The sequence below is a fragment of the Nicotiana sylvestris genome, chromosome 6, assembly GCF_000393655.2.
Source record: "Nicotiana sylvestris chromosome 6, ASM39365v2, whole genome shotgun sequence".
NCBI lineage: Eukaryota > Viridiplantae > Streptophyta > Magnoliopsida > Solanales > Solanaceae > Nicotiana > Nicotiana sylvestris.
Window position 1 is genome coordinate 101,782,766 of NC_091062.1, and position 72,089 is coordinate 101,854,854.

The 72,089-nt window shown below is 39.4% G+C and overlaps 3 protein-coding genes across 4 annotated transcripts; 1 reads left to right on the forward strand and 2 right to left on the reverse strand.

Annotated features, from left to right (window-relative positions):
* Positions 1–4,443: 4,443 nt before the first annotated feature.
* LOC138871030 (uncharacterized) lies at positions 4,444–4,950 on the reverse strand. Its single transcript, XM_070148881.1, has one exon. The coding sequence runs from the start codon at positions 4,948–4,950 to the stop codon at positions 4,444–4,446; it is 507 nt and encodes a 168-aa protein (XP_070004982.1).
* A 3,211-nt stretch (positions 4,951–8,161) lies between these two features.
* LOC104220633 (ABC transporter G family member 31) lies at positions 8,162–27,107 on the forward strand. Of its 2 annotated transcripts, XM_009771532.2 has the most exons (24): positions 8,164–8,715; positions 9,590–9,710; positions 9,811–9,899; positions 10,953–11,037; positions 12,069–12,231; positions 13,274–13,350; positions 13,462–13,606; positions 14,134–14,435; positions 14,502–14,783; positions 15,388–15,704; positions 15,819–15,979; positions 16,052–16,155; positions 16,297–16,453; positions 16,552–16,614; positions 16,687–16,817; positions 16,898–17,230; positions 17,341–17,631; positions 17,714–17,797; positions 18,214–18,347; positions 18,454–18,681; positions 23,393–23,564; positions 23,735–23,822; positions 24,958–25,124; positions 26,543–27,107. In XM_009771532.2, exons 1-24 carry the CDS (start codon positions 8,384–8,386, stop codon positions 26,807–26,809), a joined length of 4,293 nt encoding a protein of 1,430 aa, XP_009769834.1. In that variant the 5' UTR covers positions 8,164–8,383; the 3' UTR covers positions 26,810–27,107. The 2 variants fall into 2 exon arrangements, with proteins under 2 accessions (XP_009769833.1, XP_009769834.1); XM_009771531.2 differs by having other exon boundaries at positions 8,162–8,715; positions 15,388–15,979.
* A 34,689-nt stretch (positions 27,108–61,796) lies between these two features.
* LOC138871031 (uncharacterized) lies at positions 61,797–62,558 on the reverse strand. The gene has a single exon (XM_070148882.1). The coding sequence runs from the start codon at positions 62,556–62,558 to the stop codon at positions 61,797–61,799; it is 762 nt and encodes a 253-aa protein (XP_070004983.1).
* Between the last annotated feature and the right edge of the window lie 9,531 nt (positions 62,559–72,089).

Genomic DNA, 72,089 nt, shown 5'->3' on the forward strand with positions numbered 1-72,089 from the left:
GTCGACGGCCTTTGCCGTTGGGATGTTGCTTCGACCTTCCATCGAAGTAGAATCCCATCGTGGTTCGAATGAGGTCGAACTTATATTGTCGTCGATGGCCTTGGCCATTGGGATGTTGTTTCGAACTGTCATCAAAGTAGAGTTCCGTCGTGGTTCGAACGAGGTCAAACTTATATTGTAGTCGATGGCCTTGGCCATTGGGATGTTGTTTCGAACTGTCGTTGAATTAGAGTCCCCTCGTGGTTCGAATGAGGTCGAACTTGTATTGTCGTCGATGGCCTTGGCCATTGGGATGTTGCTTCGAACTATCATCGAAGTAGAGTCCCGTCGTGGTTCGAATGAGGTCGAACTTATATTGTCGTTGATGGCCTTGGCCATTGGGATGTTGCTTCGAACTGTCATCGATGTAGAGTCCCGTCGTGGCTCAAACGAGGTCGCACTTATATCTTTTGGAGATTTCATCGTGTTCCCGTAGCAAGACGTCACATGTCGACTAGTGGAGATCAGGTTCTGCACATACAATGGAGATTTGATTCCGTTCATACAATGGAGATTTGATTACGTACATACAATTGAGATTTGATTCCATATAGACAATGGAAATTTGATTTCGTTCATACAATAGGGATTTGATTATCTATGTGTAGTCGTTTCATTACTTCGTTTCGGAGGTCATATCGACGGGTCGAGGTAATGACGATTCTTAAGGTGTCCCCCTTGCTGCCTCGTTAAAAACCTCCTCGGGAAAACCCGATTGGGACAAAACCCGAGTAAGGGAAAAAGAGTACGACTTAGGTGACGCCTTCTTTTAGAAGTGAAAGTACTTGATATGCGCAACGTTCCAGTTGGTTTGGAGTAGTTTTCCTTCCATTGTTTCTAGCTGGAATGCTCCTTTATTTGCTGCTGCTACTATTCTGTATGATCTGTCCTAGGTCGTTCCCAATTTTCCTTCATTTGGGTCTTTTGACGCTTGTGTTTTGGCCTTGAGGACGTAGTCGCCAACTTTGAGTGGTCGCACCTTGGCTTTCTTGTTGTAGTATCTTTCTACTTGCTGCTTCTGGGTTACCATTCTTATGTGAGCCATGTCTCTTCGTTCTTCAACCTCATCCAGATCTTGTAGCCTACTTTCGTCGTTGCCTGTTCCGCTCTCGCTGGAGTATCTCAAACTGGGCTCCCCGACCTTAATGGGTATAACTACGTCGGTCCCGTAGACCAGAGAATATAGCGTTTCTCCTGTGCTGGTTTTTGGCGTAGTGCGGTATGCCCATAATACTTCTGGTAGTAGTTCAGGCCATAGCCCTTTAGCTTCCTCAAGTTTCTCTTTCAATATGTTCAATATTACTTTATTGGAAGATTCGGCTTGACCATTGGCAGCATGGTGGTATGGCGTGGAAAGTATCCGTTTGATGTACCATTTTTCGAAAAACTCAGTCGTTCTTTTCCTGATGAACTGAGGTCCGTTGTCGCAACTGATCTCTTTGGGGATGCCAAAATGGCATATAATGTTTTTCCATATGAAGGCGATGACCTCCTGCTTGCGTATCTGAGTGTATGCACCTGTTTCCACCCATTTAGAGAAGTAGTCAGTTAAAACCAAAAGGAAGCATACCTTACCTCGTCCTGCTGGAAGGGGGCCGACTATGTCCATTCCCCACTTTATAAATGGCCATGGCAAACTGACGGAATGAAGGAGTTCCCCTGCTTGGTGTATCATAGGGGTGTACTTTTGACATTGTTCATATCTCCTGATATAGTCGGCGACTTCTTTTTTCATGGTAGCCCAGTAATATTTGGCGCGAATGAGGCATCTGACGAGGGCACGATTTCCCGTGTGGGTGCCGCAGTGTCCTTCGTGTACTTCTTCTAGTACTCACCTCGTTTGATGTGGCCCAAGGCATTTATCTAGGGGACCGCCGATCATTCTTTTGTAGAGTTCACTATTTACTAGGCTGTACTGGGCTGCCTGTATCCGGAGTTTTTTGGCTTCTTCTTTGTCTTGCGGGAGCGTTCCATCCTGCAAATAGGCTATGAAGCGGTTACGCCAGTCCCAAGTTAAGTTTATAGAATGTACCTCGATGTGGTCTATCACGGAATGAAGTAGGGTGACCACGTTTTCTTTGTTGATATTCTTGGTGGCCGCAGCCAGTTTAGCGAGGCCATCTGCTTCAATATTTTGCGCCCTGGGTATTTGGTCGAGAAGGCATTCATCGAATTCTGCCAGTAGTTTGTGGATTTCTGACTGGTATCTTTGTAGCCTCTATTCTTTTATTTGGAAAGTCCTGGTGACCTGATTCACCACGAGTTGGGAGTCACAGTGGAGGATGAGTCGTCGAGCGCCATATTTGAGGGCTAACTTCAAACCTGCAATCACAGCTTCATACTCGGCCTCGTTGTTAGTCATCTCGGGGCATCGTATGGATTGGCAAATTACTTCTCTTGTAAGTACCTCGAGGATGAGTCTCAGTCCCGATCCCGAGGTATTAGAGGCACCATCGGTGTAGAGGACCTAGAGGTCGGTGTTTGTAGAAGTGCGGAGTGCTTCCTGTTCTACCTCGGGCAGTATTTTCGTGCTGAAATTAGCGACGAAGTCTGCGAGCACCTGCGACTTGATAGTAGTTCATAGTTGGTATGTTATGTCGTGCTCGCTTAGTTCTATGGCCCATTTGGCTAGTCTACTCGATAGTTCGGGTTTATGTAGGATACCCCTTAGGGGGAAGGTTGTCACCACTTTTATGGGGTGACATTAGAAGTATGGTCTAAGCTTCCGCAAAGCTATGACCAGTGCCAGAGCCAGTTTTTTTAGGTGAGGGTACCTCGTCTCGGTGTCGATTAAAGTTTTGCTGATATAGTAAATCGGGGATTGCGTACGTTTATTTTCACGGACCAAGACCGCGCTTACCGCAACTTCGGAAACCGCTAGATACACAAGTAGACATTCATCTGGGTCCTCTTTGACGAGCAGTGCTGGTAAGGATAGATACATCTTCAGCTTTCTCAGGGCGTCGATACATTCATCATTCCATTGTAACACGTGATCTTTCCTGAGTATATAGAAAAATTTATGGCATCTATCTAAGGATCGTGAAATGAACCTTGATAGAGCGGTTATTCATCCTGTCAATTTCTGCACCTACTTTTTGCTGGTCAGTATTTCCGGTATTACGTCGATGGCCTTGATTTGGTCTGGGTTGACCTCGATTCCCCTTTGTGACACTAGAAAACCGAGGAACTTTCTAGAAGTCACGAAAAAAGGCGCACTTTTCGGGATTCAGTTTCATTTCGTACTGCCTTAGTATTTCGAAGGCCTCCTTCAGATGACCAATGTGATCTTCTTTCTTCGCCGACTTCACTAGCATGTCATCGATGTAAACCTCCATTGACTTACCAAGTTGTTCTTTGAACATTTTTGTGACTAACCTTTGGTACGTGGTCCCTGCGTTATTTAGCCCGAACGGCATCACCTTATAGCAGTATGTACCTCGGTGAGCGATGAAAGTGGTCTTTTCTTGATCTTTTTCAGCCATTAGAATTTGGTTATAACCGGAGTATGCGTCCAAAAAGCTCAGCAGTTCGTGCCCCGCTGTTGCATCGATAAGTTAGTCGATGTGGGGTAACGGGAAGGAGTCCTTCGGGCATGCTTTGTTCAAATCGGTGAAGTCGACACACATTCACCATTTCCCGTTCTTCTTTTTGACCATGACCATATTGGCGACCCACTGGGGGTATTTAGATTCTCTGATGGAACCGTTGGCGAGTAATTTCTCAATTTCTTCGCTGACCACCTCATTAATTGCGGCATTGAACTTCCTCCTCATTTGTCGTACCGGCGGGTAAAGTGGATCGACATTTAGTTTGTGTGTGGCGATCTCTTTTGGGATTCCGGGCATATCTGAGTGGGAAAAAGCAAAGAAATCAGCATTGTTAGTTAAAAACTCACATACTCACCTGGCTCCGAGAGGTTATGTCCAACATAAGCCTTTTTGGTGTGGTCGGTGTTATCTAGCTGGATGGGATCAAGATCTTCTATGGTTGCTTTGCAAGCTTCAACAATGTCCGGATCTTTAATGGCCTCTTCTTGTATGTCGGGTTTGGTGCCCGACATAGCTGACTGCTATGCTTCCGCGGTTGCCCCTTTTAGTTGTTTGGTGTGTGTACAATCTTGGGCGATCCTGTAGCATTCTTGGGTGGTACGTGGCTCACCTCGGATGCTGAATATCCCCCATGGGGTGGGAAATTTGATCACTTGATAGAAGCTTGAGGGGACGGCTCGCATGGCGTGTATCCACGGTCGCCCTATGATGGCGTTGTAGGCCATTTCCTGGTTCATGATGTGGAATGTTGTTTCCAGGGTGACCCCTCCTGCTTGGACAGGTAGCACTATTTCTCCGGATGTTCGCTCTACTGCATTATTAAACTCGTTAGTGTTATGCAATGCGGTATATTTTATCCTTGAGCCTCATATGCATGAGAACTCGCGGATGAATAATACGCGCCGCTTCCATCGTCCACCATGAATCTTTTTACATCGGTGTCAGCGATGCATAAAGTTATAACCAAAGCATCATAGTGATGGAAAGACAAACTATCGATATCTGACTTATCGAAGATGATACTATCTTCGAGGTCGTCATACCGTTCGTGGGTGACTGTCCGTTTGAGTTTACGCATCGTGGTGAACTTCACATGGTTGATTATCGTGTAATCGCCGCCGCCAATGATCATTTGTATGGTACGCGCTGGTGATGGTGGCTTTGGAGGTCCTTGAGATAGGTCGCGTCCTCGAGCAAAGTTGGCTCTTCCTTTATCGCTTAGCAGTTCCTTCAGGTACCCCTGGTTCAACATCCTGACTACTTCTTGCCGCAAACCTATGCAATCTTCGGTCTTGTGTCCTCTTTCTTGGTGGAATTTATAGAGGATGTTCGACCTCCTAGTGCTTGGGTCCGATTTCATTTTTTGCGGCCACTGTACCTTCGTGCCCAACTTCTCCAGTGCGTACATTATATCTGAAGGGAAACATAGAAATTATGAGTAGATAGTAGTGGAGGCATACCTCTTTCATTTCGGAGGGGTGCAGTGTGTCGTGGCACGGCATCCACGTGTCATGGAGGGGGCGGGTTGGCTGTTCGGATATAGGGCTGATGCCTTTCTCGATTTAAACGTGGTGGTTGATCTCTTCGCCCGTCGTTACGTCGGTCTCTCTTGGTATTGGTTTGGACTGATGTTAATCGCTGAAGCAGCCCGTTCAGGTCATCCTCGTCTGCCCTTACCCTGGGCGCAATAGGCGTTGTGAATTTCTTCCCATGTGGTAGGAGGTACTTTATGAGTCTACTGAGAAATTTTTTGGTCGCCTTTGATCCGTTCTTGTTTAACCCATTTTGAAAGGCTGTTACTGCCATCCTTTCTGATACGTTCAGTAGACTCATCCTTACTCTATTGAATCGGGCCAGGAAATCTCGAAGTCTCTCGCCCGTTGTCTTCCTAACAGTGAAGATATCATTGACCCTAGCCTCGGCCTTCTTCGCTCCTGCATGGGCAGTGTCGAATTTATCCACCATCTCTTCGAACGTCAATATCGATCGTGTCGGTAGTTGGGAGTACCACGCCAATGCTCTATTAAAATCCTTTTGAACAAATCAATCAAAGATGAAGGGGTAAATTGTAGCTGAAAATAATAATCTCTAGAATAATAATAATAGGTAAGGAGAAGATAGTTGCAAAGTTTCTTTTCATTCAAGATTAGTTAGCTTTCCAGAATGTTCCTCCCGTCAAAGTCTCGCCGAACTTTTTTAACAGCGCAGACGGTACCTGTTCTTTTGACAAATCATTGCCCTTTATCGCAGTAACATAATGGATTAGGTGATCCTCTGGGTCCGTGGTCCCGTCATATATTTTCAAGTATGGCGGCATCTTGAAGGTTTTTGGAATAGGATGAGGGGCATCCCCTTCGTTGTATGGTTGTTCGACGAATCGGCCCACGTCGCATTTTGGTAATAACTTCAGAGCGCCCGGTATTTTATCAACCCTCTCCTGATGTTCCTTCATTTGTTCACAGAGTGTTTTGTTCTCATTTTCCATCTCTTCCATTTTCTTTAAGATGGACATGAGTGCATCGTCACCTGCATTAATAACAGTGCGGGTACCTGTTCGAGTAGTGCTTGGCTCATCGGCGGCAGCTGCAATTTCTGTAGGTGGCACGTCTTCGACATCTCCTTGAGTGGGTTTCTCAAGCATGTTGCTCAAAGCACTCATTAGTCATTCTTCTAGTAGTCTTTTGACTGCTGGTGGGGCTTCCCCGCTGTAGATGTTGAAGTTCCTCTTTCGTGTAAGATCGTTAGATCCCCGTGTGGAAGAGATGAGATCTCTCCCTCCGGTGTAGCGCTTGGTGTTGCATTCTCATCGTCTTCTCTGCCGGCTTTGTTGAGGGAGTTCAGAAGATTATTCGATACATCTGCTATCGCCTTTAGCCTCGCTTCTTTTCCTGCCATTGTTGGTTTATACTGAGTTTGAAGAAAAGTAACTATCACTTTCAGGAATCTAGATGAGAACTATAGTTTCAGCTATAGAAAACCTCACAGACGGCGCCAAATTGTTTGACTTAAAGATGTTAAAATCCTTTTGAACAAATCAATCAAAGATGAAGGAGTAAATCGTAGCTGAAGATAATAATCTCTAGAATAATAATAATAGGTAAGGAGAAGATAGTTGCAAAGTTTCTTTTCATTCAAGATTAGTTAGCTTTCCAGAATGTTCCTCCCTCTTACAAGGTCTTTTTTCCCCTTTTAATACTAGGGAGAAACCCTTCGGAGTTGTAAGAAATCCAATACAAGGAATATTCGACGAAATATTCTTAATGTCCCCTAATAGATTTACACTTCTACAAGGGTCGTATAGTTTCTTCTTTTGCCTTACGGTCGTCTCCCTCGGAACGCAGGTTCAGAATTACCCGATCGCTTGTCGTACTCGTTATCGGTCGTGGTCGGCCAAATTTGGACCCACACAAAGACTAGTCTATATCTTTAGTTAGAAGAGCTGGAGTAATTACAAGAAATTAAAACATACAACGGTTATGACTTATGACTAGTCTATTTTTTGGTTGGAAGTGATGGAGTAGATATTTTCTGTCGCAAATTTTTCCTATAAACTTGGACGTGCTATATACATTGAAGGAGCACCATTTGGTGCTTAAATGTGTAGAAATTTGACTTTCCAGTCATTGTATCTTTTCAATAATTTGCATCTAGTTTACAAGTATTTTTTTGTCACTATACTATTAATATTAGTGAATTAAGTTCAATAATAATATATGAAATTAACCTGAATATCCTTTTATTCCTTGCCTTTTTTTTTTATCAGCCTTTACACAATTTGATGAGATTGCTTAAATCCTCACCGCAATTTATCTATAACCACAAATTTTCCAAATCCAAGAAAGGAGAACTAACATGCAGAAACTAGTGAAGAAGAATATAATGAAATTCACTAGTAGAGAGCTACTAACTTATACTCCCTCCGTTCACTTTTATTTGTCCACTATAGACTTTGTACTCTCCTTAAAAAATAATAAATGAAGTACATAATTTACCATGATACCCATATTAATTTATGCATATTTTTAATGGATTTGGGTATAACATGAAAAAAGAAATCGTCTACTCTTGATATACTAAACGTGACAAGTAAAAGTGAAAATTCATTTTAGAATACTGGACAGGTAAAAATGAACGGAGAGAATATTAAAAGTCTGTTTCACCCTCTCTCTTTTTTTATATTGATTCATCATCAATAATAATTAGTAAAATAAAAAGTATGTATCAGGAAAACTTGCACGTGTGAATTCTGACTAAAACCCCTTTACATTCCAAAAATATATATACTCGCATACGCTAGGTAGTAATATGCAGGTATGGAATTCGAGTAATCTGTTATCAGGTCTCCCAACTTTCTAGAAAATTGTCAAAAAGAAATAGAGAAACGTGAAGCAAATGGCCACGTGTATTAATAATGGTGATCGCAAGAAGAGGGCAGTGTAACTACCCGAACAGACGTTACGCTTCGTTCGCCGAGGACATCTCTGTAATTTTGATATCCTTCGAAATCCCATAAATGTAGCTTAAAGAGTGACAACGTCCCGCTTTAACAGAAAGGCTCGTAATCACCCGTGCATACAGAGAAATAAAAGCTGGCGAATAGGGCTTCAAAATCGTGTAAAACTCTTCCTGCTTCACTCACGCGCACACACACATTGCTGCTATTGGACATGCATAGCTGCGTAAGATCAAAAGTGTTACGTCTACATAATCGTAAGAGAAACAGGGGAGATTACTCAAATTCTGCATAAAACTACTTCTGTTTGTAACTTGATCATTATTGGATTTGTTTTGAAATGGCGGCGTCGAATGGGAGTGAGTACTTTGAATTAGATGTGGAAGCACAGGAGAGTTTCGGCCGGCGGTCGAATGCGGAGTCGGTGGCGGAAGACGAGCAGGAGCTGATGTGGGCGGCGTTAGAGAAATTGCCGACGCGGAAGCGAACGAATCTCGCTTTGGTGAAGCGGACAGCGGAGGAATCTGACGACAGCGTGGGAGAGAGGACTGACACTGTCGATGTGAGAAAACTTGATCGGAATACACGCCAGCTTGTCGTCGATAGAGCAATGGCCACTTCCGAGCAGGATAACTACAAGTTGCTTTCCGGCGTTAAAGAGCGCCTCGATAGGTATTTTCAACTGATACATCCATTTATCTTTCCTTTCTAGCGACTGATTACTATGCGACAACGTACAATCTCTTAATATATATAAGTTATTTCTGCATGAATCTAATACATCCGTTAATTGCAATTTTTATCATATACCTCAATCGAGCTTTACTACAATTTGCTTTAGAAATTATGTGAATCACTAATTTACTTTAGAAATTAAAGTTGAATGTAAAGTATTGTTAAGTTACAATGCTTTTACAATATTATTAGATCACATAAACAAGAAGCATAAAGAATTCTATAATTTTATACTCTGTGCATCTAACTAGAGGAAGATTCATCATCACTCGAAATAAAATATATGTCGAATTTCAAATTTTAATCTATTATTTCAGCATCTAATCAACCTATCAAAATTGCGCACACTATATAACAATCAATATTCATATTAAGAACTGAAGACAAATGTGATTTTAAGCACATGCTACTTTAAATTAAAACTTAAATTAGAATGCACTTGAATTAAATACAGAACAATAAATTGAACTTGTAGAGCCAATAAATTGAGAAAAAATAAAATAAAAATGATAAACAATAAAATCTGAAATCGTTAAGCCCCGAGCTGGCTGGTTCTTTGTCCGCCTAGTGCCAATATATTTGATGAGAACTGCGGAAAATATTTAGGATAATTTCCCCAAAATAGGCGAAAGGAAAACCATTATATTGAGTTTTTAGATACTTTTATCAACTCGTAGATGGCATAATCTTGAGAAATTAGTTAACGGAACGGTAATGATAGGCTATTATTCTTTTTGCTAACTTTCATAACTTGCAATATTAATATTTATAGCTTATTAATAACGGCTTTGAATTTTCATTCTGGAAAAAGTGTGGGATTGGAGGTTCCTAAAGTTGAAGTTCGATACGAGGACATAACAATCACAGCAAATGTGAATGTTGGCTCCAGAGCTTTGCCTACTTTAATGAATTCTGTCCGCGATGTCATTGAGGTAAAACATTTAATCCTGCAACTAATTTTCTCTGTTAGTCTTCTACCTTAGACTAATAATGCTTATGATAGTTTCTCTAAGTGTATTTTCTGAATTTCAGAATATATTGACTCGACTGAGGATATTCCGCCCTAAGAAACACTCTCTAACCATTTTGAATAACATCAATGGTGTTGTAAAACCTGGAAGGTAAGCTTTGACTTCTTCTTCTTCTTTTTCTTTATTGCGTTTTTTACTGCTGATAACTGCCTTGTGTATGAAAGAAGCACTGTTGTTATGTTGGTAGCTTTTAATTACTATTAGCAACATTCTTCAAATTCGTTATAACCAACACATGCACCGGAAATCTGGAAGGTTGTTCAGCCTGGATATGATGTGGCTGTAGTTGTGGATGTAGGATTTTCACCAAAGAAATTCAAAAAATAAAAAAAGGTAAACATGCGAAGAAGCCAAAGGGATTTAACATCTAATGTATATACAAAAAAAAATGACCTTATATACACAATTTAATTTTCCGGCGAAAGGGGTTTGGCTACCCCTTCTGCCCCCCCCCCTCCCCCCGGCTCCACCCCTATGTGCCTGGTTGATGAATCGATGGTTTGAGATGCTACGACAGGAGAACCCACCGTTGGCGAGAGGATTACTGTTTGACTAGGCAGTAAGATGTAGCAAGCGGGAGAACAATTCATCTAATATAGGAATACTTGAACTACCAAAAATCTGGTCTCGCACTTCGTCAAGTTCACTGGGAAGCCCAACACGTTTTGGAACTATGAACATCTTTTGTTGTTGTTCCAACTGTTTCTCATTATTAGCAGTGATTGATATCAGCTTATTGAACTCCTCTATAACTTCCTAAACTTGTCCCAAGTAAGTAGACATGTCCATTTCCTGCTTTTTTAATAGTCTTTTGAGAAACCACATCACAAAAGCTAAGAAAATAACATTAGCGTATAACACACGGGCTTTTTCCAAACCAAATAACAAGTTTGGAATGGCCGAAACATGTCCATCAACATAGGATCAATAGAGTACCACAAATAACTATGAGCATCAATCATCCACGCTTGTATCTTCTCATCAATCCCTATAGTTGCACTTTACCATGTATTATTTTATACTTGATCAACTGCAAGTGAAAACAGCTTAGTACTAAACATATTTAAATATAGCAATTTAAGTTAGTAACTTGACTATAAGAGAAATTGCATCTTATGAATCTGTTTGTATTGCTCTGGCTAGGATGACATTGCTCCTGGGCCCTCCTGGTTCTGGTAAAACTACATTGCTTTTAGCGCTTTCAGGGAAGCTTGATAATGGCTTAAAGGTCGGTACTAGCCTATCTCTTGTTATGACTTTCAGATTTCATAATCAGTGTCTTCCTTAATGGAAGTTGAGTTCTGTTGAAAAGATTCCTTGATGCTATAAGCTCTTTTACTCGTTTATACATCTTACATTCGAGATAGTTACTCTCAATGAGATGTATAAATCATATTCATCTCAGATTATCATCTTTTGAACATTAGTGGCTCCAAAACTGTAGTATAATTTTTAATTGACCTAATAAGATACATCACTAAAATACTTTGTAACTTGGAGCTAAATGGTAGGAGTTTTGGAGATTTGGCAAAAAGAACAAATATGAATATGAGGTCCTTATTTTTCCATGCTTTGTTGAAAACTTATAGTATATATGAACTATCACTTATTGGAATGAAAATTTTACATTATGATAATCAGCTTGAAGTTATGATGTAAGTTAAAGCTGAAGCATGTCCTTTTCATGTAGACAGTAACATGCACTCTCAACTGTTTCATGCTTATTGTTCTTGACTGCTTAGATCAAACCTCGGGTGCGGATAAATTTTTTCTTGCAAAGGATTACTAGAGATTTTATCATGAGCGCAGAACTACGTGTTTCTATTCAATTTATTAGTTTCAAATTAATGTACTCGTGGTGATGATTTCTTTGAACGCGGTTGCTGGCTAAGTCTACTTTATTTTTCTCTTTGCTTTCTTGATGTTTTATCGAAAAATTAATTTAGAATGGTGAAAAGTTTAGGCTTCTGACTGTTACCATGGCAATGTTTTACCCTCCCTTAATTTTGCTGGGGGCTTTTTGTGTGTGTGTGTCTGTTTGGGGGGGGGGGATTAAGTTTTTTGTTAGCTTAATTTGACGGGAATGTCTTCTTTGAGATAATCTGCTTCCTAGGCTACCTTTCTAACTTGCACGATTTAATTAAGATAACTTCACTTCGCTTTACTTCTTTAAAGAGCTCGTGCAGACGTTGTGTTCCATTGAATTAAAAAAAGAGAAAAAAAGAATACCATATATAATTACGTAACTCTTTGTTTCAGAAAAGAGGAATTATTACGTATAATGGACATAAGCTGGATGAATTTTGCGTGCAAAGAACATCAGCTTACATAAGCCAGACAGATAATCATATCGCCGAGTTAACTGTAAGAGAAACCTTAGATTATGCGGCGAGATTCCAAGGTGCAAGTCAAGGTTTTGCAGGTTTGTCTAAACATTTCTACTTCATGTACTTGACAATTCTATTTTGGTTGCTCATGCAGATGTGTGTCACAGCTTTCCTGAAATCTCTCATATTATCTTTGTTAAGAGTATCACTTAGTAAACAAATTTGTTGCACAATTAAGCTTGCTGAACCATGTTATATCCTTGTGCTCTATATATTTCTTTAAATTATCTGGTTTTGTGCTCTCTGCATTTTCATGTACTTCAGCTTGCTTTGAAGAATATAAGCGAACTAAACAGAATCCATTCGCATAAGAAAAAGATCAAAGCCACTTACCCCCCTCCCCCTCCCCCCCACCACCAAAAAAAAAAGACATTAAAAATGTATTTGACTTCCCTAGAACTTGAATAGAAATAACTTAAAGGAAAAAGATCCCAGAAAATTAATTCCTAAACAGAAGTTCAGGAAATATGTAGAACTGAAATAGCCGAATATGCTAATTTCTAGAAGTCAAAATGTTACTTCTTTATTGTCATTTGACCCATGAGATAAAATAAAAGGATAACAAGATTATTGCAACACAATATTTGTGATGGCTTTACAGCAACAAGCTAGATCGAAGGAGAATGGAATTGAACATATAGGTACTTTTGGAACTTCTCTTTTTCTTTATCTTTTTTTGGCCTGTTATGTACAATGCCTTTTATCTAGTTCCATAATTTAGCCTAGTGGTGAAATACAGAAACGAGTAGTAACTAAATCCCCTGCCACACTCGGTTTATTCTATTGACAAAAGGAAGTAGTGTACTAAGATTTAAGAGCATTATATTTCCAGATAATATCTTTCCTAATCTAATCTAAACCCATCACAAAACTTCTTCACTTGATTACAAAGATATCTATGGTGATTGTTTCCTGAAATTGAAAGAATATTTAGAGCAAAGGTAAATTCTGTTTCTTGTCATGTAATTAGTGATTGATAAATCTCCAAATCTGCCTGCTTATCATAGCCAATTAAGGTGTTTCTAATATGACATAGCATGTTTCCTTCCCAAACCTGCCCTGTTATTTTACTTGCAGACTATATGAAAGACATTGATCGTCTAGAGAAGGAAAGGAATATACGTCCAAACTCTGAAATAGACGCGTATATGAAGGTTTGATTTGAGCTTCTCTATCTTCCAAGCATTCATGTATACGATATGGTTTTCTCATGGACTTTTATGTCATTTCCATGTTCATATTTGTTGCAATCAATAACTGTTCAGGCATCTTCTGTTGGTGGTAAGAAGCACAGCGTGTCTACAGACTACGTCTTGAAAGTTCTTGGTCTTGATATATGTTCAGATACAATAGTTGGCAATGACATGATGAGAGGAGTTTCAGGTGGACAAAGGAAGAGAGTTACGACAGGTCTCTACCCCCCCCCCCCCCCCAAAAAAAAAATCTGGTTGTAATAGAGCAAATATTGACATCCATAGACTCTTTATAGTAGTGTTAATTGAGCAGTACAAAGATTACCTATGCATAAATTTGGTTTGTCTATGAGGTGGCATGTCTCCTCAAATAGTTGGGTGCTTGAAGTAAGTGAGATCAGAGGCGGATCCAGGATTTGAATTTATGGGTTCAACCTGTAAAATTTTTAGTATTGAACCCATTATATTGTTAAAGTTATGGGTTCATATCAACTATTTGTTCCTATTTTAAATAAGTTTACATATAAATTTATGTTCCGCGTCGAAAGTATTGGGTTCAACCGCCACCGCTACGCTGGATCCGCCCCTGAGTGACTCAGTGAGATAGCTTGAGTTAGTAAATAGTTTCGGGATATTCCCAGAAGACTTCCTATTTTCTGGACGTATGGAAGGAAAGTAACGTGGCTACATGGAATTTCAGTCCAGATGACAGAACAGTTGCTAATAATGGTTTTCCATACACAGGCGAAATGATTGTCGGGCCCAGGAAAACACTTTTCATGGATGAAATATCTACTGGACTTGATAGCTCTACAACGTACCAAATCGTCAAGTGCATAAGAAATTTTGTTCATTTAATGGAAGGAACAGTGTTGATGGCGCTTCTTCAACCTGCACCTGAGACTTTTGAATTGTTTGATGATCTGGTATTACTCTCTGAAGGATATGTCGTGTACCATGGTCCTCGAGCAAATGTTATTGAATTCTTTGAGTCATTAGGATTTCGACTGCCACCTCGTAAGGGTGTCGCAGATTTTCTTCAAGAGGTACTTTTCATTTGGTTCTTTATAGCCCCGGGGTGCATTTGGTACTTAAAATTAGTTTGTTCGCAGGTTACCTCAAGAAAGGATCAGGCACAATACTGGGCTGATAATTCCAGACCATATGAATACATTCCTGTTCCTGCAATAGCTGAAGCGTTTAGAAATTCCAGATATGGGCAGGATTTAAAATCCTCCCTTTCTATTCCATATGATAGATCCAAAGGCCATCCTTCAGCTCTATCTACAACAAAGTTTGCTGTTCCCAGATGGGAGCTGTTTAAAGCTTGTTTCTCGAGAGAGTGGCTTCTAATGACTAGGCATAGTTTTCTTTATATCTTCAGAACATGTCAGGTATGCTTGTAAGCTTACATTCTTTACACAAATCTGTGTCACCTACTTTCATTTCCTGCCTCCAATTTCAAATTATCAAACTAATGTAATACTTATCTTTTATCCTTCCATAAACTACTCATCATTTACACATCTTAACTACAATTTTCAAGACTCTTAATTTAATTTTCTGCTCTCCAAGCTGGCCAAACAAGAGCATCCAAATAAGACCGAGGGATTTCTCAAGAAACTTCATGATGTATGCTCATCGTGAAGTTATGAGATTAAAACGCGATAAGAAAATATCAGAGTACTTGAGCTGGTTGAGAGTTCGAGTCTCCATTATACCTCGTATTCAAGTATGCATGGTCCTTCAGGCCAGTATGACTTCTAAGCAATGATGCACAATTTTATATTCAGTATAGACGAGTTGGGTATAAATCAAAGCTTCAAAGGAGATGTCATTTGGGCTCTAATTCTTCTAATGATTTGGATTAGCGCATCAAGTTGTTTCTTAGACTCCGTATCAGCCCCTGCATCAATAGCTTGTCATTTTCAACGTCTCTATAGAGTTGTTAGTCTCTTAATTTTGATGTATCAAAGGCTTTTCTTACATATTTTGCAGGTTGCTTTTGTTGGATTTGTAACATGCACAATGTTTCTAAAAACGCGGATACACCCCACAGATTTGGTGAATGGCAACTTGTATCTTTCTTGCTTGTTTTTCGCCTTGATTCATATGATGTTCAATGGATTTTCAGAACTGCCTCTCTTAATATTCCGCCTCCCAGTATTCTACAAGCAAAGAGATAATTTGTTTTATCCTGCATGGGCGTGGTCCTTCTGTAGTTGGATTCTGCGTTTACCTTACTCTGTAATTGAAGCTGTTGTATGGTCTTGTGTGGTATACTGGGCTGTAGGTTTCGCACCTGGTGCTGGGAGGTATGTGCAGTTTCTTTCTTTTTCTTTTGGCATGTTCATTATTTTTTGTCATCACCCATATAGACAAAGCTACATTTCATTGTTTATCCTACTTATATCCCCTTTATGTTCCAGGTTTTTCTGCTACTTGTTTGCACTATTTGCAGTACACCAGATGGGAATGGGTCTCTTCCGATCAGTAGCTTCTATTGCACGAGATTTAGTTATCTCAAATACAATTGCGTCAGCTGCACTGCTAGTCACATTTTTATTGGGCGGTTTTATCCTGCCAAAAGGTAAGTTTGTACTTTTCTCTAAATATTTATAACAGGAAGTAATTTTTATTGAAAGGGGGTCTATCCTTGCAGGAATGATCAAGCCATGGTGGGTGTGGGCATTTTGGGTTTCACCATTGTCCTACGGACAACGAGCGATTTCAGTTAATGAATTTACAGCCACACGATGGATGGAGGTGTGCTCTCTATACCTGGGGAAAACTGGATTTGTTATTCACAGACAGAAAAAAAAAAAAAAAAAAAAAAAAAAGAGGAGGAATGAACTATTATATATTCTAGAAGCTTAACCAGTTGGACCATTTATTGAAATTTTGTAGAAGACAACCACCGGAAACATTACTCTTGGGAATGCTGTTCTGCAATCGTATAGCTTACCAACATCCCATAACTGGTATTGGCTGGGAGTAGGTGCTTTATTGCTCTACGTTTTGTTTTTCAACATGGTTCTGACTCTAGCCTTGACTTTTCTCAACCGTAAGTGATACTGAACACCGTGTATTATATATTTTGAATTGCCAGCATATTATTGCAGTGTTTACTAGACTTTCTTTTCTCTCTCTTTATTCTTTCAGCAATAAGAAAATCTCAGGCAATTGTTCCACCAGAAGCTGTTGGTCTAAAATCAACTATAGATGGTAAAGTATTCCTCTCTCTCATGGCTGACTGGATGTGTATTTCTTACCTATTTATGATAATATGTTTGGCAGGAAAGAGTAAGATTTCTGAGTCAAATGGAGACCCTGGCCAGGAGACGACAAAAAAAAAGGGGATGATACTCCCATTCCAACCACTGACAATGACTTTCCATAATGTCAAATACTTTGTTGACATGCCAAAGGTATTCGTACTGAAGAATTTGCTTACTTGCACATGTTGAATCGCATCATATCTAGCAGAAGTTATGTATACTTTTTTCAGGAAATGAGTTCAGAAGGAATACCTGAAAGGAAGCTGCAACTACTGTCAAATGTTAGTGGAGTTTTCTCTCCCGGTGTTCTTACTGCATTGGTTGGTTCGAGCGGAGCAGGAAAAACCACATTGATGGATTGCCTAGCTGGAAGAAAGACTGCTGGATATATAGAGGGTGATATTAGGATATCAGGATACCCGAAACAACAACAGACTTTTGCTAGAATTTCAGGATATGTTGAACAAAATGATATACATTCTCCTCAAGTGACAGTTTATGAATCCCTATTGTTTTCTTCTTATCTCCGTCTTCCCAAAGAAGTGAATAAGGAACAAAGAGAGGTAGTTGCAACCACCGTTCAGTTTTCATTTTTATCTTCTGAATTTCAATATATTCTGATTGATCTATTTGGTTAAAATACTAAAACCCATTTGACTATCTTATTCTCCAGGAGTTTGTCAAAGAGGTAATGGACTTGGTGGAACTTGACTCTCTAAAGAATGCTTTGGTAGGCTTGCCTGGCAGTTCTGGCTTATCAACAGAACAAAGAAAGCGCTTGACAATTGCAGTAGAACTTGTCGCAAATCCTTCCATAATTTTCATGGATGAACCTACATCTGGGCTTGATGCACGAGCAGCAGCCATTGTAATGCGAACTGTTCGTAATACTGTAGACACTGGCAGAACCGTTGTTTGCACGATCCATCAGCCAAGTATTGACATTTTTGAAGCATTTGACGAGGTATGTTACCAAGGCATTTCTGAAATAGATAAGTTACATGAGGTGCGCCAGGCATCTGCTCATGTGATGTTAAAACATGTAGCTTCTTCTTATGAAACGCGGAGGACAAGTAATATACGGGGGGAAGCTTGGGGAGAAGTCGCAAACTATGATTGACTACTTTCAGGTACGTGCTTATGCCTCCATCTTTCATTTAGTACAGTTATTCAACTGTGCTAGGAAAACGACTTTCAAGAGATATAAAGTGTCCTGTACAACTTTAAAATTGAGAGAAAGATTCTTCTAACCTTTTCTTGGTGTAGAGGTGCGGGGGTGCCCCAGCGATGTTGATCCGCATTTCACTGCTGTTACCCTCGGTTTTAATCTTGATTATTTACTACTAATTTAATTACATAAAAAAATTCATTGTGGTCTCTGTATATAGATAGTTCATCTATTGATATAGTTAAAATCTGATTGTACTTATAAAAGAAACAATTAGAAATTTAGAATTCAATTATATGACGCAGTTCCTTTATTTTGGTTAATAACTTCTCTAAATCTATTATTCATGCTGCACGTGTTTGTGATAATATTTTGTAGAGTATCCCTGGGATAACACCAATTCCTAGTGGTTATAATCCTGCAACCTGGATGCTTGAGATAAGTACGCCAGCTGCTGAAGAGAGAATAGGAGAAGATTTTGCAGTAATATACAGAAATTCTGAGCAGTTCAGGTGATCTTAACAAATGTCTTCTTCACCTGAAATGTACTAGTTATTGCTCTCTTCCTTTTTCCTTTATTTACAATTTTGTAGGACTTATATCTTTCTCTAAAAATAGGGGGGTGGAAGCCTCAATTAAGCATCTGAGCGTCCCGCCTGAGAATTCACAACCTCTAAAGTTCACCACCATGTACAGTCAAGGTGCACTTTCTCAGTTTAGGATCTGTCTGTGGAAGCAAAATCTAGTGTACTGGAGAAGTCCGTCTTATAATGCTGTTAGGTTGTTCTTCACAACATTGAGTGCTCTGATTCTTGGTTCTGTATTTTGGGATGTCGGTTCGAGAAGGTAACTTTTCTTTTATGAAATATCTTGAGCAAACTATTGGATAATTCTTTCAGTCTCTATAAAGCAGACACGGGGTGGGCACTTTTCATTCTGATGTATTTGTGGAACAACTTTCGCTACATACTATTTTCCGGGGGGATTCTTGAAGAAGGATAAGTGAGAACAAGAGGGTTGCTATTCTTTTTCTTTTTATTAAGGATATAAATATAGAACTTTTATGGACAAACTAGTTGGACTGCCAGATTGAAAGGAGCAGAACTATGCAAATTAACATAATGAGAGAAAACAAGCAAGTAAACTAGAAGTTAGGACAGATCTTGTACTTTAAGGAAATGTATTTTATGTGTCAATCCAATATTATATAGTGCATTGCCTTTTTATACGATGAATTCACGTCGGCACAATTAAGTATTATCATCCCATAATGTCTAATTTCAGTTACATATTCATGTGGCATAAGAATAACTGGATCCTCCTTATCTTCTTGTTCTCTTGGAATCATCCTCTTGAAGTGTTTTATAATTTTAATTCGACGTTTCAATCACCTTGACATCCGTAAAAATGCAAGAAGTTCTTGAATTTGAAATTTGAGAAACATTGATGAATTGCGAGGGCCACGTTGTTGTAGTGGATGAAAAATTCAACATTCGATGCTGACGTGTAAGTGGTGACTAGAAACTGCTCTTAGTTGTCCGATCCATCATATTTTCTCCATAGCTGGATTTCAGAAAGCTATTGGACCAGGATTAGTGCACCTGAAAGGGCTTCAATAGCTAGCCAGTCACATAAAACACCCAGCCTTCAAGTGAAACTACTTGACTGCAAAACTTTTGTAGTCTTTATAGTTATAGTTGAGAAATAGTGGTAGCGGTTAACTTTCCAAGTAAGCCTACTTGACTGCAAAACTTTGTGGTCCATAGTTATAGTTGAGAAATAGTAGTAATGGTTAAACAGAAAGTCAACTTAAAATGGCTGCTCAAATTTAATATGCATCTTTGCTCCACTTTGTTGAGAAGATTAGAATTAAGTTTGAAGGAGGTTGTGGAAGCTTTTCTACCATTTCACCCTACAATTATAGAACCCTCAGAGGTGAAAATTCACCCTACAATTATAGGCATATCTATAGACCGTCCCCGTACAAGTGGTAGCATAATAAACTTTTTATGTTTCTCTAGTTACAGCCCTATTGAGTGAATAAGATTAATTACCTACACAAACTGCACAACTTTTTGCCAATCCTAAGGACGAAGTAATGCAGCTGTCGCTCTATCACTTTTGAAGTTTTCCTTTTCATTTGCTCTTTTCTTAACGGTGAAAAGGGTAACTATAATTTAAGCCCTAATCGGTTCTTCGAAGAAATACCTACACAATGCAACAACAATAATACCAATAGCAAACCCAAAGTAATTTCACAAAGTGGGGTCTGCGGAGGGTAGAGTGTACGCAAACTTTACACCTACCTTGTGAAGGTAGAGAGATTGTTTCTGATAGATCCCGACTCAAGGAAAAATGAAAAAGAGTAGAAACAAAAAGCAGTAACAACAGCATGGAAATATGATAAGGTGATAGAATATGATAGAATAATTGAAGCGAAGGAAACAACGTATAGTAAAAGAAATCTGCGGATAAGAAGATATGAAAATACGAGGCTATTACTAGTGCTACCGGCATGAAAGAAGACATGCATGCCTATCTACTAACCTTCTACCCTAATTTCCAACCTCCAAACCCTCCTATCAAGAGTCATATTCTCAATAAGCTGAAGCTGCCAAATATCATGCCTAATTACTCTCCCTAATATTTCTTGAGCCTACCCCTACGTCTCCTTAGCCCCACCATGGCAAACCTCTCACACCTTCTCATCGGGGCATCTCTGCACCTCTTCTTCACATACCTATACCACCTCAATCTTGCTTCCCACATCTTGTCCTCCTCGGGGCTCACTCTTACCTTGTCTCGAGTATCTTCATTCCTAATCTTATCACTTCTGGTATGTCCACACATCCATCTCAGCATCCTCATTTCTACTGCTTTCATCTTTTTGACATGGGTGTTGTTGACAGGGCAACACCCCACCCCATACAACATAGTCGATCTAAACACCACTCTATAAAACTTTACCTTTAAGTCTTGGTGGCACCTTCATATAAACAAAACCTTGGAAGTGAGCCTTTATTTCATCTACACCCTCCAATTCGATGTGTGACATTCTCATCAATCTCTCCATTACCTTGGATTATAGATCTGAGGTACTTGAAACTCCCTTTCTTAGGGATGACTTGCGAATCCAGCCTCACTTCTACGCTCGCTTCATGAGTCACGTCGCTGAACTTGCATTTCAAGTACTATGTGTTTAGTCCTACTCAACTTAAAACCTTTTGATTCCAAGGTCTGTCTCCAAACCTCCAGCCTCGCGTCTCGTCAATTAGTAATATGTCATTTGCAAATAACATGCACTATGGCACCTCCCTTGGATGTGCCGTGTCAGAACATCCATCGCCAGAGCATAAAAACAGGTTAAGCGCGGATCCCTGATTCAATCCCATCACGACTGGGAAGTGCTTCGAGTCTCCTCCCACCGTGCTAACCTGGGTCTTAATGACATCATACATATCCTAGATCACCTTAATATAAGCTAAAGGCACACCTCTAACCTCCAAACATCTCCAAAGAATCTCCCTGGGGACTTTGTCATAAGCTTTCTCTAGGTCAATGAACAATATGTGCAAGTCCCTTTTCCCTTTCTCTATACTGCTCCATCAGTCTCCTAATAAGGTGAATGGCTTCAGTAGTCGATCGCCCCGGCATTGAATCCGAACTGATTCTCGAAAATAGACACACTTCTCCTCACCCTAACTTCCACCACCCTCTCCCAAACTTTCATGATGTGACTTAGCAGCTTGATGCCCCTATAGTTGTTGCAATTGTAGATATTCCCCTTATTCTTTTACATCGGAACCATCATACTCCACCTCCATTCTTCAGGCATCTTCGTTGTCTTAAAATTAACATTAAACAACTTAGTAAGCCATTCCAAACCTGCTATGTCCGCATTCTTCCAAAATTCCATAGGGATCTCGTTTGGCCGGATCGCTCTACCCCTGCTCATCTTGTGCATAGTCCTCACAACCTCTTCAACCTTAATACGCCGGAAAACTCAAAATCTCGGCGACTCTCGGAGTGCTCCAAGTCCCAACACAATGTCCCTATCCCCCTCTTCGTTCAAGTGTCCATGAAAGTACAACTGTCATCTTCATCTAATAAGTGCATCATTCACCAAATACATTGTCATCCTCGGCTTTGATGCACTTCAATTGGTCTAGGTCACGGGCCTTCCTCTCTCTCACCTTGGCTAGCCTGTATAATTTTTTGTCCCCTCCTTTGGCCCCAAGTTCTTCATACAAACGTCCAAATGTTGCACTCTTAGCCTCCATAACGGCTAACTTCGCCTCTTCTTATAGCCTGTTTGGCCAAGCTGCAAAAATCAGCTTATTTTGAGAAGTGCTTTTTTTCAAAAGTACTTTTGATGAGAAGCAGTTTGTGTTTGGCTAATTAATTTGAAAAGCACTTCTGAGCAGCAATTAGTGTTTGGCCAAGCTTTAAAAACTGCTTCTAAGTGTATTTTTCTCAAAAGTGCTTATCAAAAGAAGCTATTTTTTTCTGCTTCTCCTCAAAAGCACTTTTTTCCATCCAAAAGCTTGGCCAAACACCTCAATTTTTGGCCAAAAGTGCTTTTGGCCAAAAAAAAAGCACTTTTGGCCCAAAAAAGCTTGGCCAAACCGGCTATTAGTCTTCTTATACTCTTCCGTATTTGTACTCCTCTCCTCCTCGTCTTTTCTCTTTACTAGCTTCAAATACGTTGCCTTCTTGGCTTCCGCTTTTCCTTGGACTTGTCCATTCCGCCACCAGTCCCCTTTGTGTTCATTACGGTAACCCTTCAAGACCTGTATCACCTCTCTAGCAGCTTTACCAATGCAATTCGCTATCGAAATCCACATATTACTCGCGTCCCCACTACTCCTCCAAGCCTTCATTGCTTGCAACTTCTCCCACCAACTATAGGGCTATATCCTTAGTCAAGGCTCCCCACTTGATCTTTGGTTGGCCATACGACGCCCTCTTATTCCTCCTCCTCTTAATATGTAAGTCCATAACCAAGAGTCTATGATGAGTCGCTATTTTCTCGCTCGGAATAACCTTGCATTCCAAACATACACCTCTATCACCCCTTCTAATCTTGGTCTTGGCCACATACTTTGGAAGATGACCAAATGCTCCTCCCTCTTTCGAAAACACGAGTTAGCTATAACCAAATACATACACAATGCGCTCCTAAAAAAAGGTTTAAGTGGTGAGATCAGGGCACGATGGTTTAAAATATTTTGTACTAGATGCATTATTTAGTTAAGGTGGGTTGTGGAACTGAGGTGATAAAATCTTACATTTTGAGTAGGTGAATCTGAATGAATAAGCTATATTAGTTTCGCTTGTCATCTTTATATGTTTCTTCCCTATATTGCTTTGTTATGGATTGCTCTTTTGAATACTATGTGTAAGTTGGAAATGCCGTCTTAGCCAATAGGTTTTTCAGTTTCCAGATTTGGAATAATGGCAATTGATCTTGGTAATATTTGATCCTTTATTGGTATCAATTTACTGGACGATTTCTTAAGCCATTAACTGGTGGTACCCATGAAAAACGATTCTACAGGGACTCAACTCAGAATTTGTTCGTTGTTATGGGCGCGCTTTATTCTTCATGCTTGTTCCTGGGAGTCAATAATGCTTCTTCTGTACAGCCGGTAGTTGCTATTGAGAGAACAGTTTTCTACAGGGAGAAAGCTGCTGGAATGTACTCTCCCCTACCATATGCAGTAGCTCAGGTTAGCACACAATTCACATCAAGTGCATCTTAATTGCTTCGAGTTGCAATAAATATAGTATGTTAGTATTTTCTGGACTACTCAATAAGACACGACATTGAATTGTTTTTAGAAAAAGATGATGTGATCGATTACTAATATCAATAAACTTCTTCTCTTTTGGCAAACAGGGGTTAGTCGAGATTCCATACATCCTCATCCAGACATTACTATATGGAGTCATTACATATTTCATGATCAACTTTGAAAGGACACCTGGTACGAACTAAGAATTGTTATTTTTCATGATCAACTCCATTTTGTCTTTGCTCTTACCTATCCCTAGCTCTTCAAGGAATGGGCTGAGCGGCCGTTTTGGTTGGTTTATCTGTAAACCATTCTGCTGAATAACAACCCCCAAGGATTTCATCTGCTTTTCTATGAAAGTGTATCTGTGTAACATGAATATCAAAGACCATTGTTGCATATATCATTTTCTGATGTTTTACAGGAATTCTTACCATACATTGATATTCTTCTTTATGTAAAGCAGTCGTTGGATCACAATGTTGCTTTGCGTTATTCAAAGAAATGTGATTCTTGAAAAATCATGCCTAAATATTGGAGTTAAGTAGTATGAAAAAGGGTAATCTCCCACATCCAAGGAATGGGAATGCTTACCATACATTCATATTCTTCTTTATGTAAAGCAGTAGTTGGATCACAATGTTGCTTTCCACTTTTCAAAGAAATGTGATTCTTGAAAAATCATGCCTAAATATTTAGAGTTCCCAAAAGTAGCATGCAAAATGTGATCTCCTATTTCCAAGGATGTAAATATAGTTTTAACTAGTCCTTGAAAAAGGCCTGTTATCTTGCCTTGTGTCAGACACCATCTGTTTGTTTTGCAGTCTGCAGCTTATTATGTTTGTCTATTTTGATTCCTGGATTTTTTTCTTCAGTAGTTACTGCAGTTTATGTTGGAAATTTATTAAAATAAATCCATGAACATGCATTAGTTCTTTTTGCATTGAGGTAAGCAATTAGGTTTGGATTTTACTCTTGTCTCTTTTCTCTCTCTTCTTTAGAAATTTAGGGAACAAAATTTGACTTGTTAACCAAGAAATAAAGATGCATATGCAACAAAATAGCCATTGAAGTATCAACCCTTTTTATGGTGATCAATGAAAAACATAATGAGATGTACGTCTTTCCTCTGACATTTCGACCATTAACTTCAATTCATGTAGTTAATATATATCTCTGATGTTACTCATTTTGAATTTCGATATGTTAATTTCATTAATCCATGTCCTTCATGGGAACTGCACTAATAGCAATTTAAGTTAAATTCCTTGTTGTTAGTACTTGGTGGTCAGATAATCTAACTCGTGCTTTTGTTGGTATGTTGCAGCCAAATTTTTCCTATATCTACTGTTCATGTTTCTGACATTCAGCTATTTCACCTTTTACGGCATGATGGCTGTTGGTCTTACGCCAACTCAACATTTGGCTGCTGTCATTTCATCTGCATTCTATTCGCTGTGGAACCTCATGTCTGGCTTTCTTGTTCCAGCACCCGTGAGTACTCTTTTCCTCAACACACACTCATCAGAAATTACAGCAGTTGTGTGCTTAAGAAAACCACCCTTCCTACTTCTTTTGTCTGCTTATAGGATTTAACTCGAGGGCCAAAAGTGTGTGTTTGGATATATACATATACACACATGCAGGAAAAAGAGTATCATGAGTACACTTAGAAAAGACAATGTTTTGGGATGATGAAGCACCACATTAGATTTCAAATGGTTCTGTATAGGCGATTCATTCTAAACAGTCTATTTTAATCAAACTAGTTTATATGGTTAGTTAACTCGTATTTTACAATTCCTGTCCTAAAATCACCAATTATGTTAAAGTGCAGGTGATTTTGATTGTAAAATATAAGCAACAATTTATTTTTAGAATTGCTGTAAAAGAAGGGAAATAGAAAAATTCAGCGGAGCTGTAAAAATTATACTAACAATTATCAAAGGAGGAAGAATTTGGAACCATAGTTTGTTTGTCCACTGTGGTTCCTTTGCTTACTGAATACAGTAACTCTACAACTGTGTAGTTTGTATTAGAGATTTCTTCCACTCTTTTCTTTCTTCCTTTTTTTCCTGTGAGGAGTTAATTGGCAGGAAGAGATTATATCTTAATGTGGCATCAAGTGACCTTTCTATTGGCAATCTAGTGCAATATGGAAGTGAGAAAGTTAAGCTTTAATTGAATTTGGAAGGAGTTATCAGCGTGTTTGCTGACGCTTTGACCAGTGGCGGAGGCAGGATCTCCACGAAGGGGTTCAAAAATAATTTTTTGTAGCTAGTAGGAATTGAACCTATGACCTTATGAAAGTTTTGAACCCCCTTGACCACTATACTATACTTTTGGGATGTGTTAAGGGGTTCAAAACTTAATATATAGAGGTAAAAAACAGATTTTGCCTTATATATACCGTGTAATTTTTCGGCGAAACCCCCTTCCGCCCCCCTAAATCCGCCCCTGGCTTTGACTACTGTTTTCTGCAGCATGCGTTGCATACTTTTGCTAAAAAGCCTATGTTTTTTATTTAGCATTGCAGTGTTGTCAATTGTACTGTGGCTTATTGCAGTGGCGGATGCAACATTTTGTTCTACGGGTTCAACAAACATAGTAACACTAAAATTTCAACAAATGTTAAATTCTGAGATCATAATAATTAAAGTACAATGAATCAATGCTAAAATCTTAATAGTTGAACTCATTAAGTTTAAATCCTGAATCTGTCTCTGGCTTATTGCATAAGAATTTCTGCATGTTTGTCAAATTATGCAAGTCTTTATGGAGTGTAAATTGCAACCTTTGTTAAAGCAAAACTCATGGTTTTCTCCGGTGCTAGTAGGATTATACAAGTGTTTGGATCTTTTATGACAATTAGTCCTTTTGAATTTTGTTGTTTCTCTATCTTATGCATGCAGAGTATCCCTGGATGGTGGATATGGTTCTACTACATCAGCCCAGTGGCATGGACGTTACGAGGCATCATTAGCTCTCAACTTGGCGATGTAGAAGAACGAATTACAGGACCTGGGTTTGAAGGCACTGTCAAAGAGTATCTGGAGGTCAGTCTAGGTTTTGAACCTGGGTGGATTGCCTGGTCAGCTGTCATACTTGTTGCATTTAGCTTGCTCTTCTTCTCTGTCTTTGCAATATCAGTCAAAGTTCTCAACTTCCAAAAAAGATGATCAGAAATCGAGATCCTTGGAACTATGATTGTAATTTCTTCTTGGCATCTTTGGATTGCTGATCTTGAAAGGTCCAATGAAGCAACCAAAAGCTTGATTTTATATCAAACTATGGATTGAATCAGATAGGAAGTTGCTTTGTAGAATTTCTTTGATCAGACCCCAGGCTACAAAACTTTTACAAATATTTGCTTTGTTACAAGATATTTCTTAGACAGGATTAAACATACCGGATGTTGCAAATTTTGAAATGAGAATTCTTTTCATCCTCTCTCAAATTTCTGCAAGAGATAGGATACCCCCTTTGCCTTCACCTTTTCTTGAGAGGGATGTTTCTTGATACATTAATTTAACTCAACAAATAGCACTAATCTGAATTACATTTTTGTTGCCAGTATTTTTCCTTTCTATTTGCCAGAAGTTACTACTTTACATAACTATCACATTTTAAAAAATATATTATAAAGTTTTAGCATGAATTCCGGTATTACAATTATGGCAGGAAGATATTTATATTTATAGCACATAGTTCCATTAAAATAGGATATCAATTACTAATCCCTTAAAAAAAGCAAATTAAATGAAAAGTGAACAATCCTTTGTCCAAAAATCACGCTTTTTTGTTCTCTTTATTTATTAGTTCTCCCTTTTTTTCTCTCTTCAACTTTCCTCTTTACATTTTTTGCCCTTCTAAATTTGTTCCATTCGTATTTTTTCTTCTTAATTGACTTTCTAAAGTTTTTCTTTGCCCTCTTTCTTCCTTTCAAAAATTATAGCTCTTGATTTTGATATTAATTTACGTTAATATATACAAAAGGTATACATAAAAGATATATCCTTAATTAAGATTGCATTTATCATATAAAATATAGATAAAAATACATCTTATATTAGAGATGACATGTATGTATACATTTGTATACATAAAAATACATCCTGAATTAAGATTTCACTTGACATATATAATATATAAAAATATACTTTAAAAATACATCTTAAATTAAGATGACACAAGACATTAAAATACACAAAATATATACATAAAAAATACATCTTGAATTAAAGTGGCACTTGATATTGCTGGTATATTTACGAAATAATTCTGGTATATTTCATACTTGATTAGCAATATATAGTTATATAAATGACAATATAATGGTATAATGTATATGCATATGTGTATACTTTTTAAAAAATATTGTTGGTATATAATATAAAATGTATAATTTGAAAAAAAATGATTTTGAGTATATAACTGATTTATTTATGTTAATAAATGTGAATATTGTGAGAATGATATATTAAAATCTCTCATTCCTATAATTACTCTTCTTCCGATCTCATCGAAGCCGTTCCTACTTTCTCGCTCATGGAGAAAGGAATGTGGAATTAGGGATAACTATTAGAGGGATTGGGATAGATAAATTAAGGGTCGAAACTGGTTCCTAAATTTAAGGGTCATTAATTATTTTTTAAAAGTTGCTTGTACGTAAACAAACATGAAATATGCTATAATTGTTAATAAATTTGTTGTTTCTGGAATAAACTAAAATTAATGTCATTTATTTAAATAATTTTTGATTAATGACCAGCAGTGTAAAAATCTCCATTATAAAACGATGCCTCATTTTTTTTTTCTTTGAATACAGAACATAAGGAAAATGGTACTTTTTTAGGGGGGTGTACGTAAATATGAGAGCAAAAAGATTAGAATGGAGATGCTTTGATTCCCTATAGTTCGCAGTTCTATATTTGAATCTTATTTTTTATTTTATTTTTGAATAGATGATGCATCACACTAAAGTCACTTTTGTTATCACAAAAAATAATGAGTATAATACGGTTTAAATTTGTAAATCCACTCTGCACAGTCACATACAACTCCAATCCTAAAATGGCATAAGATTAAACATAAAAAAGAGAAGAAGAAAGTATATTAGATGGCGTACCCAGACTCAAGTGGCTCTGCTTTTGAAGATCCGAAAACATGAGAACTAAGCAGAAGGAGAGATACATCTAAATAATATCAAAATAACTCGATTGAACTCACTTTTGCAGATTCCAAAGTACGAGTACCACGCTGATTGAAAGATAAATTTTAATAATATCAAATTGCAAAGTCAATCTTTACATGTCTCTCATAATATACTATCAAAATTATTTAGAAAAGTTAATCAAATACTAATCGTTTTTCATATACCAATTGTTTACCGGAAAAATGGTAAGTTAAATTTGTACGTGGTTTATAGATATGTGAATTAAATTAATCCGATAAAATAAAGTAACGAAGAACAAAGCAATTAAAATAAAGAGAATTGAAGGAAAGACAAGCCTGAGCTTCAGAATGTTCCCACTGAAATCAAGAATAATTAGAAAATCTCGACAATACTTATATAAAGCTTGAGAGAAAGGCCTTTTGCTATCAGTATTTTTTCCTCCTCATACAATAGAATGAAAGCCTCTATTTATACTAGAGCTATCGGGTGTATGATTATAGATTCTGCCCCTTAATTATCAATATTAATGCTACAATAAAATGTAATTAAAAGGTAAAAAGAATAATAAAGGCTAACAAAACCCAATAAAGGCCGATAAAAATAATAATGATTGGGATCTTCCGTAACGTTTCTACAAAAGTCATATTTTTAAGGTTTGTATCTGGTATCAACGTGGTTGAATCACTGTTGATCGGTCATCCTTGACATGTATTGCTTCCTAATTTGCTCATCTTTTGAGATCGATTTTCACCGTATATAGATAGTCTCACACTTTTCGGTTACTTATTGTGATGTGATCGGAAAGTGAAAGTTTTCCACTCTCGTTACTGCCTCATTAAAAAACTTGCTAGAAAAATCGAATCGAGACAAAAACCGGGCAAATGAAAAAAGAGTGGAGAACTTAGGGATTCAAATGACAATTTATTATTCTCTCATTGACGATTGGTTGGCGCTGAAGAAGTACTATCAAAAGTTTGATCTCGGGTTTTTAGTGTTCACCTTGAATTTAATCTTTGAATTTTGACTTTTGGGTTTTCAGTTGAACCCCAAAAATATTTTTTTGAGTTTTGACTCTTGGATTTTTAGTTGTACCCAAAAACCTTTCTTTGAGTTTTAATTCTTGGGTTTTTAGTTGAACTCAAAAACTTTTAAAACCACATAGCCTTAGAAACCAGGGGTGTTAATGACCTAGAATTTGTACTTCTGATTTTGATAAAGTCCAAATATTTAATGCATCCGGTTAATTTTGTGATTGGAAAATAAGGTATCCGACATTTAGCCATTTGATTGAATGACTTCATAAGATAGGGCCCTTATGTTTCCAGTACTTATGAAGAGAACTTCTCCTGTTTATCTGGGCACAATTGTTCGGATTTATAATCATTTTTTGCTTCTAAGTATGAGCAAATATTAAGAATAATTTTGTTCATTCAAACATATACGAGAATATTTTATAAAGCGCAAGTTTTGCTTCATTCCATTCCTTGAAATTACAACAAGTGACTATAACTTTGCATATACGACAATTTACAAGAAATGAATAAAAGACCTTGCAAGAGAATTGTGATCGGGCTGGAATTTATTGGTTCTAGCGGATTCATAATTTTGATTCCTTCTATTTCTTTTTTTTTTCGGGGCTGATCTGGCAATCCCTAGTCATTTATCTGGCAATCTCCAGTCCCTTTCGTTAAGCCAGTTCGCGCTATCTCCGGTATCCTGTATGGATTGTTCCAGAGCCATCTTTAGATATTTCCGGTACTTATTGTCACGGTTTCTGCAGCTTTGATGCAACAGTCCCCAGCATTCATAGACATTATTGTCTTTCATCGAAGTTACTTTCTGGCGACTCGCTTCGGCTATGCCCCTACCTCATATCAGTCCGTGATCCTAGTGGGTATGGTTCAAAATGGTGTCTGAAATGCCTCCGATCAAAGTTCAATTGACGTTGATTTCGGGCCGTAGAAGATATTGATTTAAGTATCTTATCATCTTCTATGTGAATCTTTGACTCGTACATGCTATGAACATCTACCCAAGCTGTTACTTGAAATTCTAACAAAATCTCCTTTAATTTCCTTGAGGCATCGGAGCTTGAGGGATTAAGACCCTTGGTAAATGCTTTTGATGTTTATTCATCTGGTACATCCGGCAATAACATACGTTCCTGTAACGATCCGACCGATCGCTTTGAGTATTTGCATTCCGTTCAGCCGTTTGAAGTCTTAAGTAACTTCATATGATGTATTATGACTTGTGTGAGTCGTCGGTTTTAGTTTTCAGGTTATTCGGAATTGATTTGGAAGAATAATTCTCAACTAGGAAGCTTTGGAAGAGTTGACCAAATTTGACTTTTTAGTACGTGACCTCGGAATTTTGGTAGTTCCGTTAGGTCCGGATGGTGACTTTTAACTTGGGCGTATGCTTGGATATTAAGTTCATTAAGTACGATTTGATGTGTGATTCATGGTTTTGATATTGTTATGCGTGATTTCGGGCTTTGAATAAGTTCGTGTTATGTTATGGGACTTTTTGGTATGTTTGGAGGGGGTCCCGAGGAGCTCGGGTGAGTTTCGGATAGGTTTGGGTTGTGTTGCGCTCGCTTTTTATGTTTCGACGTCGTTTTTCAAGCATAAATAGTACCACATTCAGCAAATGAGCTCCAATTTCTATTCTGATTGAAGCTTTAGATTCGTATCGTAATTTTGGAACCATATCAATTAGAATCATCAAGTTTTAACATCGTATGAGGAATTTATGGTCATTTTATTAAGAATTGGGTTGACAGATTTTTTCCAGATTAATTACGAATTTGCCATTGAATTCTTATTTAAAAATCGAAACTATTTCCAAATATTGAAACCAACATATCTCCTTCATTGTAAGGTCAAATAGAGTGATTCAAAAGCCTAACTTGACTGAAATTTCATAAGGAATCTATTGGAGGTATCACAAGCGAGTTTAGGGATCATTTGGCATAAGAAACAATGCAGAACAACTGGCAGAAATATTTAATATCAAGGGTTTTCTCATTTGGTAATATTGAGTTGGGGAGCTCGAATTTGGGAGATTTTAGAGGCAACTTTTCACCAAGTGGATTGGGGTAAGTGTTCTCTAAATTTTTTTGGTTATATTTCGTAAATCTATCCACATTTTTTGTAATTGAATTATGAATTTTAAAGAGAAAAACTAGGGATTTTGTCTAAAGTTTCATACAGTGAAATTTTGAGTTTTGAACATCGATTCAGAGTCGGATTTGAATGATACTTGTATGGTTGAACTCGTAATTGAATGGGCTATCGGATTTTATGAGTTTTGTCGGGCTCCGAGGTGCGGGCCCAAATATGACTTTTTGGTTGACTTTTGGGTTTTGATTAAAGATTCGACTTTATCGTTTGGAATTGTTTAATTAGGAATTATTTGATATTCTTGAGTTGCTTTTGTCTAGTTTCGAGTTGTTCGAAGGTCGGTACATGCGGGATGGCATTTTTGGAGTATCGTTTGGCTTGCTCGGTATTGGATTCGGCCTATTCAAAGTAAGTAACACTTCTAAACTTGGTATTGAGGGTATGGACCCCCTAAATACATGTGTTATGTGTTGGCGTTGAGGTGACGCACATGCTAGATGACAGGCGTGTGAGTGTGCACCGTGTGAAATGTGACTCGGTTATTTCTGTGGTTCTATGTAGTTACCTAATCTTATTTGTATCCATGAAACCTCTACGTGCTAGAGTAATTGAGCTGTGATCCATGTTAGAAATCATGCTTATGCTATATTCTTATCCTGTTGGGACCCACTGGGGTCAAAACTATTGTTGAGTTATTTGCTTAAATTGCAGTTACATACTCAGTCATACTCATTCATTGGCATATTATACCTCAGTCTCTGTTGTTGGTGAGTAAGGCCGAGGGTCTGACTGTAAGGATGTTTATGGGATCAGGCTGCACGCCGCAACATGCTTTATTTATCCATGCCATGATTGGCTTATTATAGTGCTTGGGCTGGAATTGCCCCTCCGGACTGTGCACACCCATAGTGAGTGCAGGTACCTACTGAGTACGAGTGCGAGTGCCGAGCATGAGGGCTGAGAGCGAGTGCTGAGTGACTGTGAGGACTAAGTGACTGTGAGAACTGAGTGATTGGCAGGTTTGAGTGAATTGATACTCTAAGAGTATGATATGGTTTTATCACTGAGTTGCATTGCATTCGACATGTACACTTGACATACATGCATAGAGATGCATTTTTTTTATGTTGTACGGTATTTCATCATTCATGACTTCACATACACAGATTTTCCTCATGTCATTCGAAAATGAAATATTTACCTAATGAAAGCTTTTGCAAAAATCACAGTTTTACAAACTTACTCATATTTTTTTGGTGATTCCAATAAAAGATTTGGTTTTCACTAATATGCTTGAAAACCATGCCTATTTTTCTGGAATTGTAAACGAGTTGACATATTATCTTTGAATTACTTCTTTTAACACTTTTATTATGTTGTTATGAACTGTTGTTGGCTATTGGTGTTGGACTCCGATTTTTGTTCCAGCTCGTCACTACTTTTAACCTAAGGTTAGGTTTGTTACTTATTGAGTACATGGAGTCGGTTGTACTCATACTACACTTCTGCACCTTTTTTGCAGATGTTGGATGTTAATATTGCTGTGTACGGCAGAAGCTGGATTTGAAGATGCATCTGTGTTCCGGTCATAGATTCTGCTTTATCTTGGTAGCTTTAGAATTTTAATCTGTTCATGTATATTTCAAACAGATAATGTACTTTATTTCATACCAGCTTTGTAAAATCTAAATCTTAGAAGCTCATAATTTGTACAACCAGTCCTTGGAAATTTTTTTGTATAACATTAGTTGTATTATCATTTCTTCTCTTAATAAATCTCATTAAATTGGTTAGTTGTTAATTGGCTTACCTAGCAAGTTGGGTTAGGTGCCATCACGACTATTTGGATTTTGGATCGTGACAAGTTGGTATCAGAGCTCTAGGTTCATAGGTTCTCCGAGTCATGAGTAAGTGTCTAGTAGAGTCTTGCGGATCGGTATGATGACATTCATACCTATCTTCAAGAGGCTACAGGGCAGTTAGGATAAACTTCTCGTCTTTCTTTCCTTATCGTGCGACATCAATTCAGCTTGAAGCGTATCTCTTTGAATTTCTTCCACTCACTCGTATGTGTGTGTGAGTGCTCGGTATCAGTTGTACATCGACGACTTATGATTTAATGGATGAGGTACGAGATGTGTTTCCGGTGTTTCGGTGATAGGCCAGTTTGGAGGGCTTGAGGCTAGGTTTAGACTGCAGCTTAGGCTTGGTAGTTTCAGTTGCGTAAGTTCATAATTTTGGACTTATATGTCCGGTAGTGTCCCTATGAGTGGAATTTGTGGCTCGGTGAGTGGTTGGATGGCTATATGATGAGTATGATGTGGCTGCGAGATGTGTTTAGGTGGTTTGAATATGACGAGAAGAGTTTGCTTGGGATGTGAAAAGGACTATTGGGTGCTTGATTTCTGTTGATGTGACATAGAGTCTTGAGTTATAAAGATTTTTGAGAGATTCTTTCATGTTATTCCATTTGTGGAACGAAGTAGATTTTCATGTCTTGTTGATGAATTCAGGCTCAGGAAGATTAAGTTATCGCGTAGTAGTTGTGGTTGTGAAAGGGTATATAGAGATGTTAGTTTGAGGCTAAGTAGGTAGGTTATCACCTGCGAGGTAATCTACTGATGTGTGATCCTTATGATGTTGTGTGGAGGCTTTCTTTTCTATCAGTGGGTTATAGGTGTTGCAATTTGAGTTTAGATTGGTTGAAGAAGTTGATCTGACCGTCACGAGGATGAATGCGAGCCTAGCAGATAATTTGAAGTATTATATGGTTAGTGTTACATAGGTTTATGAAATATTTAGTTGCACCTCACGGTGGTATTATGTTAGTAATATAGTATGGGCATTGTGAATTATCAAGTGGTTTGATCTATGACTTTGAGCCAAGTGGGGGAATCTGTTATCAACGATTTGATTGCATAATGATGTGTTGTACTAGCTTCGGTTTGAGGCATACTTGTGAAATATAGGTGACTTATGAAGGTTGGGATCGAGGATGACTCGAGTAAAGGAATTTCTGGATAAGGGTTATGTTACACTTTATGGGTATATGAGAATCATGGAATGATTGAGTTGTTATTCATGAAGGATGTAGTGCGCAGGGAGGAGGAAATTGCTCGGTTGCTTAAAGTTGTGGATTACTTCTTTGGGTATTATCGTGCTAATGGAGCACAAGTCGTTCGGCCCGTTTAGTCGGTGCAATTGAGATTTGAGCAGAGTGGATAACCTTTGAAAAGGTTCTAATGGACTTAAGATTTATATGTAGCAATTGAGAATTTTCCGGATTTGTATATGGTTAGGATCTGAGATTTACATTAGATGGTGCCGAGACTCGCGGTATTTCTTTATCAATATGGATCCTACATTTCAGTATCAAGACGGTGAAGGAAATGACTTTAGATTCATAGAATGTCTCTTCAGAGTAGGTGTCTCGGTTATGGTACTTTTGGGATGCTTAAGAGAAAAGATGGCGGCTTATGGGCCTTAGAGCAGTGTGGATCTTATGCTAGGATCTCTTGTAGTGAGCTTTGGGTAAGGATCCTAATGTTCTGGCAAGGGGAAACCCTATGCCCAGGTATACCTTCTGATCGGGTAAATGCTCGATCAATATGACTTGCTCCAGCTCCTCGACCGTCGATTTGGTGGTGTCGGTATCATCAGGAGCTATGAACGATCTATGAACTTCGTAATCAACCTTTTCGTCTACTCCTCGTTCTCCCAGTTTGGTCGGGATTGGTATCGGTGATTGCTATTTAATTTCTTCTTTCCTGGTTGGCTCTGTGTTCTTTGATGTCGAGACCACGGGCACTGAGATCACCTTGTTAACTACGAACATTTCCTTTGCGGACGGTTGCTCATCATAGACTGTCTTGATTCCTTCTGGCGTCGGGAACTTCAGTGCTTGGTGTAAGGTTGAGGGTACCACCCTAATGTTATGAACCCATGGAGTCAACTTGAGGGTAATTCAGAAGGGACTCAGAGAAATGGGACAACTTGGTAGTAGGTTGGATCAGCACGACCATGGATATGATCGGTTCTTTGGATACTTGTGATGTGGTGAGTCTCTATAAGTGTTTGTGGCAATATTCTTGGGTTTTGAGACCTACGTGGCTTGGTTGAGTGATGGAGATTCAGTTCTGGTGGCTTGGTTATGTGCAAATGGGTTCTAAGGAGTTCTCGATGGTTTTTACCATGGTTTGAGATGGATATTTCCTACCGGTGTGAGGAGCATATTGTGTATTGTGGTTTTCTCCTAGATGGGATCAAATTGAAGGTTTCCGATTGACCGGGTATGTATTCTGATTGTGACTCAGAGTTGCTTATGAGATTCTTGTGCTTTTTATATGATGGCATGATAGATGCGGTGTGTTGTATGAGATTAAGATTTGCGTGTGCAAGGTCACTGTTTAGTTTTGAAGGGAAGGTCAAAAATTCTTAGGCAACATGGATGGTTTTAGATGACTAGATGAATGATATTACTACTTGGTATTGCTTGAGAAGGGTGTGCGTCTCAGAAGGCGCACTGAGTTTTGACTTACGGATGCTTCATTGGTATTGCGGTACTCGCCTGGTTGATCGAATGCTGATATTCTGATTTTGCTATGTGGCACAGAAGAATTATAGAAGTATTCCTCATAGGATGATCATGTATGAGATATGTGTTAGACATTTGGACGGTGGAGTTGGTATCAAATGTGGTGATTCATGTGTTCTATGGATTTGGAGATTGGGAGTTCTCAAAAGCGGGTTGTTTCGTGGTTGTGGACTGTGAAGGTGTGGCCAAAGCTAGCCAAATGATAGTATGTATTATGGTTAAGTCATTGTGGACTTTTAGAGGGTTAATTATCTACTTGTGCATGACCAGGGTTGATTTGGGTGCTCATTGGTAGGCTTAATGAGGATGTGTATTCTACACCGGGTCAGATTTATTAACTCTGAACCGTCTATGTTGAGGAGTGTGGAATTCGATTAAAGTTTATCTTGTTAGTGATCGAATATGCTATATGTGTTACTCTTCTATGCTACGAGAGGTGGTGATTGCTGGTTATATGCACACGTGGTGCAATTCTACTTAGGCCTTATAGCGGAATTTGAGCGAGATGGGTATTAGAGTGTTGAATGATTGATTGCGCTTTGGTTATGTTCTTTTTGGACTATGGTATATAGTGTTATTCTCTTCTTCATAGTTATGTCCATGCACTTTGTGTACTTAATGTCAAATTGTGTGTGGTTGTTGATTAGTAGCATTGTGGCTTGAGGCATTTCATATGGACCAGTGTTTAGATAGGATCACGTATTGCAGCGGAATTATATTGAGATATGATCCTTTGTGTTAGATTAGTGTGTCTTGGTTCTACTATGTATGATGGGTTCATAGTATTGCGGTTGGGGTGTTACTTGTTAAGTTTGCGGGACGTTCCTCTTATTTGAGTCATTTCCTATTTTTGGGTGCATTTGAATTGTTGCATATTAGTGCACGGATTGCACGTTTGTCGCTCTAGGTTGAATTGGTGTGACATGTCAGTAGGGCAGTTATATTTGATGAGATGAGGTCGTCGGACCTAGAATGGGTGCTATTGGATTTGATTGCAGTATCTTTGGAATGATAATGTCGCTGATCGGCTTAGAAATTGGTTATAGCTCTTGTTGAAGGAGAGGGAGCTCCATGACTTGTTGATATGATAAGTGGTTATGAGTTTCTACGTGTTTCTTTCATCATCAATAGTGTATGAAAGTTTTAGAGAGGTTTTGTTCGATATGAGGTTTATTACCGGTATTGGGTTGTTTGAGCAGCTACGGTGATCAGAAGTTATTATTATGTGTATTTGAGATATGTGGTATATCATGTGATTGTATCTTGGGTCATGGTTATGACTTGGTGCAGCTTGTTCAAACTTATACAGTGTGTAAATGCGAGATTCGGGTTTTATAGGAAAATTCTGAATGTTGGAAATGGGTTTCTAAGGCTTATGAGTTAAGGTTGAATTAAGGATCTATAGGTATGTTGTCTTGTCAGACTTATATGGGTTGGGTGACATGGGATCACCCCCGAGTATGTTCATGGTAAGGTTACACGATGATTTGATGGCTTTGGAACGACTCTGGGCACAATTGAGGACGAACATATGTTTATGTGGGAAGAATGTAACTACCCGACCGGTCGTTTTGAGCATTAGCCTTCCATTCAGCCGTTTGAAGTCTTAAGTAGCTTCATATGATGTATTATAACTTGTGTGAATCATAGGTTTTGGTTTTTAGGTTATTCGGAATAGATTTTGAATAATGATTCTCAACTAGGAAGCTTTAAGTTGGAAAAGTTGACCAAGTTTGACTTTTTAATACTTGACCTCGAATGTGAGTTTTGATGGTTCCATTAGGTCTGGATAGTGATTTTAAACTTGGACGTATGCCCGGATTTGCATTTGGATAATGTTAGAAGGTTTCGATACTATTTTGGCGAAAGTTGGAAAGTTAAAGATTTGAAATGTTCATAAGTTTAACCAGGAGTTGACTTTGATCATATCGGGTTCGAATTGTGGTTTGGGGAATTGAAATAGCTTTGTTATGTCATTCAGGACTTGTGTGAAAAATTTGAGTTCATTCCGAGTTGATTTGATAATGTTCGACACGAGTTTTGGATGTTGAAAGATTCAAAGTTCATTAAGTTCGATTTGAGGTGCGATTCATGGTTTTGATATTGTTATGCATGATTTGAGGCTTCTAATAAGTTCATGTTATGTTATGGGACTTGTTGGTATGTTCGGACAGGGTCCCGAGGGGCTCGGGCGAGTTTTATATAGGTTTGGGTTGTGTTGCGCTCGTTATTTATGTTTCGACGTCGTTTCTTGAAGCATAAATAGTACCCTATTTAAGCAAATGAGCTCCAATTTCTCTTTTCATTGAAGCTTAGATCTGTATCGTAATTTTGGAACCATAACAATTAGAATCATCAAGTTTCGACATCATATGAGGAATTTATGGTCATTTTACTACGAATTGGGTTGATAGATTTTTCCAGATTAATTACGAAATTCCCATTGAATTCTTATTTAAAAATCTGTACCATTTCCAAATATTGAAACCAACATATATCCTTCATTATAAGGTCAAATGGAGTTATTCAAAAGCCTAACTCGACTGAAATTTTATAAGAAATCTATTGGAGGCATCAAAAGTGAGTGTAGGGATTGTTTAGCACAAAAAACGAGGCAGAACAATTAGTAGAAATATTTAATATCGAGAGTTTGTTCATTTGGTCATATTTTGAATTGGGGAGCTCGATTTGGGAGATTGTAAAGGAGATTTTCACCAAATGGATTGGGATAAGTGTTTTTTACTTGGTTTTGGTTATATTTCGTGAATCTATCTTCGTTTTTGGTAATTGGATTGCGAAATTTAAAGAGAAAAATTGGGGATTTTGTCTAAAGGTTCATAGAGTGAATTTTCGAGTTTTGAACATCGATTCTGAGTCGGATTTGAATGATACTTGTATGGTTGAACTCGTAATTGAATGGGCTATCGGATTTTATGAGTTTTGTCGGGCTCCGAGGTGCGGGCCCAAATATGACTTTTTGGTTGACTTTTGGGTTTTGATTAAAGATTCGACTTTATCGTTTGGAATTGTTTCATTAGGCATTATTTGATATTCTTGAGTTGCTTTTGTCTAGTTTCGAGTTGTTCGAAGGTCGGTACATGCGGGATGGCATTTTTGGAGTATCGTTTGGCTTGCTCGGTATTGGATTCAGCTTGTTCGAGGTAAGTAACACTTCTAAACTTAGTGTTGAGGGTATGAACCCCTGAATACACGTGTTATGTGTTGGAGATGGGGTGATGCACATGCTAGGTGACAGGCGTATGGGTAGGTGACGGGCGTGCACCGTGTGAATTGTGACTCGATTATTTCTGTGGTACATGTAGTTACCTAATCTTATTTGTATCCGTGAAATCTCTACGTTCTAGAGTAATTGAGTTGTGATCCATGTTAAAAACCATATTTAGGCTATATGCTTATTCTGTTAGGACCCACTAGGCTCATATATGTTGTTGAGTTATTTGTTTAAATTGCAGTTACATACTCAGTCATACTCATTCATTGGCATATCATATCTCAGTCTTTGTTGCTATTTATTGATACATTATATCATCATTTTGGGCTAATTTTCATGACATTAATAGACCGAGAGACTGGGGAGATTGATGACCGAGTGAGGCTGAGGGCTTGATTGTGAGGATGTTTATGGGATCGAGCTGCAAGCCGCGACATGCTTTGTTAATTCATGTCATGATTGGCTTATTATAGCGCTTGGGCTGTAATTGCCCCTCCGGAGTTTGCACATCCACAGTTAGCGCAGGTACCTACTGAGTGCGAGTGTGAGTGCCGAGAGCGAGTGCTGAATGACTGTGAGGACTAAGTGACTATAAGGACTGAGTGATTGGGAGGTTTGAGTGAATTGATACTCTGAGAGTATGCATATGGTTTTATCACTGAGTTGCATTGAATTCGACATGCACACTTAACATACATGCATAGAGATGCATTTTTCTTATGTTGTACGGTATTGCATCATTCATTACTTCACATACACATTGACATGTAGGCATAGAGATGTATTTTCCTCATGCCATTCAAAAATGAAATATTTACCTAATGAAAGCTTTTGGAAAAATCACAGTTTTACAAACTTAATTCATATTTTTTTGGTGATTTTGATAAAAGATTTGGTTTTCACTAATATACTTGAAAAGCATGCCTATTTTTCCGAAATTGTAAATGAGCTGACATTTTATCTCTGAATTACTTCTTTTAGCACTTTTATTATGTTGTTATGAACTGTTGTTGGCTATTGGTGTTGGACTCCGACTTTTGTTCTAGCTCGTCACTACTTTCAACCTAAGGTTAGATTTGTTACTTATTACATACATGGAGTCGGTTGTACTCATACTACACTTTTGCACCTTTCTTTCAGATATTGGATGCTAATATTGCTGTGTACGGCATGAGCTGGATTTGAATATGCGTTTGTGTTCCTGTCATAGCTGCCTCTTGATCTTGGTAGCTTTAGAATTTTAATCTGTTCGTGTATATTTCAAACAGATGATGCATTTTATTTCATACCAGCTTTGTAAAATCTAAATCTTAGAAACTCATGATTAGTGCTATCAGTCCTTGGGAAATTCTTTGTATAACAGCTATTGTATTATCATTTCTTCACTTAATAAATCTCATTAAATGGTTAGTTGTTAATTGTCTTACCTAGCGGGTTGAGTTAAGTGCCATCACGACTAGTTGGATTTTGGGTCGTGGCAATTCCTTTTGGAACTTTATCATGAACTCTCGCAACAACTCTGAGTCTCTTTGAGTGATTATGAAAATATCTTTTTTCCTAACTTGAACTTTCCTTGCTCCAGTGTGAGCTTTGTTGAAAGAATCTGCAAGCATTTTAAAAGAATCAATTGAGTGTTGTAAAAGTGAATACCGTATTAAAGCCCCTTTTGTTTGGGTTTCGCCAAATTTCTTTAGTAAAACTGATTCGATCTCATATGGAGCCAAATCATTTCCCTTTACAATTGTGGTGTAGGTTGTGACGTGTTCCCGTGGATTCGATGTTCCATCGTATTTTAGAATATAAGGAATTTTGAATCTCTTTGGAATCAACTCCGGAGCTGCATTGGGTTTGAATGATAACTTTATATACTTCTTTGAGTCCGGGCTCTTTAGGACCGGAGGTGCTCCCCGAATCTGATAAATCCAAGCATGAAATTCTTTAGCATTTTGATCCATTTGAGCATTTATTTTCCTCATAAACCTCATGAGTTCAGCTTTGAAAGAATCGGCTACATTATTTTCATTTTTTTCAGATCCACTACCCGTACCACCATCTTGATTGTTGTTTCTTCCGAACTTCCCCTCAGTAATGGTATTACCGATTCTTGGTTCCGTTTGATTTATAGGTACGTCGGGAGGGAGTCAAACTCTACCATTTGATTTATTTGAAGCCCCCGATATTTCTTGTTGAATCTCAATCATTATCTGATCTTGTCTTGAGCGATGGTCCATAATTTTTTTTTGTTGTGCTCTCAACATTTTACGGTAACAGCCACCGACAGACCATCCATATTATCAGGGGTAGGACTCCTCTCATGTTGAATCTTTCTTTCAACCCGGTTAGAAGTTGAATCATTCCCATCGAGACGGGTTTCACTAGTTGAACCATCCTATTGATTTCCATCATGGAGATTGCCCGCGAGCTCGTCGTTGTTGTTTGTTCCAACATTGAGCGAGTTATTGATATCATTGTGTGCCATAACTGGTGTATGCTTAAAACACAAAAACCTTTAAAGCATGTTAGTATAAGATGAACAGATCAAAATAATACTGCAATTGTCTTGCATCTAATATTGTTGATCATGCTTAAAAATATGGAAGGAGATATTTGCGCATGATTCTTGAAGAGAAAGAACCTTATTTATTTGGTTTTCAATTTTTATATGTATTTGGTTAGTTTTGGTAAGTCTATAATTAATGGCTATAAGTTGATAAACTAGGACTTATTTGAAATATTTATGTAAGATTCCCTATTTTTTTTCTTCCCTTACAATAGAATGAAAGCCTTTATTTATACTGGAGCTATGGGGTGTATGATTATAAATTATGCCCCTTAATTATCAATGTTAATGCTTCAATAAAAGATAATTAAAAGGTAATAAAGAATAATAAAAGCTAATAAAAGCCAATAAATAAAGAGCAGCCCGGTGCACTAAGTTTCCGTTATGTGCGAGCTCCAAGAAAGGGTCGTACCACAAGGGTATATTGTATGTAGCCTTATCCTGCATTTATGCAAGAGGATGTTTCCACAGCTTGAACCCGTGAGCTCCCGGTCACATGACCAATTTTACCAACTACGCCAATGTTCCCCTTCAATAAAAGCCAATAAAGGCTGATAAAAACTAATAAAGGCTGGGGTTCCGTAATATTTCTACGACGGTCATATTTTGAAAGTTTATATCCGATGTCAGTGTTTTATCCGATCATAGGTTTGTATCCGATGTGAACATGGTTGAATCACTACTAATTGATCATCTTTGACATGTGTTGCTTCCTATAATTTACTCATCTTCTAAGACTGATTTTCACTGAATACACATGTATCCGGTAGAAATCGTGGCTACCCGATTTCGTGGGCTCGAGGGTCACTTCAAGAACGAGATCGAAATAGACTAGGAGCGAGCCTGATGTATACGGTTAAAATCATATGCCTCCGATTTTGTAGGCCGAGAAGTCGCATCGAGGACAAAAGTTCGATATAGACCAAGCTCAGGCTCGAAGGTAGAATAAGAGGCTCGAAGATCTAAGTGCTCAAGGAACATTGGAGCCAAGTACGACCGACTCCGAAACAATGCCATTATGAGTTTGTTACAGAAGGACAAGATTCCTTCCACGTTCCCAAGATCATGGCGTAAAATTTCGGAATAGATTTATACGAATTAGTACAAATCTGTATTAGGCGGTTATACAGCTGTCCCCAATAAGATTCCTTACTGTATATAAAAATGTACCCTATTTTAGGGTTCCCCTATTATATAAAGGGGACTGCAATCATTTGTAAAGATCATCTAATCATTGGAAAAGAATATATTATCTTACTTTTTCGCTCATTGTTCATGAGAGTTGTCCTTTAACTTTATTATTCTTGACCAATCTCGAGTTCCCCTATTATATAAAGGGGACCGCAATCATTTGCAAAGATCATCTAATCATTGGAAAAGAATATACTATCTTACTTTTTCGCTCATTGTTCATGAGAGTTGTCCTTTAGCTTTATTATTCTTGACCAATCTCGAGGTCATTTGGGCTCGAGGTCGAGACTGACTTATCTACTAGTTTGGTCTTACTTATTTCCTTCATCTATACTTCATATTTCTTGATTATTAATTGGTATTGAACTAAATCACGTATCTTTAAACCCACAAATCAAATTTACTTATTACTCGTATTTTTGAGGTAAATAGTTTGGCACCTACCGTGGGGCTAAAGATAATAATGATTATTTCAGTGCTGATTCTCATAACACACGTTATTTTTACACTTGCTCTTGTTAAGAATTTTTGTTCTCAGGTAAAAACATGTCAAACTCGCAAAATGCACCTGTACACGATGACGATGGTCTTGGATTTCATGGGAAAAACAACAATGTAGGGGTCGGTGTACCACCGATAAACCCTGAGGAAGTGCCAAATGTGGAACCAGTTGATGTTAATTCACACATTGCTTTGCATGCAGATCTAGGCGCAGACCCCAGAAGAAGTGTACGCAGGGAAGCCCGATCTGGGGCCCAGGGAACACAGGGTATAGGACACGCGGGAATCAACCTCCAAGTAATATTCGAGATGCTACAAGCTCAATAGATTACCATCGCTCAACTTCAAAGTCAGGATAAAATTCCAAGTGTGGTTGAACTAGGGAACACTCGACGTACTGAGCTGATGCCGGAGAGACCAAACAGTAATGGCTCGGGGACTGACCCCATGATTATGAGGATGTTTGAGGAACTCACCAAGAGAATCGAGTCCGGGGAGAAGAAGATTGAGGATAATGACAAAAAAGTGGAGACTTATAACTCGCATATTAATCAAATATCGGGGGAACCCCCGATCTTAGAAGGACTAGATCCTAAACAGTTCGTGCAAAGACCCTTCCCCCCTAGTGCGGCTCTGAAGCCAATTCCCAAGAAGTTCCGTATGCCCGAGATTCCCAAGTATAACGGGACGACTGATCCGAATGAACATGTCACCTCATATGTGTGCGCCATCAAAGGAAACGACTTGGAAGATGACGAAATTGAATTCGTACTACTAAAGAAGTTTGGGGAGACTCTATCCAAGGGGGCCTTGATATGGTATCATAACTTACCCCCTAATTCTATTGATTCATTTGCTATACTTGCATATTCTTTTGTTAAAGCACACGTCGGAGCCATTAAAATTTGTGAGTACGTGATTTTTGCCATACATGAAATACTCCTACAAAATCTAAGAAAATAGATTTTTGGTTAATTATTTGCCATTTTTAGGAATTTTATAGATTTTTATTAATTGTTTAAATTTTCTTGCTTGTTTAATTTTTATTCAAATCATAAAAATACCAAAAATATCATGCATTGCATTTAAGATTTATTTTTACACTTTTTAAAGTTAATCCATAATTACTTATTTTATAAAATTTGAAAATCAACAAAAATAGCTCATTTTTACATTTTTGTCTTTAATTTTAGTTTATTGATTTTTTTTTCAGTTTTAACATAGATTTAAGTAATGTTTATAATTTTTATAATTAGTTGATTACTTCAGTTTCACAATTTTAGATGATTTAAAATTTTTAATTAATAGGATTTTAATTAAAAAGGGGGGAAAAGAAAGAGGAATTAGAATTTAAAAGAAATGGGGAAAAGGGGGTTCATTTCGGAAATTGGGCCCTTGTTCACCTACCCAGGTCGGCCCAGAAACTTCCTGGTTCTCGAAGCTGTTGATTTCGTCTGATTTTGACTGCTGATTTTGCGTTGACTGGGCTCGATTCATATCTTTCTCTGCCTTTATTTGGTTGTTGCTGATCCTCATCGAGTTTTTGAGCTGACATTTGTGTATTGACTGGGTTTTACTAAGAATTTTGGCAATAATAGGTGTCTTCTATTACTCTTGCCTCTATTGTTGTATCTTATTTGTGGTTAAATGAGAGTTTGATTATTCTGATTGTTTGAGGTCCAAATAGTTGTGACTGTATTTCTGTTTGGGACATTGAAATTATATTAAAGTTAAAAAGGAAGTTTTGAACAAGTTTTATCCGTTAAGTTCTGGGTCCATGAGATTATTCAACCCTTCTGCTAAAAACTGTTAGCTTCAACTGAAAATGCTATGCCTTTTGTTTTTCTCTCTCTTTGGTTATTCAAATGGACGCAGTAGTGTAGTATATGTTAAAGAAAACTGTTAGTTTTTTTAATCTTCATTTACATTTTAGTCGAAGGATATGGAGTAAAAGTTTTCTTTTGTGAGAACATGAGAGTTCATACGTGTTTGGTCTGTTGGCTGCTGTACAAATATAACAGTATGCTCACACTCAAAGTTTTCTTTTTTTTTGGCAATTATCTCCTCATGCATTCTCTTGCCTTATACAATAAATAGCAATAAGGTAGCAGAAGTAGTATTTGGTCAAACATTTTTTCTGGGTCTATTGCGTGCAAACGGATGTCATGTAGTCAATACAAATTTGTCTGTTTACAGCATAGTTTCCCTCACTGTCCTTTATTTGTATAGTTAAAAATTGACGCCCTGTATTTATGTCATTTCTCTCTTTAAAGTTACTTGTAAAAAAAGGAGGGTCTAAGTTTGATAAATAATTTGTTTAAGGCATTTTGGGTATGTGCTGGGATCTCGACAAACAAATCTCCATTTTGCTTGGTCGTGATTTGCAAAGTAATGTAAAAGGAAATTTTGCAAGATTCTTTATCATGTTGCGTTTTTCTTTAGTTTAACAGGTAAGTTATACCTTTCCTACATAACCAATTTCCGTAATTTTGGCTTCGCAACAATTTCGAAATTAGCCCATAATATTAACTTATGATTAATTTCGTAGTATGTTTAGGCGCGCAATTAGAATTATTACAACTACGGATACGGTTCCCGTGGCGTAGTTATGATACCTAGTTAGATTAAAATAGGAGCACCTTCAATTTGCCCTTAAAATATATACAACCTTTTTTTAATAACTTGGGGCGTGCCATATACAAATAAAATCTTTTAAGTTACGGCCCTCATATAAATACAAAATTAGTTTAGAAACGCATTGAATAATCGTAGTTTGCTTTAGGCTCGATTTAGATTAGTATTGCGATTGTATATACGTTCGCATAATATAATTGCAAATTAAATTCTCTAAAAGACTTGAGGGATGTGTGCACGCAACTTCAACCAAACTTTTTCTTAATAAAATAAACAAAGCGTTATTAATTGTGGACACGTTCGCGTGACATAATTTTAACGCGCCAAAAGAAAAGAGTATACGTACGCGTAACTCAATTCTTTAATTACGAATAATTCAAGTGATTTAAAAGCGGTAAAAAGATAATTACACATAGGTCCTAAAAATGAGTAGTTGAACAATTAAACCAAGTATAAATTGCTAAGCGACCGTGCTAGAACTACGGAACCCGGGAATGCCTAACACCTTCTCCCGAGTTAACAGAATTCCTTATCTAGAATTTCTGGTTCGCAAACTTCAAAAGGAAAGTCGAGGTTTCCTCGATTTGGGATTTAAAATAAATCGGTGACTTGGGACACTAATTAAAATATTCCAAGTGGCGACTCTGAAAATAAATAAATAATCTCATTTCGAATAATGTCATTTAAATTGGAAAAACTCTCTTATATCACTTTCGGGTGTGTAAAAAGGAGGTGTGACAGCTCTGGCGACTCTGCTAGGGAACCAAACCCAGAATCTCTAGTTCAGGGTTCACGAATTCGAGCTTGTTAATGTGATTTTATTTGGCTTTATTGTTGATATTACTGTATTTTGTGGACTTAATGTGCTAATTGCCATTTACCGCTTTGATATTACTTGAACTGTATTTAAATTTCTTCTTACACCTCCCTTCTGAGTCTTCTAAAAAATGGTGCACACGTTCACGTGGTCCGCTTTTTCTGTAGAAATTATACCAAATAGATCGAGGCTGGGCCAGCAACAAGGCCTGGTAGACTTTAGTGCTCCCGGTACGTTGCCCCCTCTTCGGCCTCAGTTGTCCGCTCGGGTAACCCAAGTCTAGACCACAAACCCCAGGTTTTAAACTTAGAATAACGCAACCTCATACTGGATCCCTAGTAGGAACGATTATTTGCATCACGTGCATTTGACCTTGGGGACTCAACACAGGGGTTGGGTCCGTCTAGGACAGGTGTACCCAAAATAAAGACCATCATGATGCATCCTACGTGCTATGTGAATATTTATTTGTTTCGGCTTGCATGTTGACCGGTTAATAAAGAGAAAAACCAAGAATGAGGTAGGATAGAGAATTTACTAGGTTTCTAAAAAATCTGGTATTTGAAAATATACCGAAACTCTGCCAAATTTTTGAGAAAAAAAAGAGAAAAGAAAAAAAGAAGAAGAAAGTGTATTTCAAAAGAGTGAGTCAAATATCATGTTTTTATGTCAAAATTGACCGAACTACGCAGGTCTGATTCTCACCGGATGTGGGATACGTAGGCAACCCACATAAGGTTCGGCCTCATTTTTACAAATAATATAATAAAAGGTGTTTCAGGGCTTTGGTCAAAACAATAAAGCCGACCCAGCTTCGGTTTATTTTTAAGTCGTTTCTTACTGGAATAGCCTTAGATTATATTCCAATTGTTAAAAGGCTATTTTCGGGAGAAACAGGAAAGTCTGTTTAAAAGGTGTCTTTTTTCTTTTAAAATACCTACCCCCGGGCCTCAAAATTCGTTTGGAATTGTGAAGGGGCCACGTTTGCAAAAACGATCATTTCGCTAACATAGCAATAAAAGGGGTCCTTGTCCGCTGATTTTTCTTAGAGAAAAAAAAACTTGTTTTGCAAAGAAAGTCCACAAGAGTCAACCTTAACCCTCCACAGGTACAAATGAATACCGTTCAGGAATCATCGCAAATTGTCATAGAGAGGGCTCGGATGTAGCTACGTAAGTGGTGGGGTGATTTAGATGAAGATGGCCAAGTTTGGATAAAAGAGCAGTTGGGTCCCTTGGTAGACATCATGTACATCAAGCCACAGGAGGATTTAATTAAGGCTTTGGTGACCTTTTGGGATCGTTCACAATGTGTTCCGTTTCTCGGATTTCGAGCTCACACCCACTCTGGAAGAAATAGCCGGGTACATCAATTTTGGCAAGGAGTTAAGAAAGCAACAACTCATATTCCCCAGGGCTCCCTCAGTAGACAAATTCTTCGATCTTTTGAAAATTAGCAAACAAATGAGCAAGGACCACGCAAGTAAAGGGAGTTGTTCGTTCTACTTCCTGTATTTCAGGTTTGGGCACTCAGCCGGGTTTGAAACACATGAGAAGGGGTTGAGTAACAAACAGGACAAAAGCATATGGCAAATTCATCGACGGTTTGCTTTCATCGTGGCATTTTTGGGAATCATGGTATTTCCAAATTCTGAGGGTACAATAGACCTTCGTATGGCCAGAATCGCACAGGTCCTCGTTGACAAAAAAATCACACTTGTCCCATTAGTACTGGCGGACATTTACCGGGCATTAACATTGTGCAAATCTGGGGGTCAATTTGTCGAAGGCTGCAATATTCTTCTTCAGATGTGGATGATCGAACACCTTTGCCGTCATCCTAAGTTCATGAGATATGCTTCTGACGGGAACAATTTCATCAAAAAATATGAGGAAAGGGTGGAAGATTACAAACCACCGGAAGGGTTTGAAGCATGGGTTTCCTATTTGAGAAAATTGAGAGCAGATCAAATTGAATGGACCATAGGATGGCTCCCAATAACATAAATCATCTACATGACCTCTTCAAAGGGCTACTTGATGATGATGGGAGCGAGAAGTATACAACCATATGCACCACAAAGAGTTCTGAGACAACTGGGAAGATATCAGGTGATACCCGAAGAGGCAGACCTAAGCACTCAAGTCATTGAACTACACCCAGAAGCAACGATACCCAAGGCTTTAGTTCAAAGAGAATGGAATTGTTGTCGGTGTCTAAAAAGTAACACCCAGGTGCCATACCCAGCTAAGGGCGAAGTTGATCCCAATTATGCTGCTTGGTTTGAAAGGAGTTTTTATGTGTACAATAAGCTGGAGCCCGAGCCCGAACCTGTAAGGCCCGCCAAAAGGCCCCATGTTCAGGCTTTTGATGACAAATTCAGGAAAGGTTAGCCTGGGGAGAAAAGGAAAAGGAATATCAGACCACCATCCATGATCTGCGAGAAAAGTTGAGAAATATCACCTTCAACATTGATTTACAGGCACAAGACGCCGAGGGTGAGAGGAGAAGATTGGTTCGAGAAAATGAAGCTCTCAGGGCCCAAGTTCGATAGCTGAAAATAGCAGCCGAGAATCCAGGCCGAAGCAGGAAAGATGAAAGGCTCATTTATAACCTTACTCAAAAGGTGCGTGACTATGAAGATGACCTGCAGAAAGCTGAGTCTGAACTAGCAAAAGCACGAACGAGGTTGGCTAAAAACGCTGAAGGGCGTGCAGCTTTCATTCAACAGATAAAAGAAAGATATGAAAGAGGGGTCACAGGTTGGGAAAAGGTGATTGACAACCTCTAAGGTGAAATGGCTAAACAAGCAAAAAAATTTAAAGCCGAGAGAGAACATTGTTACGCCTTAATGGCATGCTTGGAAGAGGACTTACAACACTTGCAAGAGCAAAATCACGCTGCCACTCAGGTCTTAGAGGCTAGATCCCATCAGATTGGCCGTTTGTTGCAGGAGAAGGGCATCATAAGAGAGAGGGTTCGAAGAATTGCTGACTACATCACCATGAAATAGTGTGTGTGAGGACATGACAAGATCCATGTTTTTCGCCACTGTAATGATCTTCGTCCGTCAGATAATGGAAGAACTCTATTGGCTCCAAGATGATATGGCAAGTAGGTCCGCTGCAAGATCGGTTGGTGTTCCTAGGGCAGGGTTGGAGGCACTGATGTTTTCTTGTTTGTATTTTCTTCCTTTCTCCGAGTCTGTATTTTCATATTTCGAGTTTGTTTTCAATTCCTAGAAAAGGCATGTCCTGAGTCTTAAAGTCCTAGAAAAGGTATGTTTCGAGTCTTTTTGTAATTCAACAAAGTTGTATAAATGAAAATTTGAAAAAAAACACAAAAAATTGTCCTTTTATTTTTCGCATTTACTTCTTGAACTACGTTATGATTTGATTCGCGCGGTGTCGTGATACGTAGGCAATCCTCATCGAATCCAGTCATGATTTTTGTAAAAGAGGGAAAGAACCAAAAAGAAAGAAAAGAGAGTCAAAGAAAAACCAAAAACAAAAAAAAGGAGAATAAGAAAGAGAAGAGAGGAAAATAAGGAATAACCGATGAGGCAAAAAGAGAAAATTAGGGAAAATAAGCAAAGCTGGGATGAAACATGCAACCGTTGTGAAATATGTAGAAACACGTTTAACTGTATAGGTGCATCACACCCCAACATGCGATTTCCTATGTGTTATTTGTTTCAAACTAACCAGTTGGTTGTCTACTATCAAGCCCAGGTTCTATAGTAAGGTGGTTGGTTTTGTGGTAATCTGGATTCGCATCCATACTTCACGAGGTCGAAAGGTAGCGTTGAAATGTTTTCAGAAATCACTCTGCCAACAGTTCCTATCGCGGATGAGAGTTTGATCTCGGGCATCCTAACTTCAGAATCAGCGGTTGCTAAGGAAAACAGGTTACTGCGTCTTCGCATGATGGAAATGTGGGACGCCTGGTCAAACGGAGGAGAGCCACCAAGTGTAATCCCCGGATTTCCCGAGCTTTTTCCTAGGGTAGGGGGATCCTCTAATATCCCGATTAGTCACCCTAATACCCCACTCGGATATCATACCATCTCGGCCCACTTTGTTGGAACACCTTCTGAGGTTCGCCCCTAGGTGTTAGCTTCAGGAGCGGCTTCAATTATTTTCACTGCTCCGCCATGCTCAGCTACTACACATCCTTTGCTGCCCAGGCCCAGCTTTGACCCATCATCCTCTACCTTCCAAACACCATCTTTCCCACTTGAATCTGCACAGTTTCCCACCTATACTTACTCTCAACCACCCCGATATGAGTTCACTGCGGGGCAAGAAAAGACCACCAAGACCCCTGAGCAAGAAGAAATTGCAAGGAAAATGAGGAGTATGGAATAGAGTCTCAAAAGCATACAAGACTTGAGTGGACATAAAAGTGTATCCTATGCTGACTTATGCATGTTCCCTCACGTGCATCTACTATTGGGATTCAAAACCCCAAAGTTTGAGAAGTATGATGGGCACGGTGATCCTATTGCTCATCTCAAGAGATATTGCAACCAGCTGCGAGGAGCCGGTGGAAAGGAAGAACTTCTCATGGCCTATTTCAGAGAAAGCCTGTTTGGCATTGCGTCTGAGTGGTACATGGACCAAGATATATCCCGCTGGCACATCTGGGATGATCTTGCTAGAGATTTCGTCAGGCAATTCCAGTACAACATTGATATTGCTCAAGATAGGAACTCATTGACAAACTTGAAGAAGAAATCCTCGGAAAGCTTCCGAGAGTACGCAGTTAAATGGCGTGAGCAGGCTTCCAGGGTAAAGCCTCCGATGGACGAGATTGAAATGGTCACAGTTTTCCTCCAAGCCCAGGAAGCTGACTACTTCCAAAATATGATGTCCGCAATGGCTAAACCGTTCGCTGAAGCCATCAAGATTGGCGAAATGGTTGAAAATGATTTGAAAACGGGTAGAATTCTAAGCCAATCCGCTATCAGAGCTACCTCCCAAGCCATTCAGGGTGGGTCTGGAGGGGTAGTGAAGGGCAAGAAAAAGGAAGAAACATCCATGGCAGCGTCGGGAGCAAGGAAACACCGTACTCCCAGATCCCTTTTCTTAGAAAGGATCCCACAACACTATTACCCCTACCAAGACGCGGCCTATGCTCCTCAACCATACACGGTCATGAATACTTAACCTTATGTCTGGCCACAACAACAAGCCAACCGGAATCAAGCTCCATTTCCTAGAAACCAGCCTCCTTCCCAAACCTACTACAACTCCCGGCCTCCACAAAACAATTTCCACCCTCGTGAACCACCCAAGAGGGTAAACTTCACACCCATTGGTGAATCCTATTCCAGCTTATTCCCCAAACTTGTTCAGATGGGTTTGTTGCAACCCGTTCCCCAAACCAGACAGAACCCAGCATCACCCGCTTACAGAGCTGGTACCCGATGCGCCTATCACTCAGGGGCAGAAGGGCACGACACGGATGATTGCTGGACTCTGAAGAGGGCCATGGAGAACTTGATAGAACAAAGGAAGATAGTGCTAAGGGATGGAGATATTCCCAATGTGACTAACAACCCACTACCGGCCCATAACAACGGACCGGTAATCGAAATGATTTGTGAGGATAAGGAATTTGACCCAGCGTTGAAGGCAATCATTGCCATCGATGATGTAGGAAAGAAATCAAAAGCTACCCCAAAGCAAGTAAAAGGGGAGAAAAAGAACAAAACTACCCCTCCAAAGTCAGAGAAGAAAATTGAAGTTGAAACTGGGGCAACGCCTCCCAAAGATGTTGTTCTCTATGTCCCTCGAGGACGCAAGGAAAAGCAAATGACTTTGAGTCCTACCAGGAGATTTGAGTTGAACAAGACAACCCAAATATATGTGCTCAAGGGAGCTTATGTGATGGGGGCCAATTAATCCACCAAGGCTGAGTGAGCCCGTGGTTATTGGCCGCGCGCCACAGAAGCCCATGACAGATCCTGCCGTTGTGCCATGGAATTACAACAAATCAGTGGTGACCTATAAGGGCAAAGAAATCTCAGGAGAAGTTCAAGAAAATAACCCGGTTGAAAAGTATTTCAATTTGGAAGAGGTGAACAACGCCACTAGAAAGTGCTTCCCATCTAAGAAACCCATTAGTGCCAAAGAAGCGGAGGCCTTCTTTCAAAAGATGAAAATGGCGGATTATGAGGTGATCGACTAGCTTCGAAAATCTCCCGCACAAGTCTCCTTGTTATCTCGGTTGATGAACTCTACCGAACATCAAATGGTATTGATCAAGACCCTTAACGAAACATATGTGCATGTTGAGACTTCTGTAGAGCAGTTGGAGAGAATGGCAGAAAGATTTTTCGCAATAAACCAGATCTCCTTTAGCAAAAAATGACTTGCCACAAAAGGGGCTGCACATAACAAAGACCTGCACCTGACAGTCAAATGTGAAGGGTACTACGTGAAAAGGGTTATGTTGGACGGAGGCTCTGGGGTAGACATTTGCCCACTCCCAACTCTGTAGCGTATGGAAATTTGCACCGAAAGAATCTGACCCAACAATGTCTGTGTACGTGCCTTCAATGGTATCAAAAGGGACACAATTGGAGAGATTGATCTAATTCTAACCATCAGCCCAGTAGACTTTGAAGTAACCTTCCAGGTTCTGGACATGGACACATCCTACAACTTTCTTTTGGGGAGGCCGTGGATTCATGCAGTGGGGGCTGTATCCTCTACTCTTCACCAGATGGTGAAGTTCGAGCATGAGGATCAAGAGATTGTGGTCCACGGGGAAGATGAGCAATCAATTTATCGGGACCCATCAGTCCCATTTCTTGAAGCAAGAGAGGGGAGTGAGCACATAGTTTATCAGGCCTTTGAAATTATGGTCGCAGATCAGTGCGATTATGGAAAACCTTGCCCTCAACCCTTTCTTTCAAATGCATCAATAATGGTCACTAAGGAAATGATTAGGCGCAGCTTCAAACTGGGGAAAGGGCTCGGGAAATCATTGCAAGGAATAGCTGAACTTATAACCCTACCTGCCAGTGAAAAGTTTTTTGGGGTAGGCTTCAGACCCACACCAACTGATATAAAATGGTTGGATGGTAGAAATAATGATGGATGGGTCTTGCCGCAGCCAGTGCCGCGTCTATACAAAACATTTGTCAAGCCCAAATACAATAAAGAAAAAGAGGATGAGGCCTTTATGGCCGAAGAGATTGAAGAGATCTGTGGGGCCATGAGGAAGATACTGTATCAAGCCCACATGGTTCAACCAGGGGAAGGCTCAAACACCACTGAGGTGTTGTATATGGGACCTAATGCCAAACTGCAGAATTGGAAGGCTACTCCATTCCCAATCAGGCGGGAGTCCCGGTAGACCTGTCCTGCCACCTTTTCTGCATCACGAGTTATTCCAAGGTGTAACTCGGATGTTTTTCTTTAGTTTCTTGTCTTTTAATTTCCAATGTAAACCCTGTTATCTTCAAATTCAATGAAATGAAATCAATATTTCATCATTCTTTATTCCTTCTAATTTTTGTTATTTTTTTCTCTATTTTTTTCAGTTCTAATAATGCGGCTTTAAATAACATGACATGCTTGCGGACTTAATGCCCAAATCCAAACACGCTATGTAATTGTGAAATAATGAACCAAGAACCAGAATATGATGAAGAAGAGGCTTTTAGGAAAATAAATCAAGAATTGGAGCAATTTGAGAATATACCTAAGCCAAACTTAAATGATATTGAGCCGGTAAATTTGGGTAATTCAGAAGAGGTCCAAGAGACCATGATAAGCATTCACGCAAATGAAAGAACCAGGGATGCTTTGGTCCAACTTTTGTTTGAGTTCATAGATGTGTTTGCTTGGTCATATGACGACATGCCAGGACTGAGTGTTGATTTGGTGGTTCATAAGTTGCCAAATTACCCTGATTATCCCCTTGTTCAGCAAAAGCAGAGAAAGTTTAAAACTGATATCAGTGACAAGATTAAAGAAGAGGTCACAAAGCAATTAAAATCAGGGGTGATCCGAGTGGTTCGATACACCACTTGGTTAGCCAATGTCGTTCCAGTGCCAAAGAAAGACGGGAAAACCCGAGTGTGTGTGGATTACAGAGATCTGAACAAAGCAAGTCCTAAGGACAATTTCCCGTTGTTAAACATCCACATCCTCGTTGACAACTATGCCAAACATGAGATACAGTCTTTTGTGGATTGTTATGTTGGGTATCATCAAGTCTTAATGGACGAGGAAGATGCAGAGAAGACAGCGTTTACAACACCTTGGGGAACCTATTGCTACAGGGTCATGCCTTTTGGTCTAAAAAATGCCGGGGTAACCTACATGAGAGCCATGACCACCATTTTTCATGATATGATGCACCAGAGGTGTACGTGGACGACGTGATCATCAAGTCCAAGACTCAAGATGACCATGTGCGGGATTTGAGAAAATTCTTTGAGCGGCTGCGTAAATATGATCTGAAGCTGAATCTAGCCAAATGTACATTCGGGGTTCCATCTGGCAAACTTTTGGGATTCATAGTTAGTCGGAGGGGTATCGAGTTAGACCCAACCAAGATAAAGTCCATTCGAGATTTGCCTCCTCCAAGAACCAAGAAAGATGTTATGAGTTTGCTCGGAAGATTGAACTACATCAGCCGATTCATTTCCCAGTTTACATCCACATGTGAACCCATTTTCAAGATATTAAAGAAAGACGCAGCAATTAAATGGACAGGCGAGTGCGAAGAAGCTTTTAACAGAATCAAAGAATACTTGTCAAACCTGCTAGTATTGGTCCCACCTGAACTAGGAAGGCCTCTTTTCTTATATCTGACAGTCTTGGAGAATTCTTTTGGATGTGTCCTCGGACAACATGACGTGACCGGGAGGAAGGAACAGGCAATCTACTATTTGAGCAAAAAGTTCACAAGCTAAGTATATTTGGAAGATTCCCTCCGCATTTCTAGGTCGGAGTTGACTTAAGAGAAGGAAGCCTCTGGTCGTCAGGTTGTAGGGCTCGAAGGGCGTGTCAAAGAGCTAGAGGCGGAGCTGCACCAAATGGACAAATGGCCTTGCTGAGGGTGGAGGATGCGAGTCGACATGCTCAGCCTTCTATGTCTCGTGTCTCAGCCGATTCAGTCGTGCCCCGTCGTTTATACGAGTTATGGGTCCACGTTGAGGCTCGGATTGATGTGTATAAGGCTTTTCACGCCGACGGAAGGGCTACTAAGATGGAGGTTCAGGCTGTACACGCCGAGGCTCGTGCAGCTCGTGAGGCATGCGGGTATGACCCCCTTACACCTGACGGGGATGATATCAACTCTGATGATGCAAACCACCTTGCTTCAGATTCGTGGTACGAAGATGCTTACCCCATTGGGGATGATGCGTAGTTTTTGTTTGTACTTGTTTTTGTTTAGGGGTTTTTGCGTGGGGAATACTTGAGCCCATTTGTAGGGGAAAGTATAAATAATGTTTTGCTATAATGTAAAATTTACTTTGTCGACTCGTTCTTTCTTGCATTTATCGAAACCCATGATATTGTTGACGCCCTTGGCTATCGGGATGTTGCTTCGAACTGACGTTGAAGCGGGATCCCATCATAGTTCAAACGAGGGCGAACTTATATTTTTGTCGATAGCCTTGGAAATTGGGATGCTGCTTTGAACTTTTATCAAAGTAAAATCCCATCATAGTCCGAATGAGGTCGAACCTACATTATCGTCGATGGCCTTGGCCATTGGGATGTTTCTTCGAACTGTCTTCGAAGTAGAATTCCATTGTAGTTCGAACGAGGTCGAACCTATATTGTCGTCGATGGCCTTGGCCATTGGGATGTTGCTTCGAACTATCGTCAAAGTAGAATCTCATCGTAGTTCGAACGAGGTTGAACCTATATTGTCGTTGATGGCCTTGGCCATTGGGATGTTGCTTTGAACTATCATCGAAGTAGAATCCCTTCATAGTTCGAACGAGGTCGAACTTATATTGTCGTCGATGGCCTTGGCGATTGGGATGTTGCTTCAAACTGTCGTCGAAGTAGAATCTCGCCGTAGTCCGAACGAGGTCGAACCTACATTGTCGTCGATGGCCTTGGCCATTGGGGTGTTGCTTCGAACTGTCGTCGAAGTAGAATCCTGTCTTAGTTCGAACGTAGTCGAACCTATATTGTCGTCGATGGCCTTGGACATTGGGATGTTGCTTTGAACTGTCGTCGATGTAGAATCTCATCGTAGTTCGAACGTGGTCGAACCTATATTGTTGTCGATGGCCTTGGCCATTGGGATGTTTCTTCGAACTGTCGTCGAAGTAGAATCCCTTCGTAGTTCGAACAAGGTCAAACCTATATTGTCATCGATGGACTTGGCCTTTGGGATGTTGCTTCGTACTATCGTCGAAGTAGAATCCCATTGTAGTTCGAACGAGGTCGAACCTATATTGTCATCGATGGCCTTGGCCATTTCTTCTTGGAGATTTTTATCGTATTCCCGTAGGAAAACATGAATTTGTTTATGCAATGGAGGTTTAATTATATACTTGTAAGGATCACATGTCGACTTTGCACATACAATGGAGATTTGACTAAATTTTTGTGAGAATCACATGTCGACTTTGCACATACAATGGAAATTTGATTAAATTCGTGAGAATCACATGTCGACTCTGCACATTCAATGGAGATTCGACTGTCTATATCCAGTCCCTTCATTACTTCATTCCGGAGACCATGTCGACAGGTCGAGGTAATGAATAACACTTCGATCCTTGAGGCGTCTCCCTTGCCGCCTCGTTAAAAACCTCTGCGGGGAAACCCGATTGGGACAAAATCCGGGTGAGGGAAAAAGAGTACGACTTAGGTAACACCTTCTTTTAGAAGTGGAAGTACTTGAGGTGGGCAACATTCCAGTTGTTTTGGAATAATTTTACCTCCATTGTTTCTAACTGGAATGCTCCTTTGTTTGCTGCAGCTACGATTTTGTATGGTCCGTCCCAGTTCGTTCCCAATTTTCCCTCATTAGGGTCTTTTGATGCTTGTGTTTTGGCCTTGAGGACGTAGTCTCCAACTTTGAGTGATCGCACCTTGGCCCTCTTGTTGTAGTATCTTTCTGCCTATTGTTTATGGGATACCATTCTTATGTGGGCCATGTCTCTCCATTCTTCGACTTCATCCAGATCTTGTAGCCTACTTTTGTCGTTGCTTGGTCCGCTCTCGTTGGAGTGTCTCAAACTGGGTTTTCCGACTTCGACGGGTATAACTGCGTCAGTCCCGCAGACTAGTGAATATGGCGTTTCTCCTATGCTAGCTTTTGGCATAGTACGGTATGCCCATAACACTTTCGGTAGTAGTTCAGGCCATAGACCTTTAGCATCCTCAAGATTCTTTTTCAATATATTCAGTATTACTTTGTTGGAGGATTCGGCTTGATCATTGGCGGTAGGGTGATATGGTGTGGAGAGTATTCATTTGATGTGCCATTTTTTGAAAAACACAGTCGTTCTTTTTCCGACGAACTGAGGTCTGTTGTCGCAGTTAATTTCTTTGGGGAAGCCAAAATGGCATATAATGTTTTTCCATATGAACTCGATGACCTCCTGCTCACGTATCTGAGTGTATGCACCTGCTTCTACCCATTTAGAAAAATAGTCAGTTAAAACCAAAAGGAAGCGTACCTTACCTCGTCCTACTGGGAGGGGGCCGACTATGTCCATTCCCCACTTTATGAATGGCCATGGCGAAGTGACGGAATGAAGGAGTTCCCCTGATTGATGTATCATAGGGGCGTACTTTTAACATTGCTCGCATCTCCGAACATAGTCCGCGACTTCTTTTTTCATGGTAGGCCAGTAGTAGCCGGCGCGGATGAGACATCGGACGAGGGCGCAGTTTCCCGTATGGGCACCGTAGTGCCCTTCGTGTACTTCTTTCAGTACTCGTCTTGTTTGATGTGGTCCAAGACATTTGGCTAGGGGGCCACTGAAAGTTCTTTTGTAGAGATCACCATCTACTAGGCTATATCGGGCTTCCTGTACCTGGAGTTTTTTGGCTTCTTTTTTATCTTGCGGGAGCGTACCATCCTGCAAATAGGCTGCGAAGCAGTTACGCCAGTCCCAAGTTAAGTTTATGGAATGTACCTCGATGTGGTCTATTTCAGAATGAATGAGGGTGACCACGTTTTCCTTGTTGATATTCTTGGTGGTCGCAACTAATTTAACACGACCATCTGCTTCAATATTCTGCGCCCTAGGTATTTGGTCAAGGCGACATTCATCGAATTCTGGCAGCAGTTTGTGGATTTCTGCCTGGTACCTTTGTAGTCTCTGCTATTTTATTTGGAAATTCCCGGTGACTTGATTCACCACGAGTTGAGAGTCACAGTGGAGGACAAGTCGTCGAGCGCCATATTTGAGGGCTAACTTCAAACCTGCAATCACAGCTTCATACTCGGCCTCGTTGTTAGTCATCTCGGGGCATCGTATGGACTGGCGAATTACTTAGCCTGTAGGGACCTCGAAGATGAGTCCCAGTCCCGATCCCGAGGCATTAAAGGCACTGTTGGTGTAGAGGATCCAGAGGTCGGTATGCGTAGAAGTGCAGAGTGCTTCCTGTTCTACCTCGGGCAATATTTCTGTGCTAAAATCAGCGGTGAAGTCAGCGAGCACCTGCGACTTAATGGAAGTTCGTGGATGGTACGTTATGTCGTGCTCACTTAGTTCTATGGCCCATTTGGCAAGTCTACCCGATAGTTCGGGTTTGTGTAGGATACCCCTTAGGGGGAAGGTTGTCACCACTTTTATGGGGTGACATTGAAAGTACGGTCTAAGCTTCCGTGAAGCCACGACCAATGCCAGATCTAGCTTTTCAAGGTGAGGCTACCTCGTCTCGGCATCAATTAAAGTTTTGCTGATATAGTAAATCGGAGATTGTGTACCTTTATTTTTACGGAACAAGACTGCACTTACCGCAACTTCAGAAACTGCTAGATACACAAGTAGACATTCACCTAGGTCCGCTTTGACGAGTAATGGTGGCGAGGATAGATACGCTTTCAGTTTTCTCAAGGCAACAATACATTCTTTGTTCCATTGCATCCCGTGGTCTTTTCTCAGCACATTGGAGAATTTGTGGCATCTATCCGAGGATCGTGAAATGAACCTTAATCGGGTGGCTATTCACCCTGTTAGCTTTTGCACCTGCTTTTTGCTGGTCAGTATCTCTAGTATTGCGTTGATGGCCCTGATTTGATCTGGGTTGACTTCGATTCCCCTTTGTGACATGATGAAACCAAGGAATTTTCCCGAAGTTACACCGAAGGTGCACTTTTCGGGATTCAACTTCATCCTGTACTTCCTTAATATCTCGAAGGACAATGTGATCCTCTTTCTTTGTCGAATTTACCAGCATGTCATCGATGTAAACCTCCATGGTCTTGCCGAGTTGTTCTTTGAACATTTTGGTGACTAACCTCTAGTACGTGGACCCTACATTCTTGATCCCGAATGGCATCACTTTATAGCAGTACGTTCTTTGGTGAGTGATGAAAGTTGTCTTTTCTTGATCTTTTTCAGCCATTAGAATTTGGTTGTAACCGGAGTAGGCGTCCAAGAAGCTCAGTAGTTCGTGCTCCGCTGTCGCATCAATAAGTTGGTCGATGTGAGGTAATGGAAAGGAGTCCTTCGGGTATGCTTTGTTCAGATCGGTGAAGTCAACACACATTCGTCATTTCCCATTCTTCTTTTTGACCATGACCACATTGGCGACCCATTGGGGGTATTTCGATTCTCTGATGGAACTGTTGGCGAGTAATTTATCCACCTCCTCGCTGACCGCCTTATTGATTGAGGCATTGAACTTTCTCCTAATTTGCCGTACCGGAGGATAAAGTGGGTCGACATTCAATCTGTGAGTGGCGATATCCCTTGGGATTATTGGCATATCTGAGTGGGAGAAAGCAAACAAATTGGCGTTGTTAGTTAAAAATTCACGAAACTTACCTGGCTCCGAGAGGTTGTGTCCAACATAAGCCTTTTTTGTGCTATCGGTGTCATCTAATTGGACGGGATCAAGATCCTCTATGGTTACCTTGCAAGCTTCTATGATATCCAGGTCTTTAATGGCCTCCACTTGTATGTCGGGTTTGGTTACTGACATGGCTGATTGTTATGCCTCCGTACTTGCCCCTTTTAGTTGTTTGGTGTGTGTGCAATCTTGGGCAATTCGGTAGCATTATTGGGCGGTGCGTGGCTCGCCTCAGATGCTGAATATCCCCCATGGGGTGGGAAATTTTATTACTTGATAGAAACTGGACGGGACGGCTCGCATGACGTGTATCCATGGTCGTCATATGATGGCATTATAGGATGTTTCCTGGTTCATGACGTGGAATGTCGTCTCCAGAGTAACCCCTCCTACCAGGACGGGTAGCACTATTTCTCCAAATGTTCGCTCTACTGAATTATTAAAACCCGTTAATGTTATGCAACACGGTATTATTTTATCCTCGAGCCTCATTTGCATGAGAACTTGCAGGTGAACAATACACGTGTTGCTTCCGTCATCCACCATGATTCTTTTTACATCGGAATCAGCAATGCGTAAAGTTATAACCAAAGCATTATAGTGAGGGAAAGACAAACCGTCGGTATCTGACTTATCAAAGATGATACTATTTTCGAGGTTGTCATACCGCTCGTGGGCGACTGTCCGTTTGAGTTTATGCGTGGTGGTGAACTTCACATGGTTGATTACCATGTCGTCGCCACCACCAATGATCATTTGTATGGCACGGGTTGGTGATGGTGGTTTTGGAGGTCCTTGAGGTGGGTTGCGCCCTCGAGCGAAATTGGCCCGTCCTTTATCGCTTAGCAGTTTTTTCAGGTACCCCTGGTTTAACATCCTAACTACTTCTTGCTGCAGACCTATGCAATCTTTGGTATTGTGTCCTCTTTCTTGGTGGAATTCACATAGGACGTTTGACCTCCTTGCGCTCGGGTCCGACTTCATCTTTTGTGGCCACTGCACTTTAGTGCCGAGCTTCTCTAGTGCATACACTATTTCTGAAGGGGAAACACAAAAGTTATGAGCAGATAGTAGTGGAGGCATACCTCTTTTGTTTTGAGAGGGTGCGGTATGTCGAGGAGCGGCATCTGCATGTCATGGAGGTGGAGGATTGGATGCTCGGATATAGGGCTGGTGTGATTGAAGCGTTGTAGTTGCTCCCTTCGCCCATCATGGCGGCAATCTCTCCTGGTCTCGATTTGGACTGATGTCAATCATTGAAGCAGTCCATTCAAGTCATCCTTGCCTGCCCTTACTTCGGCGCAATAGGCATTATGGATATCTTCCCACGTGGTAGGAGGGTACTTTATGAGTCTGCTAAGTAGCTTTTTGGTTGCTTTCGACCTGTTTCTATTTATCCCATTTTGAAAGGTTGCTACTGTCATCCCTTCAAACACGTTTGGTAGGTTCGTCCTCACTCTGTTGAATCGATCTAGGAAATCCCGAAGTCCCTCTCCCGTCGTTTTCCTAACGGCGAAGATATCATTGACCCTAGCTTTTGCCTTTTTCGCTCCCGCATGCGCGGTGGCGAACTTATCTACCATTTCTTCGAATGTGGATATCGATCGTGCTGGTAGCTGAGAGTACCATGTCAGCGCTCCTCCTGTCAGAGTTTCGCCGGCCTTTTCAGCAGCACATATGGCACATATTCCTTTGATAAATCGTTACCCTTTACTGCTATAACGTAGTGGACCAGGTGATCTTCTGGATCCATGGTACCATCATATATTATAAATATGGCGGCATTTTGAAGGTATTTGGATTGAATGGGGAGCTGCCCCTTCGCTATATGGCTGTTCAAGATGGCTATTTTGTCGACCATTTCCTGATGTTCCTTCATCTGGTCGCAGAGTGTTTTGTTCTCATTCTCCATATCTCCCATTTTATTTAAGATGGCTATAAGGGCATCGTCACCTACATCAGTAACAGTGCAGGTGTTACCTATTTGTGTAGCGCTTGGCTCATCGGCAACGGCTGCGATTTCTGTGGGTAGCGCATCTTCGATGCCTCCCTGAATGGGTTTCCCGAGCATGTTGCTCAAGGAACTCGTTAACCATTCTTCTAGTAGCCTATTGACAGTTGGTGGTGCTTCTCCTGCTAAGGATGTTGAGGTTCCTCTCTCGTGCAAGATCGTTAGATCTCCGTGCGGAGGAGGTGAGATCTCACCCTCAGGTATAACACTTGGTGTCGCATTTTCAGTGTGTTCTCCACTGGCCTCGTTGAGGGAATTCAAGAGGTTATTTGTGACACCCTCTATTGCCTTTAACCTTACTTCTCCCTTTCCCGCTATCGTCGGTTTTTATGGAGCTGAAGAGAGATGATCGTTTCTTTCAAGGATCTAGACGAAAACTATGATTCTAGCTATAGAAATCCCCACAGGCGGCGCCAAGTTGTTTGACTCAAAAGATGTTAAAACCTTTTGAACAAATCAATAGAAGATAAAGGGGTAAATCTTAGCTGAAGATAATAATCTCTAGAATGAATAATAGTAGATAAAAAGAAGATGGATGTTAAGTTTCTTTTCATTCAAGAATAGTCAGTTTCCCAGAGTATTGATGCCCTATTACAAGGTTTTTGTCCCCCTTATATACTAGAGAGAAACTCTTCTAAATTGTAAGAAACAAAATACAAGGAATATTTGACAGAATATTCTTAATGTCCCCTAATGGGCTTGCTCTACTGCAAGGGTTGTACAGTTTCTTCTTTTGCCCTAAGGTCGTCTCCCTCGGGATGTCGACTCGAAGATACCCGATCATTTATCGTACTCGTTGTAGGTCGTGGTTGGTCAAATTTGGACCCATACAAGTGTACTAAAGTTCTTTGCTAGGTACTTTGTTGAATTTACGAATATTGGTATATCTTATCGCATACGTATGTTTAGCCATCCGTATGAATTTACTGCCATAACTCTTACTTTAATTTATCGTTGCTGAGGTCTGCTACCAAATCCCAGCTTACTCTCATTGATTATTGTATAAATTTAAGTCCTTTAATGCTTCCTCATTACTGCTCATCTTTAGAATAACAGCCTAATCTCATCTCATACTTTGTGACTTTTGTCTATCCATTGTTGATTCACCTTAATATTGATCTACAATATACCACTGATAACTTGAAACTTCTTACGCAATACTTTGCCACTAGGTCTTATGTTACATCAAGGGATATTCGAAGTGATTCCCATATTCGTATTTCATAGTGTCTCAATGTGATTCACCATATGGGGGTATCCTAGTTTCGTGCCGCTAGCAAAATCTTTTCTCCTTCTCTTCTTTTTTTTCAAATCATTATTCAAATGAAGGCCCAAGCGTCATCCTTTATCTGTCACAATTATACCCTCATTTTATTACCAGGTCAGCATTTCATTCCTTCTAAATGTTATTAATCTTAGACTCCTTTGAGTTCATTCAGGCTATACTGAACTTTCAATAACTTAGAGAAACCATTACCTCTCTTGTTTCCATGGACTAAATCTCGAGGACTTATCCATGCTCATCACCTTTTCACTTGCCTTTCCTCATCCTCGCTCATGTTTCCTTAAAACTTCGTCGCTCTACCATATTTCAGCTTCCGACTTATACATATCCATTTATACTACTCGCAACTTTCCTTCAACTTGATTGCACCATAGATTTCCTTATGTTATTATAGAACGTCAAGCGAGACATCACATCGTCTCTAACTTTTCTCTACTCTCTTAACTAGATCTCTCAGTATTTAGAAACCATAGGCTGGAAGATATGTCGTCGACGATGCCGCTATCACTCTTGGTTATTGGATCCCTGTGCTTATAGCCTTTTATCCGAAGTATGGATTATTCACGATCTTCTTCCTTTGAGTATCTCGTACGTTGTTCACCTTTACCTTACTTACCTTAAAATTTCGCATCGTATCTTCCATCTCTTTCCTGACCTCCCTTCCACCTAGGTGTAATTCACGTCCATAACTTGAAGCCCTATTATAATACTCGCACCTTTGCTACATACACAATCCGATGGGAGCTTCGTACTGACTTCTTATGAGGCTGGTACTTCTTCTAACTGGCTTTCTTGTAGAGCCATTATAGATTATGGTTGTTATGTTATTTTTTTTGAATATCTGATATTAATAGTTATTCTGTCATGTTATCAAGCACAACTTCTATAATTTTTCTAGGTCCAATAATCAGACTCTTGATCTACTTGGGTGATGTAATTCTTTAGCTTCCTATTCCTTCTGATCAGCCTTTATGTAGGCTTAAGCTATCTTCCGATCTATGGCTTATGGTATCAGTTATTACCTTAGCCTTTCATGGGCGTTATGGAATACCCATGATACAATCTTCTAAAAATTCAATCCTTTGTCTATGTCGTGGGCTCAATTCTTCTTTTTAACTTATACTGGAGTCTTCTATGGCTGTATGATTGTCAACAAATATAATGCTCCAAAATCTTGAGTGTATCCATAACGTACTAACTCTGGATCATTTGATTGAATAATTCCTTTCGTTCCATATCAGTTTTCTTTAAACGTATGCAATTACTTTTCCTGGTCTTTCTGCCCCTTGTTGCGTGCATACTTAACTCATCCTAGTTCCCACACATGCCAGAATTTTTGTGCAACTCATATAGTTTTGAATATTACCTTCGATCTTTCTCCCCGTTCACTAGCCACGGTAGGTGCCACTTTCTTTTGAAGGGCATACAATTTTTGTTGTGAGACTGCTTTTACATGACCCTTTCTTCATTAGGTTACTGTGCTTAGGTTGAAACCTTCTTCCTCATTTCCTAAGCTATTCCTTCGTTGTAGTACTTAGGGAGGATCCTCTGACTCTTGTAAAGATGCGAGCTTATTATATCATATACTTGACAGACCTTCTACTGTCCTTCCTTGCCTATACTTATTGTTGATACCCAATTTTTCCCTATGTATTTTAATATGCAAAGTACTTTCAAAATAAAATAAATATGTATGTATAGGTATGTCCAAATGTTTTATCTTGTTTTCCTATTTTTTTAAAGTTTTTAAAACCAATTTATTCCCCTCTTTTACTCATAATAAAACCAATAATAATTCCCAAAATTATCATTTTTGGTGATTCATTTGTTGGATCCTCATATTTTTACTAAAATATAGCAAAGATAATTTTTTCATATTTTTACAAATTTAATTTTTAAAGCTAAATTGCATATAATTGCAATATTAGCCTCTTTTAGATTTAATTGCGTTTAAATTTATAAATATTAAGTCCAGTATTTTTAATTTGATAATTATGTACTATAAATCATTTTAGCACCTTTAATTTATCTACAGAAATTATTTTATTATTTTTTATAAATAAAAAGGGAAAAAGTGGCTATTTAAAATCTAGCCCAATTATATTTCAATTATAGCCTGAATTGAACCCCTAATTTAAACCCAATTACCCGGCCCAATTCCTACTCATACCCGACCCCCAACCCGATTAAACTGACCCATACCCAAATCCCCACCTAACCTTTTAAATCCAGCCGTTGATCATTTAGATCAATGACTATCGGCTGCCCTTTCCTTTTAAAACCAAACTAACCCCTAAACCTAAATCATTTCTTACCTACCGTCGTCCTTGAATCCCCTTCTCTCTCAATTTTCTCTGAAACTCCATCAAACCCTAGCTGCCGCCACCCTAATCTGCTCTAATCCATGGCCTTCCAAGGTCATCGTAGACCTGTATCAACCTCCCACGGCCTCTACATGTTCGTTCATGTGGTCTCATGACTAAATCATAAAAGGGTTTTGTCCAGTCTTTGCTCGATGACTGTTCTCCAGTCTTCTCTGACTTTTCTCCGGCTAGCCATGGCCATTCGAGTTAGACCTTTGACTTTCCTACTTAGATCGATGGTTTTCAAGGCCTTTCTCATCACTTGGGGTTCTTCTGAAGCCCTAACCTCTAAGGTTCTTTCGATTTCTTTTATATCTGCTTCAGATCTATGTTTTCTTTGGACTTCTAAGCATTTTTCTCAAAGTTTCTTTTTAAACTCTGCTTTCAAAACCCCTTATCTTTTCCGATTAGGGTTTTTGTTGAGTTATTTCAAAACATTTCTCTGATTTTTTTACATGATTTGCTATGTTTGCTCATATCGTTCTTCCACCTGAGTTTGCATGTTAAAAGCCCTAATTTCTTTTGACTGTTTATTAGACGAATGCTTGTTTGCTTGAGTTTTGTCCGATTTGTTTGTTTATCCTCTTTTAAAACTCTATTGTTGTTGAAAATCCTATGGCTTTGAATCTGATACTGTTCGTTTAAGTGCATGACTCAATTTGAAGTTCTTTATTTCAAAACCTTTTATTCCTTTGTGTGATTCTTCTGACTCTGGTTTTCTATCATCTCTAAAACTCGATTATGCTCGAAACCCTAATTTTCAAAAGGGGGTTTTCCTCACCTGCTACTATGAGATCTTCGCATGCCATTGATATTCTATGTTTTCTTCACTACTGATTCAATGTGACTTGACCTACTAGACTATCATGCTTCGAATGTTGCTACCTACTGAATTTTGTGCTACTATTGTATCCTATTTCCTTTTGCCAACAAGCTTGGCCTCACATGTATAGTGTTTATGCACCCTATTTATATGCTGAGTTTCCTTCTTCGACTGATCTTCAAATTGTGACTGATTTTAAATTTTTCCTTTGCGAAATTCTGATTTCACTCTCCTATTAAGGTTAACTGATTTATTTTCCTATTTTGCCTTACTGAATCCTTTCCAAAATTAGAGTATTTCTGTACATAAACTCAATTGCTTATTTAATGTTTTACTACTTCTTTTATGGCAACTGTCAGTCTGCTGACAAATTGATTTCCTTCTTTATTTTGAACTTATCATTGCTCGTTAAGTAAGTGATCCCTTAATTAAAGGCAATCACTTGTATAACTGATTCTGAATCATGATTGTTTCCATGTTTGTAGCTTATTACCTTCTCTTACTCGTTTTCAAAAACTATAAATACCATGTACTTCTTTTCTTTCAAGAACACGAACACAAGGCATAAAACATTTGAGTTCAAACACACACTCCACTAAATCTCTCTATTTTTCCTCTGTTACTACTATATTTTTGCCTTACCTAGCCAGCTGAAATCCAAGGATAGGCTATGGGAAACTTGCTTATTTTCCTCTGCATTTGCATTTCTTACTGGTATGTCCTAATTAAACTTCTGCACCAATAACAACATGCTTATTTACTATTTCTTGCATCCTTGCTTGTCTACTATTTGTATTTAACCCAGTACCATTATTAAAGCATGTTGAAACTTCCCCTTTTTCCTGTTCTAAATTAATGTATCGTGACTTGTGAATCCTAAATCCCTACCCCAATATATTTAATACTTGTGGTTGGTTTGGGGTATGACAGCATTGGACATTGTTGTACATGACCCAACCTGATTCCCCTGGGATCACAACCTCCATGTTTATCTCATATGTTGTGATTGGGTTACAGGCATGTCAGCACTCCCCATTGTTGTGCATGCCCAATGCTAACCCATACCTAAGTGTATAGGCTCATTGAAATGGACTCCTAATCCCCTGACCCTTTGTATGAAATTGTTAACTCTGTAAAATACTAATGGTTGTCTCCCTATCATCCCTTCCCCTCCTCTATTCCCCCAGTTCTTGAAACTTTGCTTTTGCACTTTCACCATCTTCTTAGACTTAAGTTCTTCCCCCTCCCCCCCCTTATGTGAGCCCTGCCTTGGGACCCATGAGCTCCCTCTGAACTTGGACACATAAGGGCTGGCATTTCCACACTGCACTCATCCCTATTCTAGTTATGTAACTTGGGTGTGAGCACTGCCCGGTGTCCTATTGAGACCCTCAGGGAACTCTGACACACTCAAGTCCGAGAAAGGCTTTGGATCAATGGCATTTTTGAGGTGGTTTATTCAATAACTCAGAGAGGAAGTCAAGAATCAGGCTTCCTCTAGTTGTAACATTTCTTTGTACTTTTCTGATGTAATTAATTATTTCTAGTTTGTAATAAACATTTGGTGGCTGGCTAGTGAAAAGGGTTGGGTAACTATGTATGCTCAAGGGTAGAGAACATGCCTATAGGACTTATGTGCTGAACAATTCAATTCTGCATTTAGAAAAACATGCCTATAGGACTGTTTTAAATTCTTTGTGTTCAATTCTACATTTTTTAGACACCATGTCTGTAGGGTTTATCTCAATTTCTTCATGGTCAATGTCACACCTAGATAACCTGCCTGTAGGACTTATTTGCATACTGCATGCCACTTAGATATCATGTTTTAGGTTCTAAATGGCTATAAATAAGTGTCATGTTCATAATATCGAAATCAATAATATATAGAAATTATGCCTATAGGGATTCCCAAGTAAATCTGGTTCGATTCCACTCACATTCAATATTAGATATCATGTCCATAGGGTTTAAAATCAGCAATAGTAGATAACATCGACTGCGAAATCTGAAACTAGTTCAATTTAAGATCAGTCTATTCTGAATCAGTTTTAAATAATCTAATTCCCTTCTTTAACGAGGTTTAGCAAGCATGCTTATAGGATTTCAAACAATTCATTTTGAGTTATTACTTTTTCGCCACATTCTGAATCAATTAGATATCATGCCTATAGGATCTCATCTAAATACTTAGGCAAGCCTTAGGTGATAACAACAAAACTGAATCCGCCTTTGTTAATTGCTACAACCAGTAGGCAGGCTTGATTCAGACTTCTTATCTGAGTTATGTAATAAATAGATCTGCTTCAATAATCAAACTCCTCTCGTCTTTAGTATTTTAATCAGACCTAAAAAGTATGTGCAAGCCATGCTAGTTATGTGCTTTTGTTTAAGGAGGTGTATATGGGCCTTTATCTGTTTATATGCTTTACACAACATGCAGTATGTATTTTGTATGTCGCCTTAGATTTTTACCCTTTTGAAACAAATCACCTAACATCCCTCCCCTTTAGGAATAGTAGTCCTAAGCTCCTCCGGGACTGATATGAATGGGACGGGTAATAGCATGAAATAGTAATTGAGACCAATCCACGCTTTAATACCTTAACGGGGCGGGAAGGGTAGATATGGATATGATGACCGGTGCGCTAATACCATGTGTATCCCCTCTTATGAGGAGTGTCATACCGGGTATCGCATTGATGTAATCCATATTAAATATAAACCTAGGACCCCTTTTCCCTTTATTTGCGAACTCCGTTTTAAAACTCTTCTTTTAATTGTTCTTTCTATTTATGCGTTTAAATACCCTAATATTTGAGCCCATACTTGTCTATTTGCTAAATTCACAATAAACTGTCTAGTCGGGAACCACACTAGTGGATCCCAAGGGGTGCCTAACACCTTCCCATTGGGATAATTTCAAGCCCTTACCCTATCTCTGGTTATTCAAACGAAACTTAGGATTGAACCCTATTGGTGTCCTAATGCACCTTAAATCATTAGGTGGCAACTCTTCAAAATTGGAAAACCTATCTCCCAAAAGGAACGAGTTGTCCCATACCAAATGTCATAAACTCGATTTCGCGAGAAAAAGGGGGCGCTACACTTATCCGTAGTTACTTATCTCCATTCCCTTGTGCTTGTGGGGTTGCTTCTGGACTGATATTTTGACCGTCTTCCTAGTGGCACTCTGTTTTATTTCCATAACACTCATACAGTACCTTTTTAACTTCTCCAACTCCCATATGAATATATCTCAAGTATTACAATGTCATAACTGCGGGGCTGAATTCTCCATATTGGGGTTTACTACATTTATCTTGCATGCTCTGTTGATTTGTATGTAACTTCTTGTCTAGTTATGACTAGGCTCTTCTTGAATCAACTACTAACTACTCGTTGGCCCATTCTCATGTCAATATTCCACGAAATCTTTCTTGGGTTATTTCCTTTGTCTTAACTTATGTCTCGCACTGACTCCTTTTCTATCAATAACATCTCGGGAAGGGACCCTTACTTCCTCTCATTGATGTCGTGTTTGCATAATGTTCTGGAATTGTAGCATATACGTAGCAGCTGAATAAGTGTAATCTCATTCCTTTTTCGTGTTTACCGCATTCTTCATTTATTACTCCATATCCCCCCTTTAGGGGAGTACTAAGACTTGGAGTTATGATGACCTGCCTATAGATGTCTTTCCTCTTCATCTTTGATGTCCTTTTACATCATCAACGACCCTTACTCGCCTTGCGGCAATCCTTCTATACCAAGGATGACAAATCCCCTTACTCGTAAGGGTGACACTTAATGTAATTGGTACATACAGCCCCTTAAGCTTAACTTTGCTAACATTGCTTGCTTTAGGGAAGCGTCTTCTTGAATGACCATCCTCTGAATTTCTCATGAACCTTCTTCTTTTGTCCATCCTATTATTGCCGGAATGTGATCTGAAATTCTCATGATGTTGACTATTACCAAATCACTCAGTCCCTGATTCATATTTAGTTTATCTTATTCACCAGGCCATACTAATTTCTATTACTCTGGGTCTAACTTTTCCTCTTAGTAATCGCGCTAGAGTTGCGAACTTATTTCTCGAAATGAGGACATGACTGTATGGCCTATACTC

Excerpts from the sequence above, each read along its gene's own strand:
- LOC138871030 (XM_070148881.1), bottom strand. The coding sequence starts at position 4,950 with ATGAAATCGGACCCAAGCACTAGGAGGTCGAACATCCTCTATAAATTC.
- LOC104220633 (XM_009771531.2), top strand. The coding sequence starts at position 8,384 with ATGGCGGCGTCGAATGGGAGTGAGTACTTTGAATTAGATGTGGAAGCA. Across the intron at positions 9,711-9,810 it reads CTGTCCGCGATGTCATTGAG|AATATATTGACTCGACTGAG; the intron begins GTAAAACATTTA and ends TCTGAATTTCAG. Across the intron at positions 17,231-17,340 it reads TGAATAAGGAACAAAGAGAG|GAGTTTGTCAAAGAGGTAAT; the intron begins GTAGTTGCAACC and ends CTTATTCTCCAG.
- LOC138871031 (XM_070148882.1), bottom strand. The coding sequence starts at position 62,558 with ATGCCTCCACTACTATCTGCTCATAACTTTTGTGTTTCCCCTTCAGAA.